This window comes from Dendrobates tinctorius, unplaced genomic scaffold (assembly GCF_039654945.1).
Source record: "Dendrobates tinctorius isolate UK_male_01 unplaced genomic scaffold, ASM3965494v1 ptg000189l, whole genome shotgun sequence".
Taxonomy (NCBI): domain Eukaryota; kingdom Metazoa; phylum Chordata; class Amphibia; order Anura; family Dendrobatidae; genus Dendrobates; species Dendrobates tinctorius.
In genome coordinates this window covers 1,297,578-1,369,666 of record NW_027361856.1, presented here as the reverse complement: position 1 = coordinate 1,369,666, position 72,089 = coordinate 1,297,578, and positions in this window count along the sequence as shown.

Below are 72,089 nucleotides of genomic sequence, written 5' to 3'. Positions count from 1 at the left end.
TATTTGATGATGTCAAAATCATTGTGATGATGTCATAATTATTTTGATGTGTTAATCATTTTGATGATTTCATAATCATTTTGATAACTCAATACTGATTTTTATGCTGTCATAATCATTTGATGATTTCATAATCATTTTGATGATGACATAATCATTTCATGATGTCACAATCATTTGATGTCATAATCTCCTGGTGATTTCATACTAATTTTGATTTAGTAATAATCTTTGTGATGATGTCATAATTATTTTGATGATGCCATAATCATTTTAATGTTATAATTATTTGATGATGTCACAATCAATTTAAATATGTCATAAACATTTGATATTATACTCTACTGATGATTTCAGAATCATTTTCATGCTGTCATTATCATTTGATGATGTCATAATCAATTTGATGATGTCGTGATCATTTTAATGATATAATCAATTCATGATGTCATAATCATTTTGATGATGTCATTATCATTGGGCGATGTCATAATCTACTGATCATTTCAGAATCATTTTGATGATGTCATAATCATTTTGATGATGTTGTTATCATTTTCATGATGTCATTGTCAATTGATGATGTCATAATCATTTTGATGATGTCATGATCATTTTTATGATGTCATAATCAATTGCTGATGTCATAATCATTTTGATGATGTCATTATCATTAGATGATGTCATAATCTACTGATGATTTCAGAAACATTTTGATGTCATAATCATTTTGAAGTCATAATCATTTGATATTGTCATAATCATTTGATGATGTCATATTCCTTTGATGATATCATAATCATTTTGATGATGTCATAAACTACTGATGATTTCATAATTATGTTGATGATATCACAATCATTTTTATGTCACATTCATTTTAACGTCATATTCATTTAATGATGTCATAATCATTTTGATAATGTCATAATCATTTGATGATTTCAAAATCATTGTAATGATGTCATAATAATTTTGATGTCACAATCATTTTGATGATTTCATTATCATTTTGATAATGTCATAATCATTTTGATGTTGTCATAATTATTTGATGATTTCATAATCATTTTGATGTTGTCATAATCATTTTGATGATGTCAAAATTATTATAATGTTTTCAGAATCTACAGATAATTCATAGTCATTTTGATGTTGCCGTAATCATTTGATGATGCCATAATCATTATGATGATGCCATATTCATTTGATGATTTAATAATCATTTTGATGTTGTCATAATCTACTAATGATTTAATAATCATTTTGAAGTCAAAATTATTTGATGATTTCATCATCATTTGATAATGTTGGAATCTACTAATGATTTCTCAAATATTTTGATGATGTCATAATCATGTTAACTTGTCCTAATCATTTCATAATGTCATAATCATCTTGATGATGTCATAATCTACTGATGGATTCATAATTATTTTGATGATATTATAATCATTTTAATGTCATATTCAATGTAATGTCATAATCATTTAATGATGTCATAATTATATTGATGATGACATCATTTTAATGATGTGATAATTACTTGATGATGTCATAACCTACTGATGATTTCAGAAACATTTTGATGTCTTAATCGGATGATGTCATAATCATTTCATGATGTCATAATCATTTTGATGATGTCATAATCATGTTCATGTCATAGTCAATTTACGATGTCATAATCATTTTGATGATGTCATAATCATTTTGATGATATGATAATTTTGATGTTGTCATAATCATTTTGATGGCTTCATAATCATTTTGATGATGTCATAAACATTTGATGATGTCAAAATTATTTTAATGATGTCATAATCTTTTTATTGATGTCACAATAAATGGAGTTGTCATAATCTACTTATGATTCATAATCATTTTGATGATGTGCTAATCATTTCATGATGTCATAATCTACAGATTATTTCAGAAACATTTTTATGTATTAATCATATGATGATTTCATAATCATTTTGATGATGTCATAATCATTTTGATGATGTTGTTATTATTTTCATGATGTCATTGTCAATTGATGATGTTATAATCATTTTGATGATATCATGATCATTTTGAGAATGTCATAATCATTTGATGGTGTCATAATCATTTTGATGTCATAATCATTTGATGATGTCAATCATTTGGATGACATCATATTCATTTAGATGATGTCATTATCATTTTGATGATGTCATAATCTTACTGATGATTTCAAAATCATTTTAAAGTTGTCATAATCCTTGGATGATTTCAAGATCATTTTGATGATATCTTGATCATTTTGAAGATGTCATTATCATTTTCATGATGTCATAATCAATTTAAGTAGTCTTAATAATTTTGATGATGTCATATTAATTTTGATGATGCTATAATCATTTTCATGATGTCATAATAACTTGGATGTTGTCTTAATCATTGGATGATTTCATAATCATTTTGATGTTGTCATAATCATTTGATGATGTCATAATCACTTTGATGATGGCATTTTTACTTTGATAATGTCATAATCATTTGATATTGTCATAATGATTTGCTGATTTCATAAACTATTCTTGATTTCATAATGATTTTGATGATATCATAATCATTTTGATGTCATACTTATTATATTCATATGGATGTTTTCATAATCATTTGATAATTTCATTATCATTTTGATAATGCCATAATCAATTGGTGATATCAGAATTGTTTTGATGTGATAACCATTTTGATGATGTAATAATCATTTAATGATGTCATAATCATTTGATGATATCATAATAATTTCAATGAGGTCATAAACATTTTGATGATGTCATAAACATTTTGTTGAGGTCATAATAATTTTGATGATGTTATAATCATTTTGATGATGTCAGAATTATTTGATGATGTCAAAATCATTGTGATGATGTCATAATTATTTTGATGTGTTAATCATTTTGATGATTTCATAATCATTTTGATAACTCAATACTGATTTTTATGCTGTCATAATCATTTGATGATTTCATAATCATTTTGATGATGACATAATCATTTCATGATGTCACAATCATTTGATGTCATAATCTCCTGGTGATTTCATACTAATTTTGATTTAGTAATAATCTATGTGATGATGTCATAATTATTTTGATGATGCCATAATCATTTTAATGTCATAATTATTTTATGATGTCACAATCAATTTAAATATGTCATATACATTTGATATTATACTCTACTGATGATTTCAGAATCATTTTCATGCTGTCATTATCATTTGATGATGTCATAATCATTTTGATGACATGATAATTTTGATGTTCTCGTAATCATTTTGATGGCTTCAAAATCATTTTGATGATGTCATAAACATTTGATGATGTCAAAATTATTTTAACGATGTCATAATCATTTTGATGAGGTCTCAATAAATGGTGTTGTCATAATCTACTGATGATTCATAATCATTTTGATGATGTGCTAATCATTTCATGATGTCATAATCTACAGATTATTTCAGAAACATTTTGTTGTATTAATCATATGATGATTTCATAATCATTTTGATGATGTCATAATCATTTTGAAGATGTTATCATTTTCATGATGTCATTGTCAATTGATGATGTCATAATCATTTTTATGATATCATGATCATTTTGATAATGTCATAATCATTTTGATGATGTGATAATCATTTCATGATGTCATAATCTACAGATTATATCAGAAACACTTTGATGTATTAATTATATGATGATTTCATAATCATTTTGATTATGTTGTTATCATTTTCATGTTGTCATTGTCAATTGATGATGTCATAATCATTTTGATGTTGTCATAATAATTTGATGATGTCATGTTCACTTTGATGATGCCATATTCATTTGATGATTTAATAATCATTTTGATGTTGTCATAATCTACTAATGATTTAATAATCATTTTGAAGTCAAAATTATTTGATGATTTCATAATCATTTGATAATGTCGGAATCTACTAATGATTTCTCAATTATTTTGATGATGTCATAATCATGTTATTTTGTCCTAATCATTTCATAATGTCATAATCATCTTGATGATGTCATAATCTACTGATGGATTCTTAATTATTTAGATGATATTATAATCATTTTAATGTCATATTCAATGTAATATCATAATCATTTAATGATGTCATAATTATATTGATGATGATATTATTTTAATGATGTGATAATTACTTGATGATGTCATAAGCTACTGATGATTTCAGAAACAATTTGATGTATTAATCATGATTATTTCATAATCATTTTGATGATGGCATAATCATTTCATGATGTCATAATCATTTTGATGATGTCATAATCATGTTCATGTCATAGTCAGTTTACGATGTCATAATCGTTTTGATGATGTCATAATCATTTTGATGTTATGATAATTTTGATGTTCTCATAATCATTTTGATGGCTTCATAATCATTTTGATGATGTCATAAACATTTGGTGATGTCAAAATTATTTTAACGATGTCATAATCATTTTGATAAGGTCACAATAAATGGTGTTGTCATAATCTACTGATGATTCATAATCATTTTGATGATGTGCTAATCATTTCATGATGTCATAATCTACAGATTATTTCAGAAACATTTTGATGTATTAATCATATGATGATTTCATAATCATTTTGATGATCTCATAATCATTTTGAAGATGTTGTTATCATTTTCATGATGTCGTTGTCAATTGAAGATGTCATAATCATTGTGATGATATCATGATCATTTTGATAATGTCATAATCATTTTGAGAATGTCATAATCATTTGATGGTGTCATAATCATTTTGATGTCATAATCATTTGATGATGTCAATCATTTGGATGACATCATATTCATTTTGATTATGTCATTATCATTTTGATGATGTCATAATCTTACTGATGATTTCAAAATCATTTTAAAGTTGTCATAATCCTTGGATGATTTCAAGATCATTTTGATGATATCTTGATCATTTTGAAGATGTCTTTATCATTTTCATGATGTCATAATCAATTGATGTAGTCTTAATAATTTTGATGATGTCATATTAATTTTGATGATGCTATCATCATTATGATGATGTCATAATAATTTGGAAGTTGTCATAATCATTTGATGATTTCATAATCATTTTGATGTTGTCATAATCATTTGATGATGTCATAATCACTTTGATGATGGCATTATTACTTTGATGATGGCATAATCATGTGATATTGTCATAAGGATTTGCTGATGTCATAATGATTTGCTGATGTCACAATCTATTCTTGATTTCATACTGATTTTGATAATTTCATTATCATTTTGATAATGTCATAATCATTTGGTGATATCAGAATTGTTTTGATGTGATAACCATTTTGATGATGTAATAATCATTTGATGATGTCATAATCATTTGATGATATCATAATAATTTCAATGAGGTCATAAACATTTTGATGATGTCATAAACATTTTGTTGAGGTCATAATAATTTTGATGACGTTATAATCATTTTGATGATGTCAGAATTATTTGATGATGTCAAAATCATTGTGATGATGTCATAATTATTTTGATGTGTTAATCATTTTGATGATTTCATAATCATTTTGATAACTCAATACTGATTTTTATGCTGTCATAATCATTTGATGATTTCATAATCATTTTGATGATGACATAATCATTTCATGATGTCACAATCATTTGATGTCATAATCTCCTGGTGATTTCATACTAATTTTGATTTAGTAATAATCTTTGTGATGATGTCATAATTATTTTGATGATGCCATAATCATTTTAATGTTATAATTATTTGATGATGTCACAATCAATTTAAATATGTCATAAACATTTGATATTATACTCTACTGATGATTTCAGAATCATTTTCATGCTGTCATTATCATTTGATGATGTCATAATCAATTTGATGATGTCGTGATCATTTTAATGATATAATCAATTCATGATGTCATAATCATTTTGATGATGTCATTATCATTGGGCGATGTCATAATCTACTGATCATTTCAGAATCATTTTGATGATGTCATAATCATTTTGATGATGTTGTTATGATTTTCATGATGTCATTGTCAATTGATGATGTCATAATCATTTTGATGATGTCATGATCATTTTTATGATGTCATAATCAATTGCTGATGTCATAATCATTTTGATGATGTCATTATCATTAGATGATGTCATAATCTACTGATGATTTCAGAAACATTTTGATGTCATAATCATTTTGAAGTCATAATCATTTGATATTGTCATAATCATTTGATGATGTCATATTCCTTTGATGATATCATAATCATTTTGATGATGTCATAAACTACTGATGATTTCATAATTATGTTGATGATATCACAATCATTTTTATGTCACATTCATTTTAACGTCATATTCATTTAATGATGTCATAATCATTTTGATAATGTCATAATAATTTGATGATTTCAAAATCATTGTAATGATGTCATAATAATTTTGATGTCACAATCATTTTGATGATTTCATTATCATTTTGATAATGTCATAATCATTTTGATGTTGTCATAATTATTTGATGATTTCATAATCATTTTGATGTTGTCATAATCATTTTGATGATGTCAAAATTATTATAATGTTTTCATAATCTACAGATAATTCATAGTCATTTTGATGTTGCCGTAATCATTTGATGATGCCATAATCATTATGATGATGCCATATTCATTTGATGATTTAATAATCATTTTGATGTTGTCATAATCTACTAATGATTTAATAATCATTTTGAAGTCAAAATTATTTGATGATTTCATAATCATTTGATAATGTTGGAATCTACTAATGATTTCTCAAATATTTTGATGATGTCATAATCATGTTAACTTGTCCTAATCATTTCATAATGTCATAATCATCTTGATGATGTCATAATCTACTGATGGATTCATAATTATTTTGATGATATTATAATCATTTTAATGTCATATTCAATGTAATGTCATAATCATTTAATGATGTCATAATTATATTGATGATGACATCATTTTAATGATGTGATAATTACTTGATGATGTCATAACCTACTGATGATTTCAGAAACATTTTGATGTCTTAATCGGATGATGTCATAATCATTTCATGATGTCATAATCATTTTGATGATGTCATAATCATGTTCATGTCATAGTCAATTTACGATGTCATAATCATTTTGATGATGTCATAATCATTTTGATGATATGATAATTTTGATGTTGTCATAATCATTTTGATGGCTTCATAATCATTTTGATGATGTCATAAACATTTGATGATGTCAAAATTATTTTAATGATGTCATAATCTTTTTATTGATGTCACAATAAATGGAGTTGTCATAATCTACTTATGATTCATAATCATTTTGATGATGTGCTAATCATTTCATGATGTCATAATCTACAGATTATTTCAGAAACATTTTTATGTATTAATCATATGATGATTTCATAATCATTTTGATGATGTCATAATCATTTTGATGATGTTGTTATTATTTTCATGATGTCATTGTCAATTGATGATGTTATAATCATTTTGATGATATCATGATCATTTTGAGAATGTCATAATCATTTGATGGTGTCATAATCATTTTGATGTCATAATCATTTGATGATGTCAATCATTTGGATGACATCATATTCATTTAGATGATGTCATTATCATTTTGATGATGTCATAATCTTACTGATGATTTCAAAATCATTTTAAAGTTGTCATAATCCTTGGATGATTTCAAGATCATTTTGATGATATCTTGATCATTTTGAAGATGTCATTATCATTTTCATGATGTCATAATCAATTTAAGTAGTCTTAATAATTTTGATGATGTCATATTAATTTTGATGATGCTATAATCATTTTCATGATGTCATAATAACTTGGATGTTGTCATAATCATTGGATGATTTCATAATCATTTTGATGTTGTCATAATCATTTGATGATGTCATAATCACTTTGATGATGGCATTTTTACTTTGATAATGTCATAATCATTTGATATTGTCATAATGATTTGCTGATTTCATAAACTATTCTTGATTTCATAATGATTTTGATGATATCATAATCATTTTGATGTCATACTTATTATATTCATATGGATGTTATCATAATCATTTGATAATTTCATTATCATTTTGATAATGCCATAATCAATTGGTGATATCAGAATTGTTTTGATGTGATAACCATTTTGATGATGTAATAATCATTTAATGATGTCATAATCATTTGATGATATCATAATAATTTCAATGAGGTCATAAACATTTTGTTGAGGTCATAATAATTTTGATGACGTTATAATCATTTTGATGATGTCAGAATTATTTGATGATGTCAAAATCATTGTGATGATGTCATAATTATTTTGATGTGTTAATCATTTTGATGATTTCATAATCATTTTGATAACTCAATACTGATTTTTATGCTGTCATAATCATTTGATGATTTCATAATCATTTTGATGATGACATAATCATTTCATGATGTCACGATCATTTGATGTCATAATCTCCTGGTGATTTCATACTAATTTTGATTTAGTAATAATCTATGTGATGATGTCATAATTATTTTGATGATGCCATAATCATTTTAATGTCATAATTATTTTATGATGTCACAATCAATTTAAATATGTCATATACATTTGATATTATACTCTACTGATGATTTCAGAATCATTTTCATGCTGTCATTATCATTTGAAGATGTCATAATCATTTTGATGATATGATAATTTTGATGTTCTCGTAATCATTTTGATGGCTTCAAAATCATTTTGATGATGTCATAAACATTTGATGATGTCAAAATTATTTTAACGATGTCATAATCATTTTGATGAGGTCTCAATAAATGGTGTTGTCATAATCTACTGATGATTCATAATCATTTTGATGATGTGCTAATCATTTCATGATGTCATAATCTACAGATTATTTCAGAAACATTTTGTTGTATTAATCATATGATGATTTCATAATCATTTTGATGATGTCATAATCATTTTGAAGATGTTATCATTTTCATGATGTCATTGTCAATTGATGATGTCATAATCATTTTTATGATATCATGATCATTTTGATAATGTCATAATCATTTTGATGATGTGATAATCATTTCATGATGTCATAATCTACAGATTATTTCAGAAACACTTTGATGTATTAATTATATGATGATTTCATAATCATTTTGATTATGTTGTTATCATTTTCATGTTGTCATTGTCAATTGATGATGTCATAATCATTTTGATGTTGTCATAATAATTTGATGATGTCATGTTCACTTTGATGATGCCATATTCATTTGATGATTTAATAATCATTTTGATGTTGTCATAATCTACTAATGATTTAATAATCATTTTGAAGTCAAAATTATTTGATGATTTCATAATCATTTGATAATGTCGGAATCTACTAATGATTTCTCAATTATTTTGATGATGTCATAATCATGTTATTTTGTCCTAATCATTTCATAATGTCATAATCATCTTGATGATGTCATAATCTACTGATGGATTCTTAATTATTTAGATGATATTATAATCATTTTAATGTCATATTCAATGTAATATCATAATCATTTAATGATGTCATAATTATATTGATGATGATATTATTTTAATGATGTGATAATTACTTGATGATGTCATAAGCTACTGATGATTTCAGAAACAATTTGATGTATTAATCATGATTATTTCATAATCATTTTGATGATGTCATAATCATTTCATGATGTCATAATCATTTTGATGATGTCATAATCATGTTCATGTCATAGTCAGTTTACGATGTCATAATCGTTTTGATGATGTCATAATCATTTTGATGTTATGATAATTTTGATGTTCTCATAATCATTTTGATGGCTTCATAATCATTTTGATTATGTCATAAACATTTTTACGATGTCATAATCATTTTGATAAGGTCACAATAAATGGTGTTGTCATAATCTACTGATGATTCATAATCATTTTGATGATGTGCTAATCATTTCATGATGTCATAATCTACAGATTATTTCAGAAACATTTTGATGTATTAATCATATGATGATTTCATAATCATTTTGATGATCTCATAATCATTTTGAAGATGTTGTTATCATTTTCATGATGTCGTTGTCAATTGAAGATGTCATAATCATTGTGATGATATCATGATCATTTTGATAATGTCATAATCATTTTGAGAATGTCATAATCATTTGATGGTGTCATAATCATTTTGATGTCATAATCATTTGATGATGTCAATCATTTGGATGACATCATATTCATTTTGATTATGTCATTATCATTTTGATGATGTCATAATCTTACTGATGATTTCAAAATCATTTTAAAGTTGTCATAATCCTTGGATGATTTCAAGATCATTTTGATGATATCTTGATCATTTTGAAGATGTCATTATCATTTTCATGATGTCATAATCAATTGATGTAGTCTTAATAATTTTGATGATGTCATATTAATTTTGATGATGCTATCATCATTATGATGATGTCATAATAATTTGGAAGTTGTCATAATCATTTGATGATTTCATAATCATTTTGATGTTGTCATAATCATTTGATGATGTCATAATCACTTTGATGATGGCATTATTACTTTGATGATGGCATAATCATGTGATATTGTCATAAGGATTTGCTGATGTCATAATGATTTGCTGATGTCACAATCTATTCTTGATTTCATACTGATTTTGATGATATCATAATCATTTTGATGTCATAGTTATTATACTCATATGGATGTTATCATAATCATTTGATAATTTCATTATCATTTTGATAATGCCATAATCTTTTGGTGAAATCAGAATTATTTTGATGTGATAACCATTTTGATGATGTAATAATCATTTGATGATGTCATAATCATTTGATGATGTCATAATCACTTTGATGATGGCATAATCACTTTGATGATGGCATAATCATTTGATATTGTCATAAGGATTTGCTGACGTTATAATGATTTGCTGATGTCATAATCTATTCTTGATTTCATAATGATTTTGATGATATCATAATCATTTTGATGTTATAGTTATTATACTCATATGGATGTTATCATAATCATTTGATAATTTCATTATCATTTTGATAATGCCATAATCATTTGGTGAAATCAGAATTGTTTTGATGTGATAACCATTTTGATGATGTAATAATCATTTGATGATGTCATAATCATTTGATGATGTCATAATCACTTTGATGATGGCATAATCACTTTGATGATGGCATAATCATTTGATATTGTCATAAGGATTTTCTGATGTCATAATGATTTTCTGATGTCATAATCTATTCTTGATTTCTTAAGGATTTTGATGATATCATAATCATTTTGATGTTATAGTTATTATACTCATATGGATGTTATCATAATCATTTGATAATTTCATTATCATTTTGATAATGCCATAATCATTTGGTGAAATCAGAATTGTTTTGATGTGATACCCATTTTGATGATGTAATAATCATTTGATGATGTCATAATCATTTGATGATGTCATAATCACTTTGATGATGGCATAATCACTTTGATGATGGCATAATCATTTGATATTGTCATAAGGATTTGCTGATGTCATAATGATTTTCTGATGTCATAATCTATTCTTGATTTCATAAGGATTTTGATGATATCATAATCATTTTGATGTCATACTTATTATATTCATATGGATGTTCTCATAATCATTTGATAATTTCATTATCATTTTGATAATGTCATAATCATTTGGTGATATCAGAATTGTTTTGATGTGATAACCATTTTGATGATGTAATAATCATTTGATGATGTCATAATCATTTGATGATATCATAATAATTTCAATGAGGTCATAAACATTTTGATGATGTCATAAACATTTTGTTGAGGTCATAATAATTTTGATGACGTTATAATCATTTTGATGATGTCAGAATTATTTGATGATGTCAAAATCATTGTGATGATGTCATAATTATTTTGATGTGTTAATCATTTTGATGATTTCATAATCATTTTGATAACTCAATACTGATTTTTATGCTGTCATAATCATTTGATGATTTCATAATCATTTTGATGATGACATAATCATTTCATGATGTCACAATCATTTGATGTCATAATCTCCTGGTGATTTCATACTAATTTTGATTTAGTAATAATCTTTGTGATGATGTCATAATTATTTTGATGATGCCATAATCATTTTAATGTTATAATTATTTGATGATGTCACAATCAATTTAAATATGTCATAAACATTTGATATTATACTCTACTGATGATTTCAGAATCATTTTCATGCTGTCATTATCATTTGATGATGTCATAATCAATTTGATGATGTCGTGATCATTTTAATGATATAATCAATTCATGATGTCATAATCATTTTGATGATGTCATTATCATTGGGCGATGTCATAATCTACTGATCATTTCAGAATCATTTTGATGATGTCATAATCATTTTGATGATGTTGTTATCATTTTCATGATGTCATTGTCAATTGATGATGTCATAATCATTTTGATGATGTCATGATCATTTTTATGATGTCATAATCAATTGCTGATGTCATAATCATTTTGATGATGTCATTATCATTAGATGATGTCATAATCTACTGATGATTTCAGAAACATTTTGATGTCATAATCATTTTGAAGTCATAATCATTTGATATTGTCATAATCATTTGATGATGTCATATTCCTTTGATGATATCATAATCATTTTGATGATGTCATAAACTACTGATGATTTCATAATTATGTTGATGATATCACAATCATTTTTATGTCACATTCATTTTAACGTCATATTCATTTAATGATGTCATAATCATTTTGATAATGTCATAATCATTTGATGATTTCAAAATCATTGTAATGATGTCATAATAATTTTGATGTCACAATCATTTTGATGATTTCATTATCATTTTGATAATGTCATAATCATTTTGATGTTGTCATAATTATTTGATGATTTCATAATCATTTTGATGTTGTCATAATCATTTTGATGATGTCAAAATTATTATAATGTTTTCATAATCTACAGATAATTCATAGTCATTTTGATGTTGCCGTAATCATTTGATGATGCCATAATCATTATGATGATGCCATATTCATTTGATGATTTAATAATCATTTTGATGTTGTCATAATCTACTAATGATTTAATAATCATTTTGAAGTCAAAATTATTTGATGATTTCATAATCATTTGATAATGTTGGAATCTACTAATGATTTCTCAAATATTTTGATGATGTCATAATCATGTTAACTTGTCCTAATCATTTCATAATGTCATAATCATCTTGATGATGTCATAATCTACTGATGGATTCATAATTATTTTGATGATATTATAATCATTTTAATGTCATATTCAATGTAATGTCATAATCATTTAATGATGTCATAATTATATTGATGATGACATCATTTTAATGATGTGATAATTACTTGATGATGTCATAACCTACTGATGATTTCAGAAACATTTTGATGTCTTAATCGGATGATGTCATAATCATTTCATGATGTCATAATCATTTTGATGATGTCATAATCATGTTCATGTCATAGTCAATTTACGATGTCATAATCATTTTGATGATGTCATAATCATTTTGATGATATGATAATTTTGATGTTGTCATAATCATTTTGATGGCTTCATAATCATTTTGATGATGTCATAAACATTTGATGATGTCAAAATTATTTTAATGATGTCATAATCTTTTTATTGATGTCACAATAAATGGAGTTGTCATAATCTACTTATGATTCATAATCATTTTGATGATGTGCTAATCATTTCATGATGTCATAATCTACAGATTATTTCAGAAACATTTTTATGTATTAATCATATGATGATTTCATAATCATTTTGATGATGTCATAATCATTTTGATGATGTTGTTATTATTTTCATGATGTCATTGTCAATTGATGATGTTATAATCATTTTGATGATATCATGATCATTTTGAGAATGTCATAATCATTTGATGGTGTCATAATCATTTTGATGTCATAATCATTTGATGATGTCAATCATTTGGATGACATCATATTCATTTAGATGATGTCATTATCATTTTGATGATGTCATAATCTTACTGATGATTTCAAAATCATTTTAAAGTTGTCATAATCCTTGGATGATTTCAAGATCATTTTGATGATATCTTGATCATTTTGAAGATGTCATTATCATTTTCATGATGTCATAATCAATTTAAGTAGTCTTAATAATTTTGATGATGTCATATTAATTTTGATGATGCTATAATCATTTTCATGATGTCATAATAACTTGGATGTTGTCATAATCATTGGATGATTTCATAATCATTTTGATATTGTCATAATCATTTGATGATGTCATAATCACTTTGATGATGGCATTTTTACTTTGATAATGTCATAATCATTTGATATTGTCATAATGATTTGCTGATTTCATAAACTATTCTTGATTTCATAATGATTTTGATGATATCATAATCATTTTGATGTCATACTTATTATATTCATATGGATGTTATCATAATCATTTGATAATTTCATTATCATTTTGATAATGCCATAATCAATTGGTGATATCAGAATTGTTTTGATGTGATAACCATTTTGATGATGTAATAATCATTTAATGATGTCATAATCATTTGATGATATCATAATAATTTCAATGAGGTCATAAACATTTTGATGATGTCATAAACATTTTGTTGAGGTCATAATAATTTTGATGACGTTATAATCATTTTGATGATGTCAGAATTATTTGATGATGTCAAAATCATTGTGATGATGTCATAATTATTTTGATGTGTTAATCATTTTGATGATTTCATAATCATTTTGATAACTCAATACTGATTTTTATGCTGTCATAATCATTTGATGATTTCATAATCATTTTGATGATGACATAATCATTTCATGATGTCACAATGATTTGATGTCATAATCTCCTGGTGATTTCATACTAATTTTGATTTAGTAATAATCTATGTGATGATGTCATAATTATTTTGATGATGCCATAATCATTTTAATGTCATAATTATTTTATGATGTCACAATCAATTTAAATATGTCATATACATTTGATATTATACTCTACTGATGATTTCAGAATCATTTTCATGCTGTCATTATCATTTGATGATGTCATAATCATTTTGATGATATGATAATTTTGATGTTCTCGTAATCATTTTGATGGCTTCAAAATCATTTTGATGATGTCATAAACATTTGATGATGTCAAAATTATTTTAACGATGTCATAATCATTTTGACGAGGTCTCAATAAATGGTGTTGTCATAATCTACTGATGATTCATAATCATTTTGATGATGTGCTAATCATTTCATGATGTCATAATCTACAGATTATTTCAGAAACATTTTGTTGTATTAATCATATGATGATTTCATAATCATTTTGATGATGTCATAATCATTTTGAAGATGTTATCATTTTCATGATGTCATTGTCAATTGATGATGTCATAATCATTTTTATGATATCATGATCATTTTGATAATGTCATAATCATTTTGATGATGTGATAATCATTTCATGATGTCATAATCTACAGATTATTTCAGAAACACTTTGATGTATTAATTATATGATGATTTCATAATCATTTTGATTATGTTGTTATCATTTTCATGTTGTCATTGTCAATTGATGATGTCATAATCATTTTGATGTTGTCAGAATAATTTGATGATGTCATGTTCACTTTGATGATGCCATATTCATTTGATGATTTAATAATCATTTTGATGTTGTCATAATCTACTAATGATTTAATAATCATTTTGAAGTCAAAATTATTTGATGATTTCATAATCATTTGATAATGTCGGAATCTACTAATGATTTCTCAATTATTTTGATGATGTCATAATCATGTTATTTTGTCCTAATCATTTCATAATGTCATAATCATCTTGATGATGTCATAATCTACTGATGGATTCTTAATTATTTAGATGATATTATAATCATTTTAATGTCATATTCAATGTAATATCATAATCATTTAATGATGTCATAATTATATTGATGATGATATTATTTTAATGATGTGATAATTACTTGATGATGTCATAAGCTACTGATGATTTCAGAAACAATTTGATGTATTAATCATGATTATTTCATAATCATTTTGATGATGTCATAATCATTTCATGATGTCATAATCATTTTGATGATGTCATAATCATGTTCATGTCATAGTCAGTTTACGATGTCATAATCGTTTTGATGATGTCATAATCATTTTGATGTTATGATAATTTTGATGTTCTCATAATCATTTTGATGGCTTCATAATCATTTTGATGATGTCATAAACATTTGATGATGTCAAAATTATTTTAACGATGTCATAATCATTTTGATAAGGTCACAATAAATGGTGTTGTCATAATCTACTGATGATTCATAATCATTTTGATGATGTGCTAATCATTTCATGATGTCATAATCTACAGATTATTTCAGAAACATTTTGATGTATTAATCATATGATGATTTCATAATCATTTTGATGATCTCATAATCATTTTGAAGATGTTGTTATCATTTTCATGATGTCGTTGTCAATTGAAGATGTCATAATCATTGTGATGATATCATGATCATTTTGATAATGTCATAATCATTTTGAGAATGTCATAATCATTTGATGGTGTCATAATCATTTTGGTGTCATAATCATTTGATGATGTCAATCATTTGGATGACATCATATTCATTTTGATTATGTCATTATCATTTTGATGATGTCATAATCTTACTGATGATTTCAAAATCATTTTAAAGTTGTCATAATCCTTGGATGATTTCAAGATCATTTTGATGATATCTTGATCATTTTGAAGATGTCATTATCATTTTCATGATGTCATAATCAATTGATGTAGTCTTAATAATTTTGATGATGTCATATTAATTTTGATGATGCTATCATCATTATGATGATGTCATAATAATTTGGAAGTTGTCATAATCATTTGATGATTTCATAATCATTTTGATGTTGTCATAATCATTTGATGATGTCATAATCACTTTGATGATGGCATTATTACTTTGATGATGGCATAATCATGTGATATTGTCATAAGGATTTGCTGATGTCATAATGATTTGCTGATGTCACAATCTATTCTTGATTTCATACTGATTTTGATGATATCTTAATCATTTTGAAGTCATAGTTATTATACTCATATGGATGTTATCATAATCATTTGATAATTTCATTATCATTTTGATAATGCCATAATCTTTTGGTGAAATCAGAATTATTTTGATGTGATAACCATTTTGATGATGTAATAATCATTTGATGATGTCATAATCATTTGATGATGTCATAATCACTTTGATGATGGCATAATCACTTTGATGATGGCATAATCATTTGATATTGTCATAAGGATTTGCTGACGTCATAATGATTTGCTGATGTCATAATCTATTCTTGATTTCATAATGATTTTGATGATATCATAATCATTTTGATGTCATACTTATTATATTCATATGGATGTTATCATAATCATTTGATAATTTCATTATCATTTTGATAATGTCATAATCATTTGGTGATATCAGAATTGTTTTGATGTGATAACCATTTTGATGATGTAATAATCATTTGATGATGTCATAATCATTTGATGATGTCATAATCACTTTGATGATGGCATAATCACTTTGATGATGTCATAAACATTTTGTTTAGGTCATAATAATTTTGATGACGTTATAATCATTTTGATGATGTCAGAATTATTTGATGATGTCAAAATCATTGTGATGATGTCATAACTATTTTGATGTGTTAATCATTTTGATGATTTCATAATCATTTTGATAACTCAATACTGATTTTTATGCTGTCATAATCATTTGATGATTTCATAATCATTTTGATGATGACATAATCATTTCATGATGTCACAATCATTTGATGTCATAATCTCCTGGTGATTTCATACTAATTTTGATTTAGTAATAATCTTTGTGATGATGTCATAATTATTTTGATGATGCCATAATCATTTTAATGTTATAATTATTTGATGATGTCACAATCAATTTAAATATGTCATAAACATTTGATATTATACTCTACTGATGATTTCAGAATCATTTTCATGCTGTCATTATCATTTGATGATGTCATAATCAATTTGATGATGTCGTGATCATTTTAATGATATAATCAATTCATGATGTCATAATCATTTTGATGATGTCATTATCATTGGGCGATGTCATAATCTACTGATCATTTCAGAATCATTTTGATGATGTCATAATCATTTTGATGATGTTGTTATCATTTTCATGATGTCATTGTCAATTGATGATGTCATAATCATTTTGATGATGTCATGATCATTTTTATGATGTCATAATCAATTGCTGATGTCATAATCATTTTGATGATGTCATTATCATTAGATGATGTCATAATCTACTGATGATTTCAGAAACATTTTGATGTCATAATCATTTTGAAGTCATAATCATTTGATATTGTCATAATCATTTGATGATGTCATATTCCTTTGATGATATCATAATCATTTTGATGATGTCATAAACTACTGATGATTTCATAATTATGTTGATGATATCACAATCATTATGTCACATTCATTTTAACGTCATATTCATTTAATGATGTCATAATCATTTTGATAATGTCATAATCATTTGATGATTTCAAAATCATTGTAATGATGTCATAATAATTTTGATGTCACAATCATTTTGATGATTTCATTATCATTTTGATAATGTCATAATCATTTTGATGTTGTCATAATTATTTGATGATTTCATAATCATTTTGATGTTGTCATAATCATTTTGATGATGTCAAAATTATTATAATGTTTTCATAATCTACAGATAATTCATAGTCATTTTGATGTTGCCGTAATCATTTGATGATGCCATAATCATTATGATGATGCCATATTCATTTGATGATTTAATAATCATTTTGATGTTGTCATAATCTACTAATGATTTAATAATCATTTTGAAGTCAAAATTATTTGATGATTTCATAATCATTTGATAATGTTGGAATCTACTAATGATTTCTCAAATATTTTGATGATGTCATAATCATGTTAACTTGTCCTAATCATTTCATAATGTCATAATCATCTTGATGATGTCATAATCTACTGATGGATTCATAATTATTTTGATGATATTATAATCATTTTAATGTCATATTCAATGTAATGTCATAATCATTTAATGATGTCATAATTATATTGATGATGACATCATTTTAATGATGTGATAATTACTTGATGATGTCATAGCCTACTGATGATTTCAGAAACATTTTGATGTCTTAATCGGATGATGTCATAATCATTTCATGATGTCATAATCATTTTGATGATGTCATAATCATGTTCATGTCATAGTCAATTTACGATGTCATAATCATTTTGATGATGTCATAATCATTTTGATGATATGATAATTTTGATGTTGTCATAATCATTTTGATGGCTTCATAATCATTTTGATGTTGTCATAAACATTTGATGATGTCAAAATTATTTTAATGATGTCATAATCTTTTTATTGATGTCACAATAAATGGAGTTGTCATAATCTACTTATGATTCATAATCATTTTGATGATGTGCTAATCATTTCATGATGTCATAATCTACAGATTATTTCAGAAACATTTTTATGTATTAATCATATGATGATTTCATAATCATTTTGATGATGTCATAATCATTTTGATGATGTTGTTATTATTTTCATGATGTCATTGTCAATTGATGATGTTATAATCATTTTGATGATATCATGATCATTTTGAGAATGTCATAATCATTTGATGGTGTCATAATCATTTTGATGTCATAATCATTTGATGATGTCAATCATTTGGATGACATCATATTCATTTAGATGATGTCATTATCATTTTGATGATGTCATAATCTTACTGATGATTTCAAAATCATTTTAAAGTTGTCATAATCCTTGGATGATTTCAAGATCATTTTGATGATATCTTGATCATTTTGAAGATGTCATTATCATTTTCATGATGTCATAATCAATTTAAGTAGTCTTAATAATTTTGATGATGTCATATTAATTTTGATGATGCTATAATCATTTTCATGATGTCATAATAACTTGGATGTTGTCATAATCATTGGATGATTTCATAATCATTTTGATATTGTCATAATCATTTGATGATGTCATAATCACTTTGATGATGGCATTTTTACTTTGATAATGTCATAATCATTTGATATTGTCATAATGATTTGCTGATTTCATAAACTATTCTTGATTTCATAATGATTTTGATGATATCATAATCATTTTGATGTCATACTTATTATATTCATATGGATGTTATCATAATCATTTGATAATTTCATTATCATTTTGATAATGCCATAATCAATTGGTGATATCAGAATTGTTTTGATGTGATAACCATTTTGATGATGTAATAATCATTTAATGATGTCATAATCATTTGATGATATCATAATAATTTCAATGAGGTCATAAACATTTTGATGATGTCATAAACATTTTGTTGAGGTCATAATAATTTTGATGACGTTATAATCATTTTGATGATGTCAGAATTATTTGATGATGTCAAAATCATTGTGATGATGTCATAATTATTTTGATGTGTTAATCATTTTGATGATTTCATAATCATTTTGATAACTCAATACTGATTTTTATGCTGTCATAATCATTTGATGATTTCATAATCATTTTGATGATGACATAATCATTTCATGATGTCACAATGATTTGATGTCATAATCTCCTGGTGATTTCATACTAATTTTGATTTAGTAATAATCTATGTGATGATGTCATAATTATTTTGATGATGCCATAATCATTTTAATGTCATAATTATTTTATGATGTCACAATCAATTTAAATATGTCATATACATTTGATATTATACTCTACTGATGATTTCAGAATCATTTTCATGCTGTCATTATCATTTGATGATGTCATAATCATTTTGATGATATGATAATTTTGATGTTCTCGTAATCATTTTGATGGCTTCAAAATCATTTTGATGATGTCATAAACATTTGATGATGTCAAAATTATTTTAACGATGTCATAATCATTTTGATGAGGTCTCAATAAATGGTGTTGTCATAATCTACTGATGATTCATAATCATTTTGATGATGTGCTAATCATTTCATGATGTCATAATCTACAGATTATTTCAGAAACATTTTGTTGTATTAATCATATGATGATTTCATAATCATTTTGATGATGTCATAATCATTTTGAAGATGTTATCATTTTCATGATGTCATTGTCAATTGATGATGTCATAATCATTTTTATGATATCATGATCATTTTGATAATGTCATAATCATTTTGATGATGTGATAATCATTTCATGATGTCATAATCTACAGATTATTTCAGAAACACTTTGATGTATTAATTATATGATGATTTCATAATCATTTTGATTATGTTGTTATCATTTTCATGTTGTCATTGTCAATTGATGATGTCATAATCATTTTGATGTTGTCAGAATAATTTGATGATGTCATGTTCACTTTGATGATGCCATATTCATTTGATGATTTAATAATCATTTTGATGTTGTCATAATCTACTAATGATTTAATAATCATTTTGAAGTCAAAATTATTTGATGATTTCATAATCATTTGATAATGTCGGAATCTACTAATGATTTCTCAATTATTTTGATGATGTCATAATCATGTTATTTTGTCCTAATCATTTCATAATGTCATAATCATCTTGATGATGTCATAATCTACTGATGGATTCTTAATTATTTAGATGATATTATAATCATTTTAATGTCATATTCAATGTAATATCATAATCATTTAATGATGTCATAATTATATTGATGATGATATTATTTTAATGATGTGATAATTACTTGATGATGTCATAAGCTACTGATGATTTCAGAAACAATTTGATGTATTAATCATGATTATTTCATAATCATTTTGATGATGTCATAATCATTTCATGATGTCATAATCATTTTGATGATGTCATAATCATGTTCATGTCATAGTCAGTTTACGATGTCATAATCGTTTTGATGATGTCATAATCATTTTGATGTTATGATAATTTTGATGTTCTCATAATCATTTTGATGGCTTCATAATCATTTTGATGATGTCATAAACATTTGATGATGTCAAAATTATTTTAACGATGTCATAATCATTTTGATAAGGTCACAATAAATGGTGTTGTCATAATCTACTGATGATTCATAATCATTTTGATGATGTACTAATCATTTCATGATGTCATAATCTACAGATTATTTCAGAAACATTTTGATGTATTAATCATATGATGATTTCATAATCATTTTGATGATCTCATAATCATTTTGAAGATGTTGTTATCATTTTCATGATGTCGTTGTCAATTGAAGATGTCATAATCATTGTGATGATATCATGATCATTTTGATAATGTCATAATCATTTTGAGAATGTCATAATCATTTGATGGTGTCATAATCATTTTGATGTCATAATCATTTGATGATGTCAATCATTTGGATGACATCATATTCATTTTGATTATGTCATTATCATTTTGATGATGTCATAATCTTACTGATGATTTCAAAATCATTTTAAAGTTGTCATAATCCTTGGATGATTTCAAGATCATTTTGATGATATCTTGATCATTTTGAAGATGTCATTATCATTTTCATGATGTCATAATCAATTGATGTAGTCTTAATAATTTTGATGATGTCATATTAATTTTGATGATGCTATCATCATTATGATGATGTCATAATAATTTGGAAGTTGTCATAATCATTTGATGATTTCATAATCATTTTGATGTTGTCATAATCATTTGATGATGTCATAATCACTTTGATGATGGCATTATTACTTTGATGATGGCATAATCATGTGATATTGTCATAAGGATTTGCTGATGTCATAATGATTTGCTGATGTCACAATCTATTCTTGATTTCATACTGATTTTGATGATATCATAATCATTTTGATGTCATAGTTATTATACTCATATGGATGTTATCATAATCATTTGATAATTTCATTATCATTTTGATAATGCCATAATCTTTTGGTGAAATCAGAATTATTTTGATGTGATAACCATTTTGATGATGTAATAATCATTTGATGATGTCATAATCATTTGATGATGTCATAATCACTTTGATGATGGCATAATCACTTTGATGATGGCATAATCATTTGATATTGTCATAAGGATTTGCTGACGTTATAATGATTTGCTGATGTCATAATCTATTCTTGATTTCATAATGATTTTGATGATATCATAATCATTTTGATGTTATAGTTATTATACTCATATGGATGTTATCATAATCATTTGATAATTTCATTATCATTTTGATAATGCCATAATCATTTGGTGAAATCAGAATTGTTTTGATGTGATAACCATTTTGATGATGTAATAATCATTTGATGATGTCATAATCATTTGATGATGTCATAATCACTTTGATGATGGCATAATCACTTTGATGATGGCATAATCATTTGATATTGTCATAAGGATTTGCTGATGTCATAATGATTTTCTGATGTCATAATCTATTCTTGATTTCATAAGGATTTTGATGATATCATAATCATTTTGATGTTATAGTTATTATACTCATATGGATGTTATCATAATCATTTGATAATTTCATTATCATTTTGATAATGCCATAATCATTTGGTGAAATCAGAATTGTTTTGATGTGATAACCATTTTGATGATGTAATAATCATTTGATGATGTCATAATCACTTTGATGATGGCATAATCACTTTGATGATGGCATAATCATTTGATATTGTCATAAGGATTTGCTGATGTCATAATGATTTTCTGATGTCATAATCTATTCTTGATTTCATAAGGATTTTGATGATATCATAATCATTTTGATGTCATACTTATTATATTGATATGGATGTTATCATAATCATTTGATAATTTCATTATCATTTTGATAATGTCATAATCATTTGGTGATATCAGAATTGTTTTGATGTGATAACCATTTTGATGATGTAATAATCATTTGATGATGTCATAATCATTTGATGATATCATAATAATTTCAATGAGGTCATAAACATTTTGATGATGTCATAAACATTTTGTTGAGGTCATAATAATTTTGATGACGTTATAATCATTTTGATGATGTCAGAATTATTTGATGATGTCAAAATCATTGTGATGATGTCATAATTATTTTGATGTGTTAATCATTTTGATGATTTCATAATCATTTTGATAACTCAATACTGATTTTTATGCTGTCATAATCATTTGATGATTTCATAATCATTTTGATGATGACATAATCATTTCATGATGTCACAATCATTTGATGTCATAATCTCCTGGTGATTTCATACTAATTTTGATTTAGTAATAATCTTTGTGATGATGTCATAATTATTTTGATGATGCCATAATCATTTTAATGTTATAATTATTTGATGATGTCACAATCAATTTAAATATGTCATAAACATTTGATATTATACTCTACTGATGATTTCAGAATCATTTTCATGCTGTCATTATCATTTGATGATGTCATAATCAATTTGATGATGTCGTGATCATTTTAATGATATAATCAATTCATGATGTCATAATCATTTTGATGATGTCATTATCATTGGGCGATGTCATAATCTACTGATCATTTCAGAATCATTTTGATGATGTCATAATCATTTTGATGATGTTGTTATCATTTTCATGATGTCATTGTCAATTGATGATGTCATAATCATTTTGATGATGTCATGATCATTTTTATGATGTCATAATCAATTGCTGATGTCATAATCATTTTGATGATGTCATTATCATTAGATGATGTCATAATCTACTGATGATTTCAGAAACATTTTGATGTCATAATCATTTTGAAGTCATAATCATTTGATATTGTCATAATCATTTGATGATGTCATATTCCTTTGATGATATCATAATCATTTTGATGATGTCATAAACTACTGATGATTTCATAATTATGTTGATGATATCACAATCATTTTTATGTCACATTCATTTTAACGTCATATTCATTTAATGATGTCATAATCATTTTGATGTCACAATCATTTTGGTGATTTCATTATCATTTTGATAATGTCATAATCATTTTGATGTTGTCATAATTATTTGATGATTTCATAATCATTTTGATGTTGTCATAATCATTTTGATGATGTCAAAATTATTATAATGTTTTCATAATCTACAGATAATTCATAGTCATTTTGATGTTGCCGTAATCATTTGATGATGCCATAATCATTATGATGATGCCATATTCATTTGATGATTTAATAATCATTTTGATGTTGTCATAATCTACTAATGATTTAATAATCATTTTGAAGTCAAAATTATTTGATGATTTCATAATCATTTGATAATGTTGGAATCTACTAATGATTTCTCAAATATTTTGATGATGTCATAATCATGTTAACTTGTCCTAATCATTTCATAATGTCATAATCATCTTGATGATGTCATAATCTACTGATGGATTCATAATTATTTTGATGATATTATAATCATTTTAATGTCATATTCAATGTAATGTCATAATCATTTAATGATGTCATAATTATATTGATGATGACATCATTTTAATGATGTGATAATTACTTGATGATGTCATAACCTACTGATGATTTCAGAAACATTTTGATGTCTTAATCGGATGATGTCATAATCATTTCATGATGTCATAATCATTTTGATGATGTCATAATCATTTTGATGATATGATAATTTTGATGTTGTCATAATCATTTTGATGGCTTCATAATCATTTTGATGATGTCATAAACATTTGATGATGTCAAAATTATTTTAATGATGTCATAATCTTTTTATTGATGTCACAATAAATGGAGTTGTCATAATCTACTTATGATTCATAATCATTTTGATGATGTGCTAATCATTTCATGATGTCATAATCTACAGATTATTTCAGAAACATTTTTATGTATTAATCATATGATGATTTCATAATCATTTTGATGATGTCATAATCATTTTGATGATGTTGTTATTATTTTCATGATGTCATTGTCAATTGATGATGTTATAATCATTTTGATGATATCATGATCATTTTGAGAATGTCATAATCATTTGATGGTGTCATAATCATTTTGATGTCATAATCATTTGATGATGTCAATCATTTGGATGACATCATATTCATTTAGATGATGTCATTATCATTTTGATGATGTCATAATCTTACTGATGATTTCAAAATCATTTTAAAGTTGTCATAATCCTTGGATGATTTCAAGATCATTTTGATGATATCTTGATCATTTTGAAGATGTCATTATCATTTTCATGAAGTCATAATCAATTTAAGTAGTCTTAATAATTTTGATGATGTCATATTAATTTTGATGATGCTATAATCATTTTCATGATGTCATAATAACTTGGATGTTGTCATAATCATTGGATGATTTCATAATCATTTTGATGTTGTCATAATCATTTGATGATGTCATAATCACTTTGATGATGGCATTTTTACTTTGATGATGTCATAATCATTTGATATTGTCATAATGATTTGCTGATTTCATAAACTATTCTTGATTTCATAATGATTTTGATGATATCATAATCATTTTGATGTCATACTTATTATATTCATATGGATGTTATCATAATCATTTGATAATTTCATTATCATTTTGATAATGCCATAATCAATTGGTGATATCAGAATTGTTTTGATGTGATAACCATTTTGATGATGTAATAATCATTTGATGATGTCATAATCATTTGATGATATCATAATAATTTCAATGAGGTCATAAACATTTTGATGATGTCATAAACATTTTGTTGATGTCATAATAATTTTGATGACGTTATAATCATTTTGATGATGTCAGAATTATTTGATGATGTCAAAATCATTGTGATGATGTCATAATTATTTTGATGTGTTAATCATTTTGATGATTTCATAATCATTTTGATAACTCAATACTGATTTTTATGCTGTCATAATCATTTGATGATTTCATAATCATTTTGATGATGACATAATCATTTCATGATGTCACAATCATTTGATGTCATAATCTCCTGGTGATTTCATACTAATTTTGATTTAGTAATAATCTTTGTGATGATGTCATAATTATTTTGATGATGCCATAATCATTTTAATGTTATAATTATTTGATGATGTCACAATCAATTTAAATATGTCATAAACATTTGATATTATACTCTACTGATGATTTCAGAATCATTTTCATGCTGTCATTATCATTTGATGATGTCATAATCAATTTGATGATGTCGTGATCATTTTAATGATATAATCAATTCATGATGTCATAATCATTTTGATGATGTCATTATCATTGGGCGATGTCATAATCTACTGATCATTTCAGAATCATTTTGATGATGTCATAATCATTTTGATGATGTTGTTATCATTTTCATGATGTCATTGTCAATTGATGATGTCATAATCATTTTGATGATGTCATGATCATTTTTATGATGTCATAATCAATTGCTGATGTCATAATCATTTTGATGATGTCATTATCATTAGATGATGTCATAATCTACTGATGATTTCAGAAACATTTTGATGTCATAATCATTTTGAAGTCATAATCATTTGATATTGTCATAATCATTTGATGATGTCATATTCCTTTGATGATATCATAATCATTTTGATGATGTCATAAACTACTGATGATTTCATAATTATGTTGATGATATCACAATCATTTTTATGTCACATTCATTTTAACGTCATATTCATTTAATGATGTCATAATCATTTTGATGTCACAATCATTTTGGTGATTTCATTATCATTTTGATAATGTCATAATCATTTTGATGTTGTCATAATTATTTGATGATTTCATAATCATTTTGATGTTGTCATAATCATTTTGATGATGTCAAAATTATTATAATGTTTTCATAATCTACAGATAATTCATAGTCATTTTGATGTTGCCGTAATCATTTGATGATGCCATAATCATTATGATGATGCCATATTCATTTGATGATTTAATAATCATTTTGATGTTGTCATAATCTACTAATGATTTAATAATCATTTTGAAGTCAAAATTATTTGATGATTTCATAATCATTTGATAATGTTGGAATCTACTAATGATTTCTCAAATATTTTGATGATGTCATAATCATGTTAACTTGTCCTAATCATTTCATAATGTCATAATCATCTTGATGATGTCATAATCTACTGATGGATTCATAATTATTTTGATGATATTATAATCATTTTAATGTCATATTCAATGTAATGTCATAATCATTTAATGATGTCATAATTATATTGATGATGACATCATTTTAATGATGTGATAATTACTTGATGATGTCATAACCTACTGATGATTTCAGAAACATTTTGATGTCTTAATCGGATGATGTCATAATCATTTCATGATGTCATAATCATTTTGATGATGTCATAATCATGTTCATGTCATAGTCAATTTACGATGTCATAATCATTTTGATGATGTCATAATCATTTTGATGATATGATAATTTTGATGTTGTCATAATCATTTTGATGGCTTCATAATCATTTTGATGATGTCATAAACATTTGATGATGTCAAAATTATTTTAATGATGTCATAATCTTTTTATTGATGTCACAATAAATGGAGTTGTCATAATCTACTTATGATTCATAATCATTTTGATGATGTGCTAATCATTTCATGATGTCATAATCTACAGATTATTTCAGAAACATTTTTATGTATTAATCATATGATGATTTCATAATCATTTTGATGATGTCATAATCATTTTGATGATGTTGTTATTATTTTCATGATGTCATTGTCAATTGATGATGTTATAATCATTTTGATGATATCATGATCATTTTGAGAATGTCATAATCATTTGATGGTGTCATAATCATTTTGATGTCATAATCATTTGATGATGTCAATCATTTGGATGACATCATATTCATTTAGATGATGTCATTATCATTTTGATGATGTCATAATCTTACTGATGATTTCAAAATCATTTTAAAGTTGTCATAATCCTTGGATGATTTCAAGATCATTTTGATGATATCTTGATCATTTTGAAGATGTCATTATCATTTTCATGAAGTCATAATCAATTTAAGTAGTCTTAATAATTTTGATGATGTCATATTAATTTTGATGATGCTATAATCATTTTCATGATGTCATAATAACTTGGATGTTGTCATAATCATTGGATGATTTCATAATCATTTTGATGTTGTCATAATCATTTGATGATGTCATAATCACTTTGATGATGGCATTTTTACTTTGATGATGTCATAATCATTTGATATTGTCATAATGATTTGCTGATTTCATAAACTATTCTTGATTTCATAATGATTTTGATGATATCATAATCATTTTGATGTCATACTTATTATATTCATATGGATGTTATCATAATCATTTGATAATTTCATTATCATTTTGATAATGCCATAATCAATTGGTGATATCAGAATTGTTTTGATGTGATAACCATTTTGATGATGTAATAATCATTTGATGATGTCATAATCATTTGATGATATCATAATAATTTCAATGAGGTCATAAACATTTTGATGATGTCATAAACATTTTGTTGATGTCATAATAATTTTGATGACGTTATAATCATTTTGATGATGTCAGAATTATTTGATGATGTCAAAATCATTGTGATGATGTCATAATTATTTTGATGTGTTAATCATTTTGATGATTTCATAATCATTTTGATAACTCAATACTGATTTTTATGCTGTCATAATCATTTGATGATTTCATAATCATTTTGATGATGACATAATCATTTCATGATGTCACAATGATTTGATGTCATAATCTCCTGGTGATTTCATACTAATTTTGATTTAGTAATAATCTATGTGATGATGTCATAATTATTTTGATGATGCCATAATCATTTTAATGTCATAATTATTTTATGATGTCACAATCAATTTAAATATGTCATATACATTTGATATTATACTCTACTGATGATTTCAGAATCATTTTCATGCTGTCATTATCATTTGATGATGTCATAATCATTTTGATGATATGATAATTTTGATGTTCTCGTATTCATTTTGATGGCTTCAAAATCATTTTGATGATGTCATAAACATTTGATGATGTCAAAATTATTTTAACGATGTCATAATCATTTTGACGAGGTCTCAATAAATGGTGTTGTCATAATTTACTGATGATTCATAATCATTTTGATGATGTGCTAATCATTTCATGATGTCATAATCTACAGATTATTTCAGAAACATTTTGTTGTATTAATCATATGATGATTTCATAATCATTTTGATGATGTCATAATCATTTTGAAGATGTTATCATTTTCATGATGTCATTGTCAATTGATGATGTCATAATCATTTTTATGATATCATGATCATTTTGATAATGTCATAATCATTTTGATGATGTGATAATCATTTCATGATGTCATAATCTACAGATTATTTCAGAAACACTTTGATGTATTAATTATATGATGATTTCATAATCATTTTGATTATGTTGTTATCATTTTCATGTTGTCATTGTCAATTGATGATGTCATAATCATTTTGATGTTGTCAGAATAATTTGATGATGTCATGTTCACTTTGATGATGCCATATTCATTTGATGATTTAATAATCATTTTGATGTTGTCATAATCTACTAATGATTTAATAATCATTTTGAAGTCAAAATTATTTGATGATTTCATAATCATTTGATAATGTCGGAATCTACTAATGATTTCTCAATTATTTTGATGATGTCATAATCATGTTATTTTGTCCTAATCATTTCATAATGTCATAATCATCTTGATGATGTCATAATCTACTGATGGATTCTTAATTATTTAGATGATATTATAATCATTTTAATGTCATATTCAATGTAATATCATAATCATTTAATGATGTCATAATTATATTGATGATGATATTATTTTAATGATGTGATAATTACTTGATGATGTCATAAGCTACTGATGATTTCAGAAACAATTTGATGTATTAATCATGATTATTTCATAATCATTTTGATGATGTCATAATCATTTCATGATGTCATAATCATTTTGATGATGTCATAATCATGTTCATGTCATAGTCAGTTTACGATGTCATAATCGTTTTGATGATGTCATAATCATTTTGATGTTATGATAATTTTGATGTTCTCATAATCATTTTGATGGCTTCATAATCATTTTGATGATGTCATAAACATTTGATGATGTCAAAATTATTTTAACGATGTCATAATCATTTTGATAAGGTCACAATAAATGGTGTTGTCATAATCTACTGATGATTCATAATCATTTTGATGATGTGCTAATCATTTCATGATGTCATAATCTACAGATTATTTCAGAAACATTATGATGTATTAATCATATGATGATTTCATAATCATTTTGATGATCTCATAATCATTTTGAAGATGTTGTTATCATTTTCATGATGTCGTTGTCAATTGAAGATGTCATAATCATTGTGATGATATCATGATCATTTTGATAATGTCATAATCATTTTGAGAATGTCATAATCATTTGATGGTGTCATAATCATTTTGGTGTCATAATCATTTGATGATGTCAATCATTTGGATGACATCATATTCATTTTGATTATGTCATTATCATTTTGATGATGTCATAATCTTACTGATGATTTCAAAATCATTTTAAAGTTGTCAGAATCCTTGGATGATTTCAAGATCATTTTGATGATATCTTGATCATTTTGAAGATGTCATTATCATTTTCATGATGTCATAATCAATTGATGTAGTCTTAATAATTTTGATGATGTCATATTAATTTTGATGATGCTATCATCATTATGATGATGTCATAATAATTTGGAAGTTGTCATAATCATTTGATGATTTCATAATCATTTTGATGTTGTCATAATCATTTGATGATGTCATAATCACTTTGATGATGGCATTATTACTTTGATGATGGCATAATCATGTGATATTGTCATAAGGATTTGCTGATGTCATAATGATTTGCTGATGTCACAATCTATTCTTGATTTCATACTGATTTTGATGATATCTTAATCATTTTGATGTCATAGTTATTATACTCATATGGATGTTATCATAATCATTTGATAATTTCATTATCATTTTGATAATGCCATAATCTTTTGGTGAAATCAGAATTATTTTGATGTGATAACCATTTTGATGATGTAATAATCATTTGATGATGTCATAATCATTTGATGATGTCATAATCACTTTGATGATGGCATAATCACTTTGATGATGGCATAATCATTTGATATTGTCATAAGGATTTGCTGACGTCATAATGATTTGCTGATGTCATAATCTATTCTTGATTTCATAATGATTTTGATGATATCATAATCATTTTGATGTCATACTTATTATATTCATATGGATGTTATCATAATCATTTGATAATTTCATTATCATTTTGATAATGTCATAATCATTTGGTGATATCAGAATTGTTTTGATGTGATAACCATTTTGATGATGTAATAATCATTTGATGATGTCATAATCATTTGATGATGTCATAATCACTTTGATGATGGCATAATCACTTTGATGATGTCATAAACATTTTGTTTAGGTCATAATAATTTTGATGACGTTATAATCATTTTGATGATGTCAGAATTATTTGATGATGTCAAAATCATTGTGATGATGTCATAATTATTTTGATGTGTTAATCATTTTGATGATTTCATAATCATTTTGATAACTCAATACTGATTTTTATGCTGTCATAATCATTTGATGATTTCATAATCATTTTGATGATGACATAATCATTTCATGATGTCACAATCATTTGATGTCATAATCTCCTGGTGATTTCATACTAATTTTGATTTAGTAATAATCTTTGTGATGATGTCATAATTATTTTGATGATGCCATAATCATTTTAATGTTATAATTATTTGATGATGTCACAATCAATTTAAATATGTCATAAACATTTGATATTATACTCTACTGATGATTTCAGAATCATTTTCATGCTGTCATTATCATTTGATGATGTCATAATCAATTTGATGATGTCGTGATCATTTTAATGATATAATCAATTCATGATGTCATAATCATTTTGATGATGTCATTATCATTGGGCGATGTCATAATCTACTGATCATTTCAGAATCATTTTGATGATGTCATAATCATTTTGATGATGTTGTTATCATTTTCATGATGTCATTGTCAATTGATGATGTCATAATCATTTTGATGATGTCATGATCATTTTTATGATGTCATAATCAATTGCTGATGTCATAATCATTTTGATGATGTCATTATCATTAGATGATGTCATAATCTACTGATGATTTCAGAAACATTTTGATGTCATAATCATTTTGAAGTCATAATCATTTGATATTGTCATAATCATTTGATGATGTCATATTCCTTTGATGATATCATAATCATTTTGATGATGTCATAAACTACTGATGATTTCATAATTATGTTGATGATATCACAATCATTATGTCACATTCATTTTAACGTCATATTCATTTAATGATGTCATAATCATTTTGATAATGTCATAATCATTTGATGATTTCAAAATCATTGTAATGATGTCATAATAATTTTGATGTCACAATCATTTTGATGATTTCATTATCATTTTGATAATGTCATAATCATTTTGATGTTGTCATAATTATTTGATGATTTCATAATCATTTTGATGTTGTCATAATCATTTTGATGATGTCAAAATTATTATAATGTTTTCATAATCTACAGATAATTCATAGTCATTTTGATGTTGCCGTAATCATTTGATGATGCCATAATCATTATGATGATGCCATATTCATTTGATGATTTAATAATCATTTTGATGTTGTCATAATCTACTAATGATTTAATAATCATTTTGAAGTCAAAATTATTTGATGATTTCATAATCATTTGATAATGTTGGAATCTACTAATGATTTCTCAAATATTTTGATGATGTCATAATCATGTTAACTTGTCCTAATCATTTCATAATGTCATAATCATCTTGATGATGTCATAATCTACTGATGGATTCATAATTATTTTGATGATATTATAATCATTTTAATGTCATATTCAATGTAATGTCATAATCATTTAATGATGTCATAATTATATTGATGATGACATCATTTTAATGATGTGATAATTACTTGATGATGTCATAGCCTACTGATGATTTCAGAAACATTTTGATGTCTTAATCGGATGATGTCATAATCATTTCATGATGTCATAATCATTTTGATGATGTCATAATCATGTTCATGTCATAGTCAATTTACGATGTCATAATCATTTTGATGATGTCATAATCATTTTGATGATATGATAATTTTGATGTTGTCATAATCATTTTGATGGCTTCATAATCATTTTGATGATGTCATAAACATTTGATGATGTCAAAATTATTTTAATGATGTCATAATCTTTTTATTGATGTCACAATAAATGGAGTTGTCATAATCTACTTATGATTCATAATCATTTTGATGATGTGCTAATCATTTCATGATGTCATAATCTACAGATTATTTCAGAAACATTTTTATGTATTAATAATATGATGATTTCATAATCATTTTGATGATGTCATAATCATTTTGATGATGTTGTTATTATTTTCATGATGTCATTGTCAATTGATGGTGTCATAATCATTTTGATGTCATAATCATTTGATGATGTCAATCATTTGGATGACATCATATTCATTTTGATTATGTCATTATCATTTTGATGATGTCATAATCTTACTGATGATTTCAAAATCATTTTAAAGTTGTCATAATCCTTGGATGATTTCAAGATCATTTTGATGATATCTTGATCATTTTGAAGATGTCATTATCATTTTCATGATGTCATAATCAATTTAAGTAGTCTTAATAATTTTGATGATGTCATATTAATTTTGATGATGCTATAATCATTTTCATGATGTCATAATAACTTGGATGTTGTCATAATCATTGGATGATTTCATAATCATTTTGATGTTGTCATAATCATTTGATGATATCATAATCACTTTGATGATGGCATTTTTACTTTGATAATGTCATAATCATTTGATATTGTCATAATGATTTGCTGATTTCATAAACTATTCTTGATTTCATAATGATTTTGATGATATCATAATCATTTTGATGTCATACTTATTATATTCATATGGATGTTATCATAATCATTTGATAATTTCATTATCATTTTGATAATGCCATAATCAATTGGTGATATCAGAATTGTTTTGATGTGATAACCATTTTGATGATGTAATAATCATTTAATGATGTCATAATCATTTGATGATATCATAATAATTTCAATGAGGTCATAAACATTTTGATGATGTCATAAACATTTTGTTGAGGTCATAATAATTTTGATGACGTTATAATCATTTTGATGATGTCAGAATTATTTGATGATGTCAAAATCATTGTGATGATGTCATAATTATTTTGATGTGTTAATCATTTTGATGATTTCATAATCATTTTGATAACTCAATACTGATTTTTATGCTGTCATAATCATTTGATGATTTCATAATCATTTTGATGATGACATAATCATTTCATGATGTCACAATGATTTGATGTCATAATCTCCTGGTGATTTCATACTAATTTTGATTTAGTAATAATCTATGTGATGATGTCATAATTATTTTGATGATGCCATAATCATTTTAATGTCATAATTATTTTATGATGTCACAATCAATTTAAATATGTCATATACATTTGATATTATACTCTACTGATGATTTCAGAATCATTTTCATGCTGTCATTATCATTTGATGATGTCATAATCATTTTGATGATATGATAATTTTGATGTTCTCGTAATCATTTTGATGGCTTCAAAATCATTTTGATGATGTCATAAACATTTGATGATGTCAAAATTATTTTAACGATGTCATAATCATTTTGATGAGGTCTCAATAAATGGTGTTGTCATAATCTACTGATGATTCATAATCATTTTGATGATGTGCTAATCATTTCATGATGTCATAATCTACAGATTATTTCAGAAACATTTTGTTGTATTAATCATATGATGATTTCATAATCATTTTGATGATGTCATAATCATTTTGAAGATGTTATCATTTTCATGATGTCATTGTCAATTGATGATGTCATAATCATTTTTATGATATCATGATCATTTTGATAATGTCATAATCATTTTGATGATGTGATAATCATTTCATGATGTCATAATCTACAGATTATTTCAGAAACACTTTGATGTATTAATTATATGATGATTTCATAATCATTTTAATTATGTTGTTATCATTTTCATGTTGTCATTGTCAATTGATGATGTCATAATCATTTTGATGTTGTCAGAATAATTTGATGATGTCATGTTCACTTTGATGATGCCATATTCATTTGATGATTTAATAATCATTTTGATGTTGTCATAATCTACTAATGATTTAATAATCATTTTGAAGTCAAAATTATTTGATGATTTCATAATCATTTGATAATGTCGGAATCTACTAATGATTTCTCAATTATTTTGATGATGTCATAATCATGTTATTTTGTCCTAATCATTTCATAATGTCATAATCATCTTGATGATGTCATAATCTACTGATGGATTTTTAATTATTTAGATGATATTATAATCATTTTAATGTCATACTCAATGTAATATCATAATCATTTAATGATGTCATAATTATATTGATGATGATATTATTTTAATGATGTGATAATTACTTGATGATGTCATAAGCTACTGATGATTTCAGAAACAATTTGATGTATTAATCATGATTATTTCATAATCATTTTGATGATGTCATAATCATTTCATGATGTCATAATCATTTTGATGATGTCATAATCATGTTCATGTCATAGTCAGTTTACGATGTCATAATCGTTTTGATGATGTCATAATCATTTTGATGTTATGATAATTTTGATGTTCTCATAATCATTTTGATGGCTTCATAATCATTTTGATGATGTCATAAACATTTGATGATGTCAACATTATTTTAACGATGTCATAATCATTTTGATAAGGTCACAATAAATGGTGTTGTCATAATCTACTGATGATTCATAATCATTTTGATGATGTACTAATCATTTCATGATGTCATAATCTACAGATTATTTCAGAAACATTTTGATGTATTAATCATATGATGATTTCATAATCATTTTGATGATCTCATAATCATTTTGAAGATGTTGTTATCATTTTCATGATGTCGTTGTCAATTGAAGATGTCATAATCATTGTGATGATATCATGATCATTTTGATAATGTCATAATCATTTTGAGAATGTCATAATCATTTGATGGTGTCATAATCATTTTGATGTCATAATCATTTGATGATGTCAATCATTTGGATGACATCATATTCATTTTGATTATGTCATTATCATTTTGATGATGTCATAATCTTACTGATGATTTCAAAATCATTTTAAAGTTGTCATAATCCTTGGATGATTTCAAGATCATTTTGATGATATCTTGATCATTTTGAAGATGTCATTATCATTTTCATGATGTCATAATCAATTGATGTAGTCTTAATAATTTTGATGATGTCATATTAATTTTGATGATGCTATCATCATTATGATGATGTCATAATAATTTGGAAGTTGTCATAATCATTTGATGATTTCATAATCATTTTGATGTTGTCATAATCATTTGATGATGTCATAATCACTTTGATGATGGCATTATTACTTTGATGATGGCATAATCATGTGATATTGTCATAAGGATTTGCTGATGTCATAATGATTTGCTGATGTCACAATCTATTCTTGATTTCATACTGATTTTGATGATATCATAATCATTTTGGTGTCATAGTTATTATACTCATATGGATGTTATCATAATCATTTGATAATTTCATTATCATTTTGATAATGCCATAATCTTTTGGTGAAATCAGAATTATTTTGATGTGATAACCATTTTGATGATGTAATAATCATTTGATGATGTCATAATCATTTGATGATGTCATAATCACTTTGATGATGGCATAATCACTTTGATGATGGCATAATCATTTGATATTGTCATAAGGATTTGCTGACGTTATAATGATTTGCTGATGTCATAATCTATTCTTGATTTCATAATGATTTTGATGATATCATAATCATTTTGATGTTATAGTTATTATACTCATATGGATGTTATCATAATCATTTGATAATTTCATTATCATTTTGATAATGCCATAATCATTTGGTGAAATCAGAATTGTTTTGATGTGATAACCATTTTGATGATGTAATAATCATTTGATGATGTCATAATCATTTGATGATGTCATAATCACTTTGATGATGGCATAATCACTTTGATGATGGCATAATCATTTGATATTGTCATAAGGATTTGCTGATGTCATAATGATTTTCTGATGTCATAATCTATTCTTGATTTCTTAAGGATTTTGATGATATCATAATCATTTTGATGTTATAGTTATTATACTCATATGGATGTTATCATAATCATTTGATAATTTCATTATCATTTTGATAATGCCATAATCATTTGGTGAAATCAGAATTGTTTTGATGTGATACCCATTTTGATGATGTAATAATCATTTGATGATGTCATAATCATTTGATGATGTCATAATCACTTTGATGATGGCATAATCACTTTGATGATGGCATAATCATTTGATATTGTCATAAGGATTTGCTGATGTCATAATGATTTTCTGATGTCATAATCTATTCTTGATTTCATAAGGATTTTGATGATATCATAATCATTTTGATGTCATACTTATTATATTCATATGGATGTTATCATAATCATTTGATAATTTCATTATCATTTTGATAATGTCATAATCATTTGGTGATATCAGAATTGTTTTGATGTGATAACCATTTTGATGATGTAATAATCATTTGATGATGTCATAATCATTTGATGATATCATAATAATTTCAATGAGGTCATAAACATTTTGATGATGTCATAAACATTTTGTTGAGGTCATAATAATTTTGATGACGTTATAATCATTTTGATGATGTCAGAATTATTTGATGATGTCAAAATCATTGTGATGATGTCATAATTATTTTGATGTGTTAATCATTTTGATGATTTCATAATCATTTTGATAACTCAATACTGATTTTTATGCTGTCATAATCATTTGATGATTTCATAATCATTTTGATGATGACATAATCATTTCATGATGTCACAATCATTTGATGTCATAATCTCCTGGTGATTTCATACTAATTTTGATTTAGTAATAATCTTTGTGATGATGTCATAATTATTTTGATGATGCCATAATCATTTTAATGTTATAATTATTTGATGATGTCACAATCAATTTAAATATGTCATAAACATTTGATATTATACTCTACTGATGATTTCAGAATCATTTTCATGCTGTCATTATCATTTGATGATGTCATAATCAATTTGATGATGTCGTGATCATTTTAATGATATAATCAATTCATGATGTCATAATCATTTTGATGATGTCATTATCATTGGGCGATGTCATAATCTACTGATCATTTCAGAATCATTTTGATGATGTCATAATCATTTTGATGATGTTGTTATCATTTTCATGATGTCATTGTCAATTGATGATGTCATAATCATTTTGATGATGTCATGATCATTTTTATGATGTCATAATCAATTGCTGATGTCATAATCATTTTGATGATGTCATTATCATTAGATGATGTCATAATCTACTGATGATTTCAGAAACATTTTGATGTCATAATCATTTTGAAGTCATAATCATTTGATATTGTCATAATCATTTGATGATGTCATATTCCTTTGAGGATATCATAATCATTTTGATGATGTCATAAACTACTGATGATTTCATAATTATGTTGATGATATCACAATCATTTTTATGTCACATTCATTTTAACGTCATATTCATTTAATGATGTCATAATCATTTTGATAATGTCATAATCATTTGATGATTTCAAAATCATTGTAATGATGTCATAATAATTTTGATGTCACAATCATTTTGATGATTTCATTATCATTTTGATAATGTCATAATCATTTTGATGTTGTCATAATTATTTGATGATTTCATAATCATTTTGATGTTGTCATAATCATTTTGATGATGTCAAAATTATTATAATGTTTTCATAATCTACAGATAATTCATAGTCATTTTGATGTTGCCGTAATCATTTGATGATGCCATAATCATTATGATGATGCCATATTCATTTGATGATTTAATAATCATTTTGATGTTGTCATAATCTACTAATGATTTAATAATCATTTTGAAGTCAAAATTATTTGATGATTTCATAATCATTTGATAATGTTGGAATCTACTAATGATTTCTCAAATATTTTGATGATGTCATAATCATGTTAACTTGTCCTAATCATTTCATAATGTCATAATCATCTTGATGATGTCATAATCTACTGATGGATTCATAATTATTTTGATGATATTATAATCATTTTAATGTCATATTCAATGTAATGTCATAATCATTTAATGATGTCATAATTATATTGATGATGACATCATTTTAATGATGTGATAATTACTTGATGATGTCATAGCCTACTGATGATTTCAGAAACATTTTGATGTCTTAATCGGATGATGTCATAATCATTTCATGATGTCATAATCATTTTGATGATGTCATAATCATGTTCATGTCATAGTCAATTTACGATGTCATAATCATTTTGATGATGTCATAATCATTTTGATGATATGATAATTTTGATGTTGTCATAATCATTTTGATGGCTTCATAATCATTTTGATGATGTCATAAACATTTGATGATGTCAAAATTATTTTAATGATGTCATAATCTTTTTATTGATGTCACAATAAATGGAGTTGTCATAATCTACTTATGATTCATAATCATTTTGATGATGTGCTAATCATTTCATGATGTCATAATCTACAGATTATTTCAGAAACATTTTTATGTATTAATCATATGATGATTTCATAATCATTTTGATGATGTCATAATCATTTTGATGATGTTGTTATTATTTTCATGATGTCATTGTCAATTGATGGTGTCATAATCATTTTGATGTCATAATCATTTGATGATGTCAATCATTTGGATGACATCATATTCATTTTGATTATGTCATTATCATTTTGATGATGTCATAATCTTACTGATGATTTCAAAATCATTTTAAAGTTGTCATAATCCTTGGATGATTTCAAGATCATTTTGATGATATCTTGATCATTTTGAAGATGTCATTATCATTTTCATGATGTCATAATCAATTTAAGTAGTCTTAATAATTTTGATGATGTCATATTAATTTTGATGATGCTATAATCATTTTCATGATGTCATAATAACTTGGATGTTGTCATAATCATTGGATGATTTCATAATCATTTTGATGTTGTCATAATCATTTGATGATATCATAATCACTTTGATGATGGCATTTTTACTTTGATAATGTCATAATCATTTGATATTGTCATAATGATTTGCTGATTTCATAAACTATTCTTGATTTCATAATGATTTTGATGATATCATAATCATTTTGATGTCATACTTATTATATTCATATGGATGTTATCATAATCATTTGATAATTTCATTATCATTTTGATAATGCCATAATCAATTGGTGATATCAGAATTGTTTTGATGTGATAACCATTTTGATGATGTAATAATCATTTAATGATGTCATAATCATTTGATGATATCATAATAATTTCAATGAGGTCATAAACATTTTGATGATGTCATAAACATTTTGTTGAGGTCATAATAATTTTGATGACGTTATAATCATTTTGATGATGTCAGAATTATTTGATGATGTCAAAATCATTGTGATGATGTCATAATTATTTTGATGTGTTAATCATTTTGATGATTTCATAATCATTTTGATAACTCAATACTGATTTTTATGCTGTCATAATCATTTGATGATTTCATAATCATTTTGATGATGACATAATCATTTCATGATGTCACAATGATTTGATGTCATAATCTCCTGGTGATTTCATACTAATTTTGATTTAGTAATAATCTATGTGATGATGTCATAATTATTTTGATGATGCCATAATCATTTTAATGTCATAATTATTTTATGATGTCACAATCAATTTAAATATGTCATATACATTTGATATTATACTCTACTGATGATTTCAGAATCATTTTCATGCTGTCATTATCATTTGATGATGTCATAATCATTTTGATGATATGATAATTTTGATGTTCTCGTAATCATTTTGATGGCTTCAAAATCATTTTGATGATGTCATAAACATTTGATGATGTCAAAATTATTTTAACGATGTCATAATCATTTTGATGAGGTCTCAATAAATGGTGTTGTCACAATCTACTGATGATTCATAATCATTTTGATGATGTGCTAATCATTTCATGATGTCATAATCTACAGATTATTTCAGAAACATTTTGTTGTATTAATCATATGATGATTTCATAATCATTTTGATGATGTCATAATCATTTTGAAGATGTTATCATTTTCATGATGTCATTGTCAATTGATGATGTCATAATCATTTTTATGATATCATGATCATTTTGATAATGTCATAATCATTTTGATGATGTGATAATCATTTCATGATGTCATAATCTACAGATTATTTCAGAAACACTTTGATGTATTAATTATATGATGATTTCATAATCATTTTGATTATGTTGTTATCATTTTCATGTTGTCATTGTCAATTGATGATGTCATAATCATTTTGATGTTGTCAGAATAATTTGATGATGTCATGTTCACTTTGATGATGCCATATTCATTTGATGATTTAATAATCATTTTGATGTTGTCATAATCTACTAATGATTTAATAATCATTTTGAAGTCAAAATTATTTGATGATTTCATAATCATTTGATAATGTCGGAATCTACTAATGATTTCTCAATTATTTTGATGATGTCATAATCATGTTATTTTGTCCTAATCATTTCATAATGTCATAATCATCTTGATGATGTCATAATCTACTGATGGATTTTTAATTATTTAGATGATATTATAATCATTTTAATGTCATACTCAATGTAATATCATAATCATTTAATGATGTCATAATTATATTGATGATGATATTATTTTAATGATGTGATAATTACTTGATGATGTCATAAGCTACTGATGATTTCAGAAACAATTTGATGTATTAATCATGATTATTTCATAATCATTTTGATGATGTCATAATCATTTCATGATGTCATAATCATTTTGATGATGTCATAATCATGTTCATGTCATAGTCAGTTTACGATGTCATAATCGTTTTGATGATGTCATAATCATTTTGATGTTATGATAATTTTGATGTTCTCATAATCATTTTGATGGCTTCATAATCATTTTGATGATGTCATAAACATTTGATGATGTCAACATTATTTTAACGATGTCATAATCATTTTGATAAGGTCACAATAAATGGTGTTGTCATAATCTACTGATGATTCATAATCATTTTGATGATGTACTAATCATTTCATGATGTCATAATCTACAGATTATTTCAGAAACATTTTGATGTATTAATCATATGATGATTTCATAATCATTTTGATGATCTCATAATCATTTTGAAGATGTTGTTATCATTTTCATGATGTCGTTGTCAATTGAAGATGTCATAATCATTGTGATGATATCATGATCATTTTGATAATGTCATAATCATTTTGAGAATGTCATAATCATTTGATGGTGTCATAATCATTTTGATGTCATAATCATTTGATGATGTCAATCATTTGGATGACATCATATTCATTTTGATTATGTCATTATCATTTTGATGATGTCATAATCTTACTGATGATTTCAAAATCATTTTAAAGTTGTCATAATCCTTGGATGATTTCAAGATCATTTTGATGATATCTTGATCATTTTGAAGATGTCATTATCATTTTCATGATGTCATAATCAATTGATGTAGTCTTAATAATTTTGATGATGTCATATTAATTTTGATGATGCTATCATCATTATGATGATGTCATAATAATTTGGAAGTTGTCATAATCATTTGATGATTTCATAATCATTTTGATGTTGTCATAATCATTTGATGATGTCATAATCACTTTGATGATGGCATTATTACTTTGATGATGGCATAATCATGTGATATTGTCATAAGGATTTGCTGATGTCATAATGATTTGCTGATGTCACAATCTATTCTTGATTTCATACTGATTTTGATGATATCATAATCATTTTGGTGTCATAGTTATTATACTCATATGGATGTTATCATAATCATTTGATAATTTCATTATCATTTTGATAATGCCATAATCTTTTGGTGAAATCAGAATTATTTTGATGTGATAACCATTTTGATGATGTAATAATCATTTGATGATGTCATAATCATTTGATGATGTCATAATCACTTTGATGATGGCATAATCACTTTGATGATGGCATAATCATTTGATATTGTCATAAGGATTTGCTGACGTTATAATGATTTGCTGATGTCATAATCTATTCTTGATTTCATAATGATTTTGATGATATCATAATCATTTTGATGTTATAGTTATTATACTCATATGGATGTTATCATAATCATTTGATAATTTCATTATCATTTTGATAATGCCATAATCATTTGGTGAAATCAGAATTGTTTTGATGTGATAACCATTTTGATGATGTAATAATCATTTGATGATGTCATAATCATTTGATGATGTCATAATCACTTTGATGATGGCATAATCACTTTGATGATGGCATAATCATTTGATATTGTCATAAGGATTTGCTGATGTCATAATGATTTTCTGATGTCATAATCTATTCTTGATTTCTTAAGGATTTTGATGATATCATAATCATTTTGATGTTATAGTTATTATACTCATATGGATGTTATCATAATCATTTGATAATTTCATTATCATTTTGATAATGCCATAATCATTTGGTGAAATCAGAATTGTTTTGATGTGATACCCATTTTGATGATGTAATAATCATTTGATGATGTCATAATCATTTGATGATGTCATAATCACTTTGATGATGGCATAATCACTTTGATGATGGCATAATCATTTGATATTGTCATAAGGATTTGCTGATGTCATAATGATTTTCTGATGTCATAATCTATTCTTGATTTCATAAGGATTTTGATGATATCATAATCATTTTGATGTCATACTTATTATATTCATATGGATGTTATCATAATCATTTGATAATTTCATTATCATTTTGATAATGTCATAATCATTTGGTGATATCAGAATTGTTTTGATGTGATAACCATTTTGATGATGTAATAATCATTTGATGATGTCATAATCATTTGATGATATCATAATAATTTCAATGAGGTCATAAACATTTTGATGATGTCATAAACATTTTGTTGAGGTCATAATAATTTTGATGACGTTATAATCATTTTGATGATGTCAGAATTATTTGATGATGTCAAAATCATTGTGATGATGTCATAATTATTTTGATGTGTTAATCATTTTGATGATTTCATAATCATTTTGATAACTCAATACTGATTTTTATGCTGTCATAATCATTTGATGATTTCATAATCATTTTGATGATGACATAATCATTTCATGATGTCACAATCATTTGATGTCATAATCTCCTGGTGATTTCATACTAATTTTGATTTAGTAATAATCTTTGTGATGATGTCATAATTATTTTGATGATGCCATAATCATTTTAATGTTATAATTATTTGATGATGTCACAATCAATTTAAATATGTCATAAACATTTGATATTATACTCTACTGATGATTTCAGAATCATTTTCATGCTGTCATTATCATTTGATGATGTCATAATCAATTTGATGATGTCGTGATCATTTTAATGATATAATCAATTCATGATGTCATAATCATTTTGATGATGTCATTATCATTGGGCGATGTCATAATCTACTGATCATTTCAGAATCATTTTGATGATGTCATAATCATTTTGATGATGTTGTTATCATTTTCATGATGTCATTGTCAATTGATGATGTCATAATCATTTTGATGATGTCATGATCATTTTTATGATGTCATAATCAATTGCTGATGTCATAATCATTTTGATGATGTCATTATCATTAGATGATGTCATAATCTACTGATGATTTCAGAAACATTTTGATGTCATAATCATTTTGAAGTCATAATCATTTGATATTGTCATAATCATTTGATGATGTCATATTCCTTTGAGGATATCATAATCATTTTGATGATGTCATAAACTACTGATGATTTCATAATTATGTTGATGATATCACAATCATTTTTATGTCACATTCATTTTAACGTCATATTCATTTAATGATGTCATAATCATTTTGATAATGTCATAATCATTTGATGATTTCAAAATCATTGTAATGATGTCATAATAATTTTGATGTCACAATCATTTTGATGATTTCATTATCATTTTGATAATGTCATAATCATTTTGATGTTGTCATAATTATTTGATGATTTCATAATCATTTTGATGTTGTCATAATCATTTTGATGATGTCAAAATTATTATAATGTTTTCATAATCTACAGATAATTCATAGTCATTTTGATGTTGCCGTAATCATTTGATGATGCCATAATCATTATGATGATGCCATATTCATTTGATGATTTAATAATCATTTTGATGTTGTCATAATCTACTAATGATTTAATAATCATTTTGAAGTCAAAATTATTTGATGATTTCATAATCATTTGATAATGTTGGAATCTACTAATGATTTCTCAAATATTTTGATGATGTCATAATCATGTTAACTTGTCCTAATCATTTCATAATGTCATAATCATCTTGATGATGTCATAATCTACTGATGGATTCATAATTATTTTGATGATATTATAATCATTTTAATGTCATATTCAATGTAATGTCATAATCATTTAATGATGTCATAATTATATTGATGATGACATCATTTTAATGATGTGATAATTACTTGATGATGTCATAACCTACTGATGATTTCAGAAACATTTTGATGTCTTAATCGGATGATGTCATAATCATTTCATGATGTCATAATCATTTTGATGATGTCATAATCATGTTCATGTCATAGTCAATTTACGATGTCATAATCATTTTGATGATGTCATAATCATTTTGATGATATGATAATTTTGATGTTGTCATAATCATTTTGATGGCTTCATAATCATTTTGATGATGTCATAAACATTTGATGATGTCAAAATTATTTTAATGATGTCATAATCTTTTTATTGATGTCACAATAAATGGAGTTGTCATAATCTACTTATGATTCATAATCATTTTGATGATGTGCTAATCATTTCATGATGTCATAATCTACAGATTATTTCAGAAACATTTTTCTGTATTAATCATATGATGATTTCATAATCATTTTGATGATGTCATAATCATTTTGATGATGTTGTTATTATTTTCATGATGTCATTGTCAATTGATGGTGTCATAATCATTTTGATGATATCATGATCATTTTGAGAATGTCATAATCATTTGATGGTGTCATAATCATTTTGATGTCATAATCATTTGAAGATGTCAATCATTTGGATGACATCATATTCATTTAGATGATGTCATTATCATTTTGATGATGTCATAATCTTACTGATGATTTCAAAATCATTTTAAAGTTGTCATAATCCTTGGATGATTTCAAGATCATTTTGATGATATCTTGATCATTTTGAAGATGTCATTATCATTTTCATGAAGTCATAATCAATTTAAGTAGTCTTAATAATTTTGATGATGTCATATTAATTTTGATGATGCTATAATCATTTTCATGATGTCATAATAACTTGGATGTTGTCATAATCATTGGATGATTTCATAATCATTTTGATGTTGTCATAATCATTTGATGATGTCATAATCACTTTGATGATGGCATTTTTACTTTGATGATGTCATAATCATTTGATATTGTCATAATGATTTGCTGATTTCATAAACTATTCTTGATTTCATAATGATTTTGATGATATCATAATCATTTTGATGTCATACTTATTATATTCATATGGATGTTATCATAATCATTTGATAATTTCATTATCATTTTGATAATGCCATAATCAACTGGTGATATCAGAATTGTTTTGATGTGATAACCATTTTGATGATGTAATAATCATTTGATGATGTCATAATCATTTGATGATATCATAATAATTTCAATGAGGTCATAAACATTTTGATGATGTCATAAACATTTTGTTGAGGTCATAATAATTTTGATGACGTTATAATCATTTTGATGATGTCAGAATTATTTGATGATGTCAAAATCATTGTGATGATGTCATAATTATTTTGATGTGTTAATCATTTTGATGATTTCATAATCATTTTGATAACTCAATACTGATTTTTATGCTGTCATAATCATTTGATGATTTCATAATCATTTTGATGATGACATAATCATTTCATGATGTCACAATGATTTGATGTCATAATCTCCTGGTGATTTCATACTAATTTTGATTTAGTAATAATCTATGTGATGATGTCATAATTATTTTGATGATGCCATAATCATTTTAATGTCATAATTATTTTATGATGTCACAATCAATTTAAATATGTCATATACATTTGATATTATACTCTACTGATGATTTCAGAATCATTTTCATGCTGTCATTATCATTTGATGATGTCATAATCATTTTGATGATATGATAATTTTGATGTTCTCGTAATCATTTTGATGGCTTCAAAATCATTTTGATGATGTCATAAACATTTGATGATGTCAAAATTATTTTAACGATGTCATAATCATTTTGATGAGGTCTCAATAAATGGTGTTGTCATAATCTACTGATGATTCATAATCATTTTGATGATGTGCTAATCATTTCATGATGTCATAATCTACAGATTATTTCAGAAACATTTTGTTGTATTAATCATATGATGATTTCATAATCATTTTGATGATGTCATAATCATTTTGAAGATGTTATCATTTTCATGATGTCATTGTCAATTGATGATGTCATAATCATTTTTATGATATCATGATCATTTTGATAATGTCATAATCATTTTGATGATGTGATAATCATTTCATGATGTCATAATCTACAGATTATTTCAGAAACACTTTGATGTATTAATTATATGATGATTTCATAATCATTTTGATTATGTTGTTATCATTTTCATGTTGTCATTGTCAATTGATGATGTCATAATCATTTTGATGTTGTCAGAATAATTTGATGATGTCATGTTCACTTTGATGATGCCATATTCATTTGATGATTTAATAATCATTTTGATGTTGTCATAATCTACTAATGATTTAATAATCATTTTGAAGTCAAAATTATTTGATGATTTCATAATCATTTGATAATGTCGGAATCTACTAATGATTTCTCAATTATTTTGATGATGTCATAATCATGTTATTTTGTCCTAATCATTTCATAATGTCATAATCATCTTGATGATGTCATAATCTACTGATGGATTCTTAATTATTTAGATGATATTATAATCATTTAATGTCATATTCAATGTAATATCATAATCATTTAATGATGTCATAATTATATTGATGATGATATTATTTTAATGATGTGATAATTACTTGATGATGTCATAAGCTACTGATGATTTCAGAAACAATTTGATGTATTAATCATGATTATTTCATAATCATTTTGATGATGTCATAATCATTTCATGATGTCATAATCATTTTGATGATGTCATAATCATGTTCATGTCATAGTCAGTTTATGATGTCATAATCGTTTTGATGATGTCATAATCATTTTGATGTTATGATAATTTTGATGTTCTCATAATCATTTTGATGGCTTCATAATCATTTTGATGATGTCATAAACATTTGATGATGTCAAAATTATTTTAACGATGTCATAATCATTTTGATAAGGTCACAATAAATGGTGTTGTCATAATCTACTGATGATTCATAATCATTTTGATGATGTGCTAATCATTTCATGATGTCATAATCTACAGATTATTTCAGAAACATTTTGATGTATTAATCATATGATGATTTCATAATCATTTTGATGATCTCATAATCATTTTGAAGATGTTGTTATCATTTTCATGATGTCGTTGTCAATTGAAGATGTCATAATCATTGTGATGATATCATGATCATTTTGATAATGTCATAATCATTTTGAGAATGTCATAATCATTTGATGGTGTCATAATCATTTTGGTGTCATAATCATTTGATGATGTCAATCATTTGGATGACATCATATTCATTTTGATTATGTCATTATCATTTTGATGATGTCATAATCTTACTGATGATTTCAAAATCATTTTAAAGTTGTCATAATCCTTGGATGATTTCAAGATCATTTTGATGATATCTTGATCATTTTGAAGATGTCATTATCATTGTCATGATGTCATAATCAATTGATGTAGTCTTAATAATTTTGATGATGTCATATTAATTTTGATGATGCTATCATCATTATGATGATGTCATAATAATTTGGAAGTTGTCATAATCATTTGATGATTTCATAATCATTTTGATGTTGTCATAATCATTTGATGATGTCATAATCACTTTGATGATGGCATTATTACTTTGATGATGGCATAATCATGTGATATTGTCATAAGGATTTGCTGATGTCATAATGATTTGCTGATGTCACAATCTATTCTTGATTTCATACTGATTTTGATGATATCATAATCATTTTGATGTCATAGTTATTATACTCATATGGATGTTATCATAATCATTTGATAATTTCATTATCATTTTGATAATGCCATAATCTTTTGGTGAAATCAGAATTATTTTGATGTGATAACCATTTTGATGATGTAATAATCATTTGATGATGTCATAATCATTTGATGATGTCATAATCACTTTGATGATGGCATAATCACTTTGATGATGGCATAATCATTTGATATTGTCATAAGGATTTGCTGACGTCATAATGATTTGCTGATGTCATAATCTATTCTTGATTTCATAATGATTTTGATGATATCATAATCATTTTGATGTTATAGTTATTATACTCATATGGATGTTATCATAATCATTTGATAATTTCATTATCATTTTGATAATGCCATAATCATTTGGTGAAATCAGAATTGTTTTGATGTGATAACCATTTTGATGATGTAATAATCATTTGATGATGTCATAATCATTTGATGATGTCATAATCACTTTGATGATGGCATAATCACTTTGATGATGGCATAATCATTTGATATTGTCATAAGGATTTGCTGATGTCATAATGATTTGCTGATGTCATAATCTATTCTTGATTTCATAAGGATTTTGATGATATCATAATCATTTTGATGTCATACTTATTATATTGATATGGATGTTATCATAATCATTTGATAATTTCATTATCATTTTGATAATGTCATAATCATTTGGTGATATCAGAATTGTTTTGATGTGATAACCATTTTGATGATGTAATAATCATTTGATGATGTAATAATCATTTGATGATATCATAATAATTTCAATGAGGTCATAAACATTTTGTTGAGGTCATAATAATTTTGATGACGTTATAATCATTTTGATGATGTCAGAATTATTTGATGATGTCAAAATCATTGTGATGATGTCATAATTATTTTGATGTGTTAATCATTTTGATGATTTCATAATCATTTTGATAACTCAATACTGATTTTTATGCTGTCATAATCATTTGATGATTTCATAATCATTTTGATGATGACATAATCATTTCATGATGTCACAATCATTTGATGTCATAATCTCCTGGTGATTTCATACTAATTTTGATTTAGTAATAATCTTTGTGATGATGTCATAATTATTTTGATGATGCCATAATCATTTTAATGTTATAATTATTTGATGATGTCACAATCAATTTAAATATGTCATAAACATTTGATATTATACTCTACTGATGATTTCAGAATCATTTTCATGCTGTCATTATCATTTGATGATGTCATAATCAATTTGATGATGTCGTGATCATTTTAATGATATAATCAATTCATGATGTCATAATCATTTTGATGATGTCATTATCATTGGGCGATGTCATAATCTACTGATCATTTCAGAATCATTTTGATGATGTCATAATCATTTTGATGATGTTGTTATCATTTTCATGATGTCATTGTCAATTGATGATGTCATAATCATTTTGATGATGTCATGATCATTTTTATGATGTCATAATCAATTGCTGATGTCATAATCATTTTGATGATGTCATTATCATTAGATGATGTCATAATCTACTGATGATTTCAGAAACATTTTGATGTCATAATCATTTTGAAGTCATAATCATTTGATATTGTCATAATCATTTGATGATGTCATATTCCTTTGATGATATCATAATCATTTTGATGATGTCATAAACTACTGATGATTTCATAATTATGTTGATGATATCACAATCATTTTTATGTCACATTCATTTTAACGTCATATTCATTTAATGATGTCATAATCATTTTGATAATGTCATAATCATTTGATGATTTCAAAATCATTGTAATGATGTCATAATAATTTTGATGTCACAATCATTTTGATGATTTCATTATCATTTTGATAATGTCATAATCATTTTGATGTTGTCATAATTATTTGATGATTTCATAATCATTTTGATGTTGTCATAATCATTTTGATGATGTCAAAATTATTATAATGCTTTCATAATCTACAGATAATTCATAGTCATTTTGATGTTGCCATAATCATTTGATGATGCCATAATCATTATGATGATGCCATATTCATTTGATGATTTAATAATCATTTTGATGTTGTCATAATCTACTAATGATTTAATAATCATTTTGAAGTCAAAATTATTTGATGATTTCATAATCATTTGATAATGTTGAAATCTACTAATGATTTCTCAAATATTTTGATGATGTCATAATCATGTTAACTTGTCCTAATCATTTCATAATGTCATAATCATCTTGATGATGTCATAATCTACTGATGGATTCATAATTATTTTGATGATATTATAATCATTTTAATGTCATATTCAATGTAATGTCATAATCATTTAATGATGTCATAATTATATTGATGATGACATCATTTTAATGATGTGATAATTACTTGATGATGTCATAACCTACTGATGATTTCAGAAACATTTTGATGTCTTAATCGGATGATGTCATAATCATTTCATGATGTCATAATCATTTTGATGATGTCATAATCATGTTCATGTCATAGTCAATTTACGATGTCATAATCATTTTGATGATGTCATAATCATTTTGATGATATGATAATTTTGATGTTGTCATAATCATTTTGATGGCTTCATAATCATTTTGATGATGTCATAAACATTTGATGATGTCAAAATTATTTTAATGATGTCATAATCTTTTTATTGATGTCACAATAAATGGAGTTGTCATAATCTACTTATGATTCATAATCATTTTGATGATGTGCTAATCATTTCATGATGTCATAATCTACAGATTATTTCAGAAACATTTTTATGTATTAATCATATGATGATTTCATAATCATTTTGATGATGTCATAATCATTTTGATGATGTTGTTATTATTTTCATGATGTCATTGTCAATTGATGATGTTATAATCATTTTGATGATATCATGATCATTTTGAGAATGTCATAATCATTTGATGGTGTCATAATCATTTTGATGTCATAATCATTTGAAGATGTCAATCATTTGGATGACATCATATTCATTTAGATGATGTCATTATCATTTTGATGATGTCATAATCTTACTGATGATTTCAAAATCATTTTAAAGTTGTCATAATCCTTGGATGATTTCAAGATCATTTTGATGATATCTTGATCATTTTGAAGATGTCATTATCATTTTCATGAAGTCATAATCAATTTAAGTAGTCTTAATAATTTTGATGATGTCATATTAATTTTGATGATGCTATAATCATTTTCATGATGTCATAATAACTTGGATGTTGTCATAATCATTGGATGATTTCATAATCATTTTGATGTTGTCATAATCATTTGATGATGTCATAATCACTTTGATGATGGCATTTTTACTTTGATGATGTCATAATCATTTGATATTGTCATAATGATTTGCTGATTTCATAAACTATTCTTGATTTCATAATGATTTTGATGATATCATAATCATTTTGATGTCATACTTATTATATTCATATGGATGTTATCATAATCATTTGATAATTTCATTATCATTTTGATAATGCCATAATCAACTGGTGATATCAGAATTGTTTTGATGTGATAACCATTTTGATGATGTAATAATCATTTGATGATGTCATAATCATTTGATGATATCATAATAATTTCAATGAGGTCATAAACATTTTGATGATGTCATAAACATTTTGTTGAGGTCATAATAATTTTGATGACGTTATAATCATTTTGATGATGTCAGAATTATTTGATGATGTCAAAATCATTGTGATGATGTCATAATTATTTTGATGTGTTAATCATTTTGATGATTTCATAATCATTTTGATAACTCAATACTGATTTTTATGCTGTCATAATCATTTGATGATTTCATAATCATTTTGATGATGACATAATCATTTCATGATGTCACAATGATTTGATGTCATAATCTCCTGGTGATTTCATACTAATTTTGATTTAGTAATAATCTATGTGATGATGTCATAATTATTTTGATGATGCCATAATCATTTTAATGTCATAATTATTTTATGATGTCACAATCAATTTAAATATGTCATATACATTTGATATTATACTCTACTGATGATTTCAGAATCATTTTCATGCTGTCATTATCATTTGATGATGTCATAATCATTTTGATGATATGATAATTTTGATGTTCTCGTAATCATTTTGATGGCTTCAAAATCATTTTGATGATGTCATAAACATTTGATGATGTCAAAATTATTTTAACGATGTCATAATCATTTTGATGAGGTCTCAATAAATGGTGTTGTCATAATCTACTGATGATTCATAATCATTTTGATGATGTGCTAATCATTTCATGATGTCATAATCTACAGATTATTTCAGAAACATTTTGTTGTATTAATCATATGATGATTTCATAATCATTTTGATGATGTCATAATCATTTTGAAGATGTTATCATTTTCATGATGTCATTGTCAATTGATGATGTCATAATCATTTTTATGATATCATGATCATTTTGATAATGTCATAATCATTTTGATGATGTGATAATCATTTCATGATGTCATAATCTACAGATTATTTCAGAAACACTTTGATGTATTAATTATATGATGATTTCATAATCATTTTGATTATGTTGTTATCATTTTCATGTTGTCATTGTCAATTGATGATGTCATAATCATTTTGATGTTGTCAGAATAATTTGATGATGTCATGTTCACTTTGATGATGCCATATTCATTTGATGATTTAATAATCATTTTGATGTTGTCATAATCTACTAATGATTTAATAATCATTTTGAAGTCAAAATTATTTGATGATTTCATAATCATTTGATAATGTCGGAATCTACTAATGATTTCTCAATTATTTTGATGATGTCATAATCATGTTATTTTGTCCTAATCATTTCATAATGTCATAATCATCTTGATGATGTCATAATCTACTGATGGATTCTTAATTATTTAGATGATATTATAATCATTTAATGTCATATTCAATGTAATATCATAATCATTTAATGATGTCATAATTATATTGATGATGATATTATTTTAATGATGTGATAATTACTTGATGATGTCATAAGCTACTGATAATTTCAGAAACAATTTGATGTATTAATCATGATTATTTCATAATCATTTTGATGATGTCATAATCATTTCATGATGTCATAATCATTTTGATGATGTCATAATCATGTTCATGTCATAGTCAGTTTATGATGTCATAATCGTTTTGATGATGTCATAATCATTTTGATGTTATGATAATTTTGATGTTCTCATAATCATTTTGATGGCTTCATAATCATTTTGATGATGTCATAAACATTTGATGATGTCAAAATTATTTTAACGATGTCATAATCATTTTGATAAGGTCACAATAAATGGTGTTGTCATAATCTACTGATGATTCATAATCATTTTGATGATGTGCTAATCATTTCATGATGTCATAATCTACAGATTATTTCAGAAACATTTTGATGTATTAATCATATGATGATTTCATAATCATTTTGATGATCTCATAATCATTTTGAAGATGTTGTTATCATTTTCATGATGCCGTTGTCAATTGAAGATGTCATAATCATTGTGATGATATCATGATCATTTTGATAATGTCATAATCATTTTGAGAATGTCATAATCATTTGATGGTGTCATAATCATTTTGGTGTCATAATCATTTGATGATGTCAATCATTTGGATGACATCATATTCATTTTGATTATGTCATTATCATTTTGATGATGTCATAATCTTACTGATGATTTCAAAATCATTTTAAAGTTGTCATAATCCTTGGATGATTTCAAGATCATTTTGATGATATCTTGATCATTTTGAAGATGTCATTATCATTTTCATGATGTCATAATCAATTGATGTAGTCTTAATAATTTTGATGATGTCATATTAATTTTGATGATGCTATCATCATTATGATGATGTCATAATAATTTGGAAGTTGTCATAATCATTTGATGATTTCATAATCATTTTGATGTTGTCATAATCATTTGATGATGTCATAATCACTTTGATGATGGCATTATTACTTTGATGATGGCATGATCATGTGATATTGTCATAAGGATTTGCTGATGTCATAATGATTTGCTGATGTCACAATCTATTCTTGATTTCATACTGATTTTGATGATATCATAATCATTTTGATGTCATAGTTATTATACTCATATGGATGTTATCATAATCATTTGATAATTTCATTATCATTTTGATAATGCCATAATCTTTTGGTGAAATCAGAATTATTTTGATGTGATAACCATTTTGATGATGTAATAATCATTTGATGATGTCATAATCATTTGATGATGTCATAATCACTTTGATGATGGCATAATCACTTTGATGATGGCATAATCATTTGATATTGTCATAAGGATTTGCTGACGTTATAATGATTTGCTGATGTCATAATCTATTCTTGATTTCATAATGATTTTGATGATATCATAATCATTTTGATGTTATAGTTATTATACTCATATGGATGTTATCATAATCATTTGATAATTTCATTATCATTTTGATAATGCCATAATCATTTGGTGAAATCAGAATTGTTTTGATGTGATAACCATTTTGATGATGTAATAATCATTTGATGATGTCATAATCATTTGATGATGTCATAATCACTTTGATGATTGCATAATCACTTTGATGATGGCATAATCATTTGATATTGTCATAAGGATTTGCTGATGTCATAATGATTTTCTGATGTCATAATCTATTCTTGATTTCATAAGGATTTTGATGATATCATAATCATTTTGATGTTATAGTTATTATACTCATATGGATGTTATCATAATCATTTGATAATTTCATTATCATTTTGATAATGCCATAATCATTTGGTGAAATCAGAATTGTTTTGATGTGATAACTAGTTTGATGATGTAATAATCATTTGATGATGTCATAATCACTTTGATGATGGCATAATCACTTTGATGATGGCATAATCATTTGATATTGTCATAAGGATTTGCTGATGTCATAATGATTTTCTGATGTCATAATCTATTCTTGATTTCATAAGGATTTTGATGATATCATAATCATTTTGATGTCATACTTATTATATTGATATGGATGTTATCATAATCATTTGATAATTTCATTATCATTTTGATAATGTCATAATCATTTGGTGATATCAGAATTGTTTTGATGTGATAACCATTTTGATGATGTAATAATCATTTGATGATGTCATAATCATTTGATGATATCATAATAATTTCAATGAGGTCATAAACATTTTGATGATGTCATAAACATTTTGTTGAGGTCATAATAATTTTGATGACGTTATAATCATTTTGATGATGTCAGAATTATTTGATGATGTCAAAATCATTGTGATGATGTCATAATTATTTTGATGTGTTAATCATTTTGATGATTTCATAATCATTTTGATAACTCAATACTGATTTTTATGCTGTCATAATCATTTGATGATTTCATAATCATTTTGATGATGACATAATCATTTCATGATGTCACAATCATTTGATGTCATAATCTCCTGGTGATTTCATACTAATTTTGATTTAGTAATAATCTTTGTGATGATGTCATAATTATTTTGATGATGCCATAATCATTTTAATGTTATAATTATTTGATGATGTCACAATCAATTTAAATATGTCATAAACATTTGATATTATACTCTACTGATGATTTCAGAATCATTTTCATGCTGTCATTATCATTTGATGATGTCATAATCAATTTGATGATGTCGTGATCATTTTAATGATATAATCAATTCATGATGTCATAATCATTTTGATGATGTCATTATCATTGGGCGATGTCATAATCTACTGATCATTTCAGAATCATTTTGATGATGTCATAATCATTTTGATGATGTTGTTATCATTTTCATGATGTCATTGTCAATTGATGATGTCATAATCATTTTGATGATGTCATGATCATTTTTATGATGTCATAATCAATTGCTGATGTCATAATCATTTTGATGATGTCATTATCATTAGATGATGTCATAATCTACTGATGATTTCAGAAACATTTTGATGTCATAATCATTTTGAAGTCATAATCATTTGATATTGTCATAATCATTTGATGATGTCATATTCCTTTGATGATATCATAATCATTTTGATGATGTCATAAACTACTGATGATTTCATAATTATGTTGATGATATCACAATCATTTTTATGTCACATTCATTTTAACGTCATATTCATTTAATGATGTCATAATCATTTTGATGTCACAATCATTTTGGTGATTTCATTATCATTTTGATAATGTCATAATCATTTTGATGTTGTCATAATTATTTGATGATTTCATAATCATTTTGATGTTGTCATAATCATTTTGATGATGTCAAAATTATTATAATGTTTTCATAATCTACAGGTAATTCATAGTCATTTTGATGTTGCCGTAATCATTTGATGATGCCATAATCATTATGATGATGCCATATTCATTTGATGATTTAATAATCATTTTGATGTTGTCATAATCTACTAATGATTTAATAATCATTTTGAAGTCAAAATTATTTGATGATTTCATAATCATTTGATAATGTTGGAATCTACTAATGATTTCTCAAATATTTTGATGATGTCATAATCATGTTAACTTGTCCTAATCATTTCATAATGTCATAATCATCTTGATGATGTCATAATCTACTGATGGATTCATAATTATTTTGATGATATTATAATCATTTTAATGTCATATTCAATGTAATGTCATAATCATTTAATGATGTCATAATTATATTGATGATGACATCATTTTAATGATGTGATAATTACTTGATGATGTCATAACCTACTGATGATTTCAGAAACATTTTGATGTCTTAATCGGATGATGTCATAATCATTTCATGATGTCATAATCATTTTGATGATGTCATAATCATGTTCATGTCATAGTCAATTTACGATGTCATAATCATTTTGATGATGTCATAATCATTTTGATGATATGATAATTTTGATGTTGTCATAATCATTTTGATGGCTTCATAATCATTTTGATGATGTCATAAACATTTGATGATGTCAAAATTATTTTAATGATGTCATAATCTTTTTATTGATGTCACAATAAATGGAGTTGTCATAATCTACTTATGATTCATAATCATTTTGATGATGTGCTAATCATTTCATGATGTCATAATCTACAGATTATTTCAGAAACATTTTTATGTATTAATCATATGATGATTTCATAATCATTTTGATGATGTCATAATCATTTTGATGATGTTGTTATTATTTTCATGATGTCATTGTCAATTGATGATGTTATAATCATTTTGATGATATCATGATCATTTTGAGAATGTCATAATCATTTGATGGTGTCATAATCATTTTGATGTCATAATCATTTGATGATGTCAATCATTTGGATGACATCATATTCATTTAGATGATGTCATTATCATTTTGATGATGTCATAATCTTACTGATGATTTCAAAATCATTTTAAAGTTGTCATAATCCTTGGATGATTTCAAGATCATTTTGATGATATCTTGATCATTTTGAAGATGTCATTATCATTTTCATGAAGTCATAATCAATTTAAGTAGTCTTAATAATTTTGATGATGTCATATTAATTTTGATGATGCTATAATCATTTTCATGATGTCATAATAACTTGGATGTTGTCATAATCATTGGATGATTTCATAATCATTTTGATGTTGTCATAATCATTTGATGATGTCATAATCACTTTGATGATGGCATTTTTACTTTGATGATGTCATAATCATTTGATATTGTCATAATGATTTGCTGATTTCATAAACTATTCTTGATTTCATAATGATTTTGATGATATCATAATCATTTTGATGTCATACTTATTATATTCATATGGATGTTATCATAATCATTTGATAATTTCATTATCATTTTGATAATGCCATAATCAATTGGTGATATCAGAATTGTTTTGATGTGATAACCATTTTGATGATGTAATAATCATTTGATGATGTCATAATCATTTGATGATATCATAATAATTTCAATGAGGTCATAAACATTTTGATGATGTCATAAACATTTTGTTGATGTCATAATAATTTTGATGACGTTATAATCATTTTGATGATGTCAGAATTATTTGATGATGTCAAAATCATTGTGATGATGTCATAATTATTTTGATGTGTTAATCATTTTGATGATTTCATAATCATTTTGATAACTCAATACTGATTTTTATGCTGTCATAATCATTTGATGATTTCATAATCATTTTGATGATGACATAATCATTTCATGATGTCACAATGATTTGATGTCATAATCTCCTGGTGATTTCATACTAATTTTGATTTAGTAATAATCTATGTGATGATGTCATAATTATTTTGATGATGCCATAATCATTTTAATGTCATAATTATTTTATGATGTCACAATCAATTTAAATATGTCATATACATTTGATATTATACTCTACTGATGATTTCAGAATCATTTTCATGCTGTCATTATCATTTGATGATGTCATAATCATTTTGATGATATGATAATTTTGATGTTCTCGTAATCATTTTGATGGCTTCAAAATCATTTTGATGATGTCATAAACATTTGATGATGTCAAAATTATTTTAACGATGTCATAATCATTTTGACGAGGTCTCAATAAATGGTGTTGTCATAATTTACTGATGATTCATAATCATTTTGATGATGTGCTAATCATTTCATGATGTCATAATCTACAGATTATTTCAGAAACATTTTGTTGTATTAATCATATGATGATTTCATAATCATTTTGATGATGTCATAATCATTTTGAAGATGTTATCATTTTCATGATGTCATTGTCAATTGATGATGTCATAATCATTTTTATGATATCATGATCATTTTGATAATGTCATAATCATTTTGATGATGTGATAATCATTTCATGATGTCATAATCTACAGATTATTTCAGAAACACTTTGATGTATTAATTATATGATGATTTCATAATCATTTTGATTATGTTGTTATCATTTTCATGTTGTCATTGTCAATTGATGATGTCATAATCATTTTATGTTGTCAGAATAATTTGATGATGTCATGTTCACTTTGATGATGCCATATTCATTTGATGATTTAATAATCATTTTGATGTTGTCATAATCTACTAATGATTTAATAATCATTTTGAAGTCAAAATTATTTGATGATTTCATAATCATTTGATAATGTCGGAATCTACTAATGATTTCTCAATTATTTTGATGATGTCATAATCATGTTATTTTGTCCTAATCATTTCATAATGTCATAATCATCTTGATGATGTCATAATCTACTGATGGATTCTTAATTATTTAGATGATATTATAATCATTTTAATGTCATATTCAATGTAATATCATAATCATTTAATGATGTCATAATTATATTGATGATGATATTATTTTAATGATGTGATAATTACTTGATGATGTCATAAGCTACTGATGATTTCAGAAACAATTTGATGTATTAATCATGATTATTTCATAATCATTTTGATGATGTCATAATCATTTCATGATGTCATAATCATTTTGATGATGTCATAATCATGTTCATGTCATAGTCAGTTTACGATGTCATAATCGTTTTGATGATGTCATAATCATTTTGATGTTATGATAATTTTGATGTTCTCATAATCATTTTGATGGCTTCATAATCATTTTGATGATGTCATAAACATTTGATGATGTCAACATTATTTTAACGATGTCATAATCATTTTGATAAGGTCACAATAAATGGTGTTGTCATAATCTACTGATGATTCATAATCATTTTGATGATGTACTAATCATTTCATGATGTCATAATCTACAGATTATTTCAGAAACATTTTGATGTATTAATCATATGATGATTTCATAATCATTTTGATGATCTCATAATCATTTTGAAGATGTTGTTATCATTTTCATGATGTCGTTGTCAATTGAAGATGTCATAATCATTGTGATGATATCATGATCATTTTGATAATGTCATAATCATTTTGAGAATGTCATAATCATTTGATGGTGTCATAATCATTTTGATGTCATAATCATTTGATGATGTCAATCATTTGGATGACATCATATTCATTTTGATTATGTCATTATCATTTTGATGATGTCATAATCTTACTGATGATTTCAAAATCATTTTAAAGTTGTCATAATCCTTGGATGATTTCAAGATCATTTTGATGATATCTTGATCATTTTGAAGATGTCATTATCATTTTCATGATGTCATAATCAATTGATGTAGTCTTAATAATTTTGATGATGTCATATTAATTTTGATGATGCTATCATCATTATGATGATGTCATAATAATTTGGAAGTTGTCATAATCATTTGATGATTTCATAATCATTTTGATGTTGTCATAATCATTTGATGATGTCATAATCACTTTGATGATGGCATTATTACTTTGATGATGGCATAATCATGTGATATTGTCATAAGGATTTGCTGATGTCATAATGATTTGCTGATGTCACAATCTATTCTTGATTTCATACTGATTTTGATGATATCATAATCATTTTGGTGTCATAGTTATTATACTCATATGGATGTTATCATAATCATTTGATAATTTCATTATCATTTTGATAATGCCATAATCTTTTGGTGAAATCAGAATTATTTTGATGTGATAACCATTTTGATGATGTAATAATCATTTGATGATGTCATAATCACTTTGATGATGGCATAATCACTTTGATGATGGCATAATCATTTGATATTGTCATAAGGATTTGCTGATGTCATAATGATTTTCTGATGTCATAATCTATTCTTGATTTCTTAAGGATTTTGATGATATCATAATCATTTTGATGTTATAGTTATTATACTCATATGGATGTTATCATAATCATTTGATAATTTCATTATCATTTTGATAATGCCATAATCATTTGGTGAAATCAGAATTGTTTTGATGTGATACCCATTTTGATGATGTAATAATCATTTGATGATGTCATAATCATTTGATGATGTCATAATCACTTTGATGATGGCATAATCACTTTGATGATGGCATAATCATTTGATATTGTCATAAGGATTTGCTGATGTCATAATGATTTTCTGATGTCATAATCTATTCTTGATTTCATAAGGATTTTGATGATATCATAATCATTTTGATGTCATACTTATTATATTCATATGGATGTTATCATAATCATTTGATAATTTCATTATCATTTTGATAATGTCATAATCATTTGGTGATATCAGAATTGTTTTGATGTGATAACCATTTTGATGATGTAATAATCATTTGATGATGTCATAATCATTTGATGATATCATAATAATTTCAATGAGGTCATAAACATTTTGATGATGTCATAAACATTTTGTTGAGGTCATAATAATTTTGATGACGTTATAATCATTTTGATGATGTCAGAATTATTTGATGATGTCAAAATCATTGTGATGATGTCATAATTATTTTGATGTGTTAATCATTTTGATGATTTCATAATCATTTTGATAACTCAATACTGATTTTTATACTGTCATAATCATTTGATGATTTCATAATCATTTTGATGATGACATAATCATTTCATGATGTCACAATCATTTGATGTCATAATCTCCTGGTGATTTCATACTAATTTTGATTTAGTAATAATCTTTGTGATGATGTCATAATCATTTTGATGATGCCATAATCATTTTAATGTTATAATTATTTGATGATGTCACAATCAATTTAAATATGTCATAAACATTTGATATTATACTCTACTGATGATTTCAGAATCATTTTCATGCTGTCATTATCATTTGATGATGTCATAATCAATTTGATGATGTCGTGATCATTTTAATGATATAATCAATTCATGATGTCATAATCATTTTGATGATGTCATTATCATTGGGCGATGTCATAATCTACTGATCATTTCAGAATCATTTTGATGATGTCATAATCATTTTGATGATGTTGTTATCATTTTCATGATGTCATTGTCAATTGATGATGTCATAATCATTTTGATGATGTCATGATCATTTTTATGATGTCATAATCAATTGCTGATGTCATAATCATTTTGATGATGTCATTATCATTAGATGATGTCATAATCTACTGATGATTTCAGAAACATTTTGATGTCATAATCATTTTGAAGTCATAATCATTTGATATTGTCATAATCATTTGATGATGTCATATTCCTTTGATGATATCATAATCATTTTGATGATGTCATAAACTACTGATGATTTCATAATTATGTTGATGATATCACAATCATTTTTATGTCACATTCATTTTAACGTCATATTCATTTAATGATGTCATAATCATTTTGATAATGTCATAATCATTTGATGATTTCAAAATCATTGTAATGATGTCATAATAATTTTGATGTCACACTCATTTTGATGATTTCATTATCATTTTGATAATGTCATAATCATTTTGATGTTGTCATAATTATTTGATGATTTCATAATCATTTTGATGTTGTCATAATCCTTTTGATGATGTCAAAATTATTATAATGTTTTCATAATCTACAGATAATTCATAGTCATTTTGATGTTGCCGTAATCATTTGATGATGCCATAATCATTATGATGATGCCATATTCATTTGATGATTTAATAATCATTTTGATGTTGTCATAATCTACTAATGATTTAATAATCATTTTGAAGTCAAAATTATTTGATGATTTCATAATCATTTGATAATGTTGGAATCTACTAATGATTTCTCAAATATTTTGATGATGTCATAATCATGTTAACTTGTCCTAATCATTTCATAATGTCATAATCATCTTGATGATGTCATAATCTACTGATGGATTCATAATTATTTTGATGATATTATAATCATTTTAATGTCATATTCAATGTAATGTCATAATCATTTAATGATGTCATAATTATATTGATGATGACATCATTTTAATGATGTGATAATTACTTGATGATGTCATAACCTACTGATGATTTCAGAAACATTTTGATGTCTTAATCGGATGATGTCATAATCATTTCATGATGTCATAATCATTTTGATGATGTCATAATCATGTTCATGTCATAGTCAATTTACGATGTCATAATCATTTTGATGATGTCATAATCATTTTGATGATATGATAATTTTGATGTTGTCATAATCATTTTGATGGCTTCATAATCATTTTGATGATGTCATAAACATTTGATGATGTCAAAATTATTTTAATGATGTCATAATCTTTTTATTGATGTCACAATAAATGGAGTTGTCATAATCTACTTATGATTCATAATCATTTTGATGATGTGCTAATCATTTCATGATGTCATAATCTACAGATTATTTCAGAAACATTTTTCTGTATTAATCATATGATGATTTCATAATCATTTTGATGATGTCATAATCATTTTGATGATGTTGTTATTATTTTCATGATGTCATTGTCAATTGATGGTGTCATAATCATTTTGATGTCATAATCATTTGATGATGTCAATCATTTGGATGACATCATATTCATTTAGATGATGTCATTATCATTTTGATGATGTCATAATCTTACTGATGATTTCAAAATCATTTTAAAGTTGTCATAATCCTTGGATGATTTCAAGATCATTTTGATGATATCTTGATCATTTTGAAGATGTCATTATCATTTTCATGATGTCATAATCAATTTAAGTAGTCTTAATAATTTTGATGATGTCATATTAATTTTGATGATGCTATAATCATTTTCATGATGTCATAATAACTTGGATGTTGTCATAATCATTGGATGATTTCATAATCATTTTGATGTTGTCATAATCATTTGATGATGTCATAATCACTTTGATGATGGCATTTTTACTTTGATAATGTCATAATCATTTGATATTGTCATAATGATTTGCTGATTTCATAAACTATTCTTGATTTCATAATGATTTTGATGATATCATAATCATTTTGATGTCATACTTATTATATTCATATGGATGTTATCATAATCATTTGATAATTTCATTATCATTTTGATAATGCCATAATCAATTGGTGATATCAGAATTGTTTTGATGTGATAACCATTTTGATGATGTAATAATCATTTAATGATGTCATAATCATTTGATGATATCATAATAATTTCAATGAGGTCATAAACATTTTGATGATGTCATAAACATTTTGTTGAGGTCATAATAATTTTGATGACGTTATAATCATTTTGATGATGTCAGAATTATTTGATGATGTCAAAATCATTGTGATGATGTCATAATTATTTTGATGTGTTAATCATTTTGATGATTTCATAATCATTTTGATAACTCAATACTGATTTTTATGCTGTCATAATCATTTGATGATTTCATAATCATTTTGATGATGACATAATCATTTCATGATGTCACAATGATTTGATGTCATAATCTCCTGGTGATTTCATACTAATTTTGATTTAGTAATAATCTATGTGATGATGTCATAATTATTTTGATGATGCCATAATCATTTTAATGTCATAATTATTTTATGATGTCACAATCAATTTAAATATGTCATATACATTTGATATTATACTCTACTGATGATTTCAGAATCATTTTCATGCTGTCATTATCATTTGATGATGTCATAATCATTTTGATGATATGATAATTTTGATGTTCTCGTAATCATTTTGATGGCTTCAAAATCATTTTGATGATGTCATAAACATTTGATGATGTCAAAATTATTTTAACGATGTCATAATCATTTTGATGAGGTCTCAATAAATGGTGTTGTCATAATCTACTGATGATTCATAATCATTTTGATGATGTGCTAATCATTTCATGATGTCATAATCTACAGATTATTTCAGAAACATTTTGTTGTATTAATCATATGATGATTTCATAATCATTTTGATGATGTCATAATCATTTTGAAGATGTTATCATTTTCATGATGTCATTGTCAATTGATGATGTCATAATCATTTTTATGATATCATGATCATTTTGATAATGTCATAATCATTTTGATGATGTGATAATCATTTCATGATGTCATAATCTACAGATTATTTCAGAAACACTTTGATGTATTAATTATATGATGATTTCATAATCATTTTGATTATGTTGTTATCATTTTCATGTTGTCATTGTCAATTGATGATGTCATAATCATTTTGATGTTGTCAGAATAATTTGATGATGTCATGTTCACTTTGATGATGCCATATTCATTTGATGATTTAATAATCATTTTGATGTTGTCATAATCTACTAATGATTTAATAATCATTTTGAAGTCAAAATTATTTGATGATTTCATAATCATTTGATAATGTCGGAATCTACTAATGATTTCTCAATTATTTTGATGATGTCATAATCATGTTATTTTGTCCTAATCATTTCATAATGTCATAATCATCTTGATGATGTCATAATCTACTGATGGATTCTTAATTATTTAGATGATATTATAATCATTTTAATGTCATATTCAATGTAATATCATAATCATTTAATGATGTCATAATTATATTGATGATGATATTATTTTAATGATGTGATAATTACTTGATGATGTCATAAGCTACTGATGATTTCAGAAACAATTTGATGTATTAATCATGATTATTTCATAATCATTTTGATGATGTCATAATCATTTCATGATGTCATAATCATTTTGATGATGTCATAATCATGTTCATGTCATAGTCAGTTTACGATGTCATAATCGTTTTGATGATGTCATAATCATTTTGATGTTATGATAATTTTGATGTTCTCATAATCATTTTGATGGCTTCATAATCATTTTGATGATGTCATAAACATTTGATGATGTCAAAATTATTTTAACGATGTCATAATCATTTTGATAAGGTCACAATAAATGGTGTTGTCATAATCTACTGATGATTCATAATCATTTTGATGATGTACTAATCATTTCATGATGTCATAATCTACAGATTATTTCAGAAACATTTTGATGTATTAATCATATGATGATTTCATAATCATTTTGATGATCTCATAATCATTTTGAAGATGTTGTTATCATTTTCATGATGTCGTTGTCAATTGAAGATGTCATAATCATTGTGATGATATCATGATCATTTTGATAATGTCATAATCATTTTGAGAATGTCATAATCATTTGATGGTGTCATAATCATTTTGATGTCATAATCATTTGATGATGTCAATCATTTGGATGACATCATATTCATTTTGATTATGTCATTATCATTTTGATGATGTCATAATCTTACTGATGATTTCAAAATCATTTTAAAGTTGTCATAATCCTTGGATGATTTCAAGATCATTTTGATGATATCTTGATCATTTTGAAGATGTCATTATCATTTTCATGATGTCATAATCAATTGATGTAGTCTTAATAATTTTGATGATGTCATATTAATTTTGATGATGCTATCATCATTATGATGATGTCATAATAATTTGGAAGTTGTCATAATCATTTGATGATTTCATAATCATTTTGATGTTGTCATAATCATTTGATGATGTCATAATCACTTTGATGATGGCATTATTACTTTGATGATGGCATAATCATGTGATATTGTCATAAGGATTTGCTGATGTCATAATGATTTGCTGATGTCACAATCTATTCTTGATTTCATACTGATTTTGATGATATCATAATCATTTTGATGTCATAGTTATTATACTCATATGGATGTTATCATAATCATTTGATAATTTCATTATCATTTTGATAATGCCATAATCTTTTGGTGAAATCAGAATTATTTTGATGTGATAACCATTTTGATGATGTAATAATCATTTGATGATGTCATAATCATTTGATGATGTCATAATCACTTTGATGATGGCATAATCACTTTGATGATGGCATAATCATTTGATATTGTCATAAGGATTTGCTGACGTTATAATGATTTGCTGATGTCATAATCTATTCTTGATTTCATAATGATTTTGATGATATCATAATCATTTTGATGTTATAGTTATTATACTCATATGGATGTTATCATAATCATTTGATAATTTCATTATCATTTTGATAATGCCATAATCATTTGGTGAAATCAGAATTGTTTTGATGTTATAACCATTTTGATGATGTAATAATCATTTGATGATGTCATAATCATTTGATGATGTCATAATCACTTTGATGATGGCATAATCACTTTGATGATGGCATAATCATTTGATATTGTCATAAGGATTTGCTGATGTCATAATGATTTTCTGATGTCATAATCTATTCTTGATTTCATAAGGATTTTGATGATATCATAATCATTTTGATGTTATAGTTATTATACTCATATGGATGTTATCATAATCATTTGATAATTTCATTATCATTTTGATAATGCCATAATCATTTGGTGAAATCAGAATTGTTTTGATGTGATAACCATTTTGATGATGTAATAATCATTTGATGATGTCATAATCACTTTGATGATGGCATAATCACTTTGATGATGGCATAATCATTTGATATTGTCATAAGGATTTGCTGATGTCATAATGATTTTCTGATGTCATAATCTATTCTTGATTTCATAAGGATTTTGATGATATCATAATCATTTTGATGTCATACTTATTATATTCATATGGATGTTATCATAATCATTTGATAATTTCATTATCATTTTGATAATGTCATAATCATTTGGTGATATCAGAATTGTTTTGATGTGATAACCATTTTGATGATGTAATAATCATTTGATGATGTCATAATCATTTGATGATATCATAATAATTTCAATGAGGTCATAAACATTTTGATGATGTCATAAACATTTTGTTGAGGTCATAATAATTTTGATGACGTTATAATCATTTTGATGATGTCAGAATTATTTGATGATGTCAAAATCATTGTGATGATGTCATAATTATTTTGATGTGTTAATCATTTTGATGATTTCATAATCATTTTGATAACTCAATACTGATTTTTATGCTGTCATAATCATTTGATGATTTCATAATCATTTTGATGATGACATAATCATTTCATGATGTCACAATCATTTGATGTCATAATCTCCTGGTGATTTCATACTAATTTTGATTTAGTAATAATCTTTGTGATGATGTCATAATTATTTTGATGATGCCATAATCATTTTAATGTTATAATTATTTGATGATGTCACAATCAATTTAAATATGTCATAAACATTTGATATTATACTCTACTGATGATTTCAGAATCATTTTCATGCTGTCATTATCATTTGATGATGTCATAATCAATTTGATGATGTCGTGATCATTTTAATGATATAATCAATTCATGATGTCATAATCATTTTGATGATGTCATTATCATTGGGTGATGTCATAATCTACTGATCATTTCAGAATCATTTTGATGATGTCATAATCATTTTGATGATGTTGTTATCATTTTCATGATGTCATTGTCAATTGATGATGTCATAAT